General features: G+C 36.1%; 1 protein-coding gene across 2 annotated transcripts; it reads right to left on the bottom strand.

The window, feature by feature from the left end:
* Window positions 1-7,579: 7,579 nt before the first annotated feature.
* LOC149818803 (uncharacterized) lies at window positions 7,580-38,291 on the bottom strand. 2 transcript variants are annotated; one of them, XM_089985491.1, is made up of 2 exons: window positions 37,790-38,291; window positions 7,580-8,296 (listed from the first exon to the last, which is right to left on the bottom strand). In XM_089985491.1, the coding sequence occupies exons 1-2, from the start codon at window positions 38,213-38,215 to the stop codon at window positions 7,769-7,771; spliced, it is 954 nt and encodes a 317-aa protein (XP_089841617.1). In that variant the 5' UTR covers window positions 38,216-38,291; the 3' UTR covers window positions 7,580-7,768. The 2 variants fall into 2 exon arrangements, with proteins under 2 accessions (XP_089841617.1, XP_089841616.1); XM_089985490.1 differs by having other exon boundaries at window positions 7,580-8,302.
* Between the last annotated feature and the right edge of the window lie 33,798 nt (window positions 38,292-72,089).

The following is a 72,089-nucleotide window of genomic DNA, read 5'->3' on the forward strand; positions in this document are numbered from 1 at the left end:
TTTAATTATAATGTTGGTATTAACTCTCTAAACATTATTGGTAATGAAGACAATATTAATAAAACCAATGATATTTGAGAGCTTAAGGTTAATTCTCGACCTAATAATGAGGAACATCCATGTGCACTTGATAAATTCATGCAAAATCAATCCGTAAATGTGACAAATCAATCCATAGATGTAACAGACATTAGGAGATCAGATTGTATGTCTAAGACCCCTTGTAGATTCGTGTCTTATAAGTCTTTTTCTCTTGGATATAAAGCATGTCTATTAGTCGTTTATGTTGTTTTTGAACCATACATAAAAAAACTAAAGATTTCTCTTATCAAGTAAAATCTACAAAGGTTGAGTTAGATGCCATCCATATAACTAAAACTTGAGAAATTGTGAATCTTCTCTTAGGAAAGAAAACCGTAGGCAATAAATAGGTATTCAAAGTTGAAACGAAAATTTATGAAACTTTTAGGTATAAAGCTAGGCTAGTGGTCAAGGGGTATGCTAAAAAATATGAGATTGAACCTTTGCACCTATAGCTAGAATGACTAGTGTTAGGACTCTCAGATTGGTAACCTCAATTAAAAAATGACCAACTTACCAATTAAATGTCAAAAATGCATTTATTAATGAGGATCCTAATGAAGAAGCATACATAGACCATCCAACTGAGTTTGATATTGAAAAGAGTAAAGTTCTTAAACTTAAAAAAGTTCTTTATGGTCTTAAGCATGCCTCTAAGGCTTTGTATGCTCGTAAAGTTATTATTAACAATGATTTTGTTTTATATTATACTGGCATTGTTCTTTTATTAGGAATACAAAGATAAGTATAATTGTTTTATTATTGTATGTTGATGATATGATTATCACTGGAAGTAATAAAATAGTGTTGATGAGTTTAAAAGTGTTCTTAAAAAGAATTTATATGTTTGACCTTTATTTTTTGAGGTATTTTTTAGGTATCGAGGTTGCATACTCCCCCTAGGAAGATATGTACTTTCTCAAATGAAACTGACATCTGACATAATTACTAGGTCATGTCTAACTGATGAATTTTTGATGTGCAAGAAATAAAAAACTTTATAAACAATTGATGTTGAACCACGTGGGCAAATCAGTGCCAGTGATATTGGTCACAGTAATATGGATGACATTCAACCTTTTATGGAAGATGACAAAGCTAGGTACAAGTTGTTCGACTTTATAATCTATTCTTGAGATGTAGGTGTAATGATGGATGCTATACTTTTATGATTAATTTTGAAAGTTGAAAATCTATGAATGTTGCATGTATGAAAGCAAAGAAAGCAAAGAAAGTGATGGATATAATAAATTTTGATTTAGTTTGTTCAACAAAACAATCAATTAGTGGTAGCAGCAATATCGTATATAGTGAAGAATCAGATGATATCGATGATAAAACAATAAGAGAGGACCAAGACACTAATGACATTAGACAAATAATGGCGGTTGAAAACGTTGCACAAATGATATTGGGAAGTCAAACCCTTTGTATGATTGTATAATCTATATGAGCATTTGTTGGGCAGTAGAACTGTTTTATGTTTTTATACTAATGAGACGTGATTGAACAAGTTCTCGTTCAATGGATTCTTATACAATAAAGAGCAATTGAAAAATATTGAAGCGAAGACATCTTAGTTGTATGGCAAATTACATAACCAAAGACTTGATGATTGTGAACATTTCTAGTGGTTAACAACTAGATCAAACGATCAAAGAATTGCTTAATTTCAGCAAAAGATTTAATGATTATCAATATTGTCATGAGTTTTTGAAGGATCATGTGATTATGAAGAACTTTAAAGCAAAATTCATAAAGAGTTGCAATAACAAAATCATTGTCGAGTGCACAAGAAAGAACCCACAAGCTATGGTTAATTGCTTTTGAAAGATTCATTGCACAAAGGTGTGCAGAGCAATGTTTTTTCAAGTGAAAAAATATGAAAGCGAGCATACATGTGGTGGATCATTGGATAACCTTATAGTGGAAAAAGTATTTTCCAAGTAAATTTTAGGTGTTATTCACAAATGCATACACGACAACCTAAAGATGACTCCAAGAAAAATCATGAATGACATCAGTTATAAGAAAAGTGTGGAAATTACTTGCAAACAAGCATAACATGGATGCAAATGAATAAGGGAGACACTACATGGTTCAAAAAAATATTTAGGATGCTTCATGTCTATTTGGATAATTTTATAAAAACTAACCAAGGATCATTAGGGTATATTCAGATCGATCGAAAAGATTAATTTAAGTACCTATTCTTGCATTTTTTGTCCATGCATCGATAAATTTTTGAAAGGATGTCCTTCAGTTCTTATAGTAGATGTCACATTTCTAAAAAGAAGATATATGAGTATAGTATTGTTGACCCATAGTATTGATTCTTGTGATAATATATTTCTGATAACATTTGCAGTTGTGGATAAAGAGTCGAAGGGTCCATGGGTGTAGGTTTTGGACCATGTGAAAGAAGAGTTCGTTGTCTTTGACGATTATAAAGAGAGATTACAGTTTTCAGTTATCTCAAATAGGCATGAATGTCTAAAGTATATTTTCCCCTACACATGAATTATATGTTATGTTAGATATTGCATAAAGCACTTAACAAAGAACTTTTCCAAGAAATTTGGTTCACCACTAAATGCATTTTGGTAGAGCGTAGCTCAAGCAGCCACAAGAAGACAATGTAATTATTTTCTTTAAAAAGTTCAGGAGCAAGATAAAGTCGTATATCATTATATTGCTCTTGATGTAGATCCAAAACATTTGGGCTAAAGTCACTTTTTAGTAAGAAGATATGGGTACTTAATGTTTAATATAGCATAGAGCTTCAATGTGTAGATTCTCACCATGCATGACATACTCCTAATTTCTTTTATTAAGAAATTTCATCTCATGATGATGAAACTTTTCAAGAAAAGAAATAAAGTTGAGAAAAAAATGATAAGGGTTATGGTGCCTAAGGTAAAAGAAAAGATAGAGGAATTGAAGATAAAGGCACAAGTACGTATGCAAGTAGTACATTGCCACCAATGTCGGTATGAAGCCCACGACCAATCTCAAGGTTACAATATTGATCTTGACAAGCAAAAATACTCTTGTAAAGAGTGCTAGGTTAGCGGGATACCATGTGAACATATGATCACATGCAGTTTGTATGAGGGAAAGAAACAAGAGGATTACTGTGACAAGTTCTTTACAATTGAATCGTATCGAAATGCATATTATACATTTTCATTCCTTTTAATGGAAGATAATGTCCTATATATCACTTCATTGACTCTAATTCATGTCTATCCACCAAAAGTGGTTCGTAAAGTAAGACTATTTAAGGTAAAGAAACAGTGAACATAACACAAAGATGTTGTGTCATACAAGTGTAGTGTATGTGTTGAGGTTGGCTACAACAAATGAAAGTATAAATAAAAGTATGTTTATTTATCTATGATTTGAAAAATGTGTATTTATTAAGAGTTGTTTAATGAATTGCTTGTTGGTATTTATCTATTTTTTAATGAACTGCTTCAATGTCTTATGTAACATATTTGCTAAGAGTTTAAAGAATTATTTCTTTGTATTTAACTATTTTTTAATGAACTACTCCAATATCTTATTTGTTGAATGGTTCATTTTTTTTAGAGAGTGGTTTGGCTTTGACTGTTACACCAATTGGAGGTCCTACAGTACATAGAATTGAACTTCACAATATCATAAAATATTGGATGTAAATTTGAGCGAATTGTCAAACATTATATGTAAACCCTACTTAAATTATTCTATAAATGTACTTTAAATATTTATTTTAATTTTAATATTTTATATATTTAATTTCATACCGCGAAAGATATGCAAACCATCATTTTAATGCTAGTATAGACATTCACAAAAAAATGTCATGCTCATACATTGCATCCATTCATTAAAAAATAAACATGCTCATTTTAATCATTTATTCATTCAAAACTGAATATGCTCGTCTATTGTATTCACTTCATTCATTCAAAAATGAATATGCTCATACAATCATTCATTCATTAAAAAATGAATCTGCTCATACATTTCATTCATTAAAAAATAGACATGCTCATACAATCATTCATTTATTCAAAATTGAACATGCCCATATATTGCATTCATTCTATTTATTTAAAAATGAATATGCTCATACGATCATTTATTCATTAAAAAATGAAATTGCTTATACATAACATTCATTCAATTTATTTAAAAATGAACTTGTTCATCCAATCATTCATTCATTTAAAACTAAACTTACTGATACATTGCATCCATTCCATTGATTCAAATAATAAACATACTCATATATTGCATTCATTCAATTGATTGAAACAATGAACCTACTCATACATTGCATTCATCTCATTCATTAAAAAATAAACATGCTCATACAATTATTCATTCATTCAAAATTGAACATGCTCATATAATGCATTCATTTCACTTATTCAAAATTCAACGTGTTCAAACATTGCAATCATTTCATTAAAAAAAAAATGAACCACGCATACAATCATTCATTCATTCAAAACTGAACTTGCTCATATATTGCATTCAGTGTATTTATTCGAACAATGAACGTACGCATACATTGCATTCATTTTATTTATTAAAAAATGAATATGCTCATACAATCATCCATTCATTCTGATACATTCATTCATTCATTCAAAACTAAACATGCTCATACATTGCATTCATTTCATTGATTCAAAACAGAATCCTCTCATATATTGCATTCATTCCATTCATTAAAAAATAAACTTTCTCATACAATCATTCATTAATTCAAAACTAAATATGCTCATACATTGTATTCATTTCATTTCATTTCATTTATTCAAAATTGAACTTGCTCATACAGTGCATTTATTTCATTTATTAAAAAATGAACATGCTCATACATTGCGTTCATTTTATTCATTCAAAATTGAACTTGCTCACACATTGTATTTATTTTATTCATTAAAAAATGAACTTGCTCATACATTGTATTTGTTTCATTCATTAAAAAATAAACTTATTCATACAATCATTCATTCATTCAAAATTGAACATGCTCATACATTGCATTCATTTCATTGATTTAAAACTGAATCCACTCATATATTGTATTTATTCTGTTCATTAAAAAATGAACTTTCTCATGTAATCATTCATTAATTCAAAACTGAACATGCTCATACATTGCATTCATTTTATTCATCCAAAATTGAACTTGCTTATACATTGCATTCATTTTATTTATTAAAAAAAGAACATGATCATACATTGCGTTTATTTTATTCATTCAAAATTGAACTTGCTCACACATTGTATTCATTTCATTTATTCAAAAATGAATTTGCTCATACATTGTATTTATTTCATTCATTAAAAAATAAACTTATTCATACAATCATTCATTCATTCAAAACTGAACATGATCATACATTGCATTCATTCAAAACTGAACTTGCGCATACATTTCATTCATTATATTCATTAAAAAATAAACATTCTCACATAATCATTCATTCAAAACTGAATTTACTCATACATTGCATTCATTTCATTCATTCAAAATTGAACTTGCACATACATTGTATTCATTTCATTCATTTAAAACAGAATTTGCTCATATATTACATTCATTTCATTTATTCAAAAATAAATTTGCTTATGCAATAATTGCATTAATTCAAAACTGAACTTGCTCATACGTCACATTCATTAAAAAAATGAGCCTGCACATACAATTGCAATTGTTAACCGTCTATTGCTTTTCTATCACACCTATACCATATGATTGAACTCTGGTTTTCCAAACTTGCGTGAATCAATAGACCGAGATCCACATCACTGACATTACTTTCGAGCATAATGACACTATAAAAAAAATCATTAAGAAAACAACCAAATGATTTAATCAAAGGAAAAAATGGAATAGGCTATTGAATATGCAAAGATAACTCAAAATCCATGCAATTCTTTTACAAAATAATTAACTCTTTAAAAAAACAATTGATTTAAGCCATTATTTCAAAAAGATAATAAGTTCAGTCGTTAAAGATGTGTTTACCAAAAAAACTCGCCATCGATAATTTTTTGCCGATAAATCGTTGCCTATGATTCACCAAAAATAGTCATCAGAAATTATTGTGGTATGAACAAGTTATTTTTTTGCGAATCTCGCAAGTTTTGAGAGGTTTCAAATACACAAAGTTCGCAGGTTTGGTTGTGTGAACTTCACACTATGTATAAAAAGTTAATTTGTGAAGTTTCAACCACGATGAAAATCACACATATGGTTATGCGAACTTCAAATTATATATATGAATTTAATGAAATATTTGTGAAGTTTCTTCAGGTTTTAGTTACTGAAAGTTTGCATATATATATATGGTTATGCGAATCTTATACTATGTATGCGAATTTCGTGCTATATTTGTGAAGTTTTGATAGGTTTGAGTTACAGGATATTCACAAATTTGGTTATGCGAACTTTGTGAGGTATACAAAAAAATCATGCAAATCTACCTTTAAGTGAGGGTGTGATACCCAGGGAGCGTACTGATATATCATGCGAACCTCGGGAGGTCTGCTATGTGAAAGTTAAAATGATCCTTTTAAAGCCAAACATTCATGATTTTGCACATCAGGCATATTTTAAAAAATTATAAGGTTTTTCGAGAAATGTGTAATTTTTGTCATACAGTACAATCATTTTCTGCAAACAAAACATATATAAATAAATTATTACTATGTTCGGGAGGAGTTTCTCTGAAGCACTATTGAACTCCCTTATGTTACATCCGAATATCAAATTATGGACTTCTTCGTCAAGCTTGTCTCCACCTCATTTTTCGTTCTTCCTTGACAAACATCCTGTTAGTTTGAAAGAGGGTGTTATATATAATATATATTATATATACGTGTGTGCGTGTGTTTATTCTATTGTAATAAGTTATGTCAGAGGCAGTTTTGTAATTCTTTTTTTTGTTCTTATTTTCTATTTTTTATATTTTGTCCCATTTCCAGCTGTTGGGACTAGCCCAACTAGCCGTTAGACTAGCCTAACGGCTAGTTGGTCTAGCCCATGCTTATTTAAGTGGGATCTCTCCCACCATTATTGTGATTAATAAAATTATATTTTTTATATTTAGTGGCTTGTGTGTGCTCTTGAGTACTTGTTCTAGCCCTTAGTGGTTTATGTGAATTTTACCATAGTAGATTTGTGCATGTGCACCTCTTTTCCAAGTTTCATTACAATGGAATGGGGCATGGTGGAGTTTGGTCCCATCCAACCTACAAGCAAAAATAATACTGAGAAACATATCTCCATTCATCAAAATCAGAGGCATTAAATTCCAGTTTATATTACCAATGAACCACAGGAACCTGTATGACTACCAAAACGAAACAAACATCAAAAGGAAAGGGAGGGGGTGGGGGGGAATGGAATTTCTTCACAACATAACTGGGAGATCCATGCACTTTTCATTATGTGCTTGGTGGGTGGTGGCTGAGAGAGAGAGAGAGAGATTCCTGAAACATAATTTAACATTTGTATTGCACTAGTCCCCAACTACAAACATAGGATCCATGTATAGTTAAACATGAATTACAAGAATCCACATGCTAACGAAAAGAAGGGAAAAAAGAGGGAATAGAAAATGCTACATGGGAACTTCAAGTGAATCTGCAACCCCCAAAAAGCATTACACTCCTGCAAATTTTAAGCAACACCAGAAACAGCATGTGCTTCCGCCATCTTTTTCAACTGGGCAGCATGTTTTTTCCCAGCAACATGGAAGTCGTAAACAGTCTTACTGTTGCAAACAGTGTCACACAATGTGCACACCCGCATTTCTGCAGCTGCCGCACCACCCTCCAAGACCTTCCGACGCTTTGTCTCCAAATCCTCCTTTGGAGCTGCCCTAGCATTTGGTTTCTCAATTGTGGCTGTCACAGTTTTCTTGGTATTCGCAGCAGTACTCTGTGCCAGCTCTTTCCTAGAGTTCTTTGCCACTTCTTCAAGCTTCTTGATGTTCTTCAAGTGCTTCTTGCCAGCCTTGTGCTTGTTGAGTACATCTTTGCTGTTGCAATCAATTTTGCAGATGGCACAATATGCAGACTGAACAACCTTATTCTTCTTCTTTATCAGTTTCTTTGGCAGGCCACTGCTAAAAGCAGCATATGTCTGGTTCCAAGCTGCTGTTGCTGCAGCAGCATTGGCAGCAGTAGGGTCAACAACACTTTGAGACTGTACCTGTGAACAAAATCATGAGTGTCCAATTGTAAAATAGCAAGAATGGACGGGGAAAAATGTAAATCTACATAACATGAAGATGCAAAAGCAGCCCAATAATACAAAAATCATCAATTAGATAAGAATTACAGATTTCAACTTCAAAGAAAAGAAGGTTTTCATTGCATGATGCACATAATATATTAAGTACGTAAATGAAATACAGTTCACATGGTTTGAGATGTAATGAAACAAGAGTGCACAAATACAATGCCAACAAAAGGCTACACAAGTGCACAAATATAATATGGTCTCTAATGGACCCATAACAATCTCATAAAAGAGATACAAAAATATGAAACCTACATGATCACAAAAGCATAAAGCTCAAAAGAGCATAACAAAAAAAGATTTTGTATTAATACTCATCAAATGCTTTTGTATAGCATACCCATACAAGGGGAGGTGACGCTCTATTTATAGAGCCTCACATTTCATAAAGGGAGGCAGTCCAACGACTAGTTGGACTGACCTCCCAACAGTCGTATTGACTTTAACAATTAAAAATAACAAAAAAGAAATAAAAGAAAAAGACTTTTCAATCCCTAATGGACTGTACTAAAATACATTATATGAAATGACCAGAATACCCCTGATATATGTATATTTATAAATACACGTATATCAATGAATATGTACACAGTATTTTAACATGAGACACCTATACAAGGTTCGGTGCTTATGAATCCTTTGTTCTTTTAAGATTAACTGTCTTATAATGTGCATGTGGCTGTGTTGTCCTGGGTGCCCTATCCATCGCGTGTCATGGCACTCCCTTAAAAGAATCCTTTTTAGGTTTGTCCCATATAGGGACAACTAGCCTACTGCCTTTGGCGAATAAGAGTCCATCCCTTAGCCACTTCCGGTCTTCCCCTCTTTGGCTAACTGGATAGGGCTGCTGCTTGGAAATCAAGAAGGCAGTTAGCCAGCCATAGGCGAGTGGGAAAGGGCCTCCATATCCCACAGCAACCAATTTTTTTCACTGGGTTGAATATGCGTTGTTAGGTGTTCCATTTTCCCTATTGAGGCTGAACCTAAACATGTGCTCAATAGATAGTTGTCCATACATTGATAAGAAATGTATGGATTCTCGAAAAAAAAGGAGTGGTGGTCGAAGCAAATAGAAGACGCTAGTCAAAAGTACAGGACACAAGAGGATGCGTGAAGGACGAAAGAGGTGTAACAAGGGAAGTGTTGCCAAAAGAGGGTTTCAACCTTTTTAAACTTGTTATCTGAACTCGCTTATTTTTTAGGTGAAAAGGTAAAATGGTAAAAAAATAACAAATTAAAATTTTGTCCATGCAGGAAATAGTTTCGGCACTATGAGGATCTATCCTAATTTCATGACAATTTTTGGAAACGTCTAATATTTCTAGGCCACATTGGTCATTTGCTGCAAAAATTATTCATGAACCTCTACTGGCTCGTACACTGTCCAGGCTCTCCCCTATGCTTCATAGACAAAGGCTTACCACGCTTCATGTCTGCAGCATTTTTGCCAAACTGTCTTTTGCCAATCGCTACTTTCTCCAGACCTCCAGGAAAAGCATGAAAAAAAAGAAATTAATGGTACGATCCCTTTGTCGCCCTTTTCATTCTGCGGTGATCTCATAGTTATTGGTATACGAAGATGTGTAGTTAGGTGCTCCATTTTCCTTATTGAGGCCTAACCTAAACCTAAGGTCGAGATATAGTTCATGCACTGATAAGGAATGTATGGATTCAAGAAAAGAGAGGAGCAGCGATCAAAGGAAATAGAAGACACTAGTCGAAAGTGTAGGACACGAGGATTTGTGAAAGACGAAAGAGGTGTAATAAGGGAAGAGTGTTGTCAAAAGAGGGTTTGAACCATTTTAAATTTGTTATCTAAAATCACTTATTTTTTAGGCAAAAAGGTAAAACGGTAAAAACAAATAACAAATTAATTTTTGGTCTATGCAGGCAATAGTTTTTGCACTATGAGGATCTCGCCAAATTTCATGAATTTTTTTGAAACATCTAATATTTGTAGGCCACATTGGTCATTTTTTGCAAAAATTATTCAAAACCGATTTCTTGGCTAGTGCCTTGGCACTACTAATGCCGCGTTGTGAGTGCTTTAACAGAAGCTAATTCGTGTGTAGGTAGCGCAGGCTATCATACCATTGACTCACACTATTCATTCTCTTTTTCCCAGCAAGCAAAGAATGAATGAGTCATTGAGGACCTTCCATTTCCATCAAATGACCCGGCTTCCCCTGGCTCTTGCATAATCCGAGCTCCCCCCTATGCTTCCTCAATGCAAGTCTACCACGCTTTGTGCCTACAACATTTTTGCCAAATGGCATTTGCCAATAGCTGCTTTCTCCAGACCTCAAGGGAAAGCATGAATTTTTTTTTTTTGAATGGTATGATTCATCTGTCACCCCTTTCATTTTGGGATGATCTAGTAGTCCTTGGTCTGTGAAGATGCATTGTTAGGTAAGCCATTTTCCCTATTAAGGCCGAATACACTAATAAGGAATATATGGATTCTCAAAAAAGAGAGGAAGCATGGTCGAAGGAGATAGAAGACACAAGTCTGTCATTTGCTGTAAACATTATTCATGAATGACTTTCTGGCAAGTGCTTTGGCATTTCTAATGTCAGTTTAAGACTTAAGTGTGCTTTAATGGAAGCTAATTTCCATGTAGGCAGCACTGTCTATTGTACCTTTGACTCGCACTATTCATTGATCTATTGGTTGGATATCTCTTTTTCCAAGCAAGACAAAAATGAATGAGCCACTAAGAGCCTTGCATTTTTGAGTCCTGATTGAAGAAGATAAGAAGACACTAGTCGAAAGTGTACGACACAAGAGGATGTGTGAAAGACAAAAGGGGAGGTGTAAACAAGGGAAATGTGTTGTCAAAAGAGGGTTTTAACCTTTTTAAATTTGTTATGTGAAGTCGCTTATTTTTTAGACAAAAAGCTAAAACAGTAAAAAAATAACAAATTAAAATTTGTCTATTCAGGAAATAGTTTTGGCATTGTGAGGATCTATCCTAATTTCATGACAATTTTTGGAAACGTCTAATATTTCTAGGCCACATCAGTAATTTGTTGTAAAAATTATTCAAGAACGACTTTCTAGTGAGTGCTTTGGCACCCGTAATGCTGCTTTGCGAGTACCTTAATGAAAGCTAATTCGTGTCTAGGCAGTGTTGCCTATTGTAACGTTGACTTACACTATTCATTGATCTATTGACTGGATACCTCTTTCCAAACATGCCAAGAATAAATGAGCTGCTCGGAACCTTCCATTTCCGTCAAATGACCTAGCCTCCCCTAGCTTTTACTCTGTCCGGGCTCCCTCCTACGTTTCCCTGACACAGACTTACCATGTTCCGCGCTTGCAGTGTATTCTCCAAACAGTCAGACAATTTCTACTTACTCCAAAGCTCCAGGAAAAGCATGAACCATCACCCCTTTCATTATGGGGTGATCTCATAGTTCTTGGCCTATGAAGATGCATTGTTAGGTGCTCTATTTTCTCTATTGAGAGAGAGCCTAAACCTATGCTTGAGAGATAATTGTCCATACATTGACAAGGATCAAAAAGAGAGGAGTCATCGTCAAAGGAGATAGAAGACACTAGTCAAAAGTGTAGTACACAAGAGGATGTATGAAAGACAAAAGAAGAGGTGTAACAAGGGATGATCCCTCCATCACACCTTTCATTTTGAGGTGATTCTATTGTTCTTGGTTTGTGAAGATGCGTAGTTAGGTGCTCCATTTTTCCCCATTAAGGCTGAACATAAACTTGTGCTCGAGAGATAATTGTCCATACACTGATAAGTAATGTATGGATTCTCGAAAAGAGAGGAGCCTTGGCGCACCCCCAACCCACCCCATTAGGACCGCCCAAATCCCACAAGTGATCAGAAAGTTGGATCTACATTGGATCACACCTGAATCGCTCTTGAGGAGAAATTTAGTTTCCAACTCCAATTCGAACAGGAGTACGACATGCTAATGTGCCTTCAAAATCAATAAAAGAAAAGGGGGTAGAAAAACTTATTAGATACCATTCATTGACTTCGTACATAATAAATTCTACCTACTATTGGATTTGAACCAATGACTCAACCATCATGTTAGATCATGTAATATCTATCTTGACAATAAATGATCTATATGACAAGATATCTATCACAAGGTCTATAGCTCGATGGAGAACCTCGTTTAAACAGATGAGTGGTATGACCCCAGCTATGTCACAGGGATTCGGCTAGCAGGGTGCCGCACCCGCGTCGACGCGACTCGACGCGGGTGCGGATGCAGGTGCGGCACCGGGTGCAGTCAACCCGGTCCTGGGTGCGTTGACCGCACCCAGGATCATTTAGGTCCATGGGCTGCGAATTTTTTTAAAAAAAAATTTGTGCTGACAGCAGCTGACAGACTCTGTCAGGGCTGAAATGGGCTGCAATTTTTTTTTTTTTAAATTCTGCTGACAGCAGCTGTCTGTCAAGGCTGCGAATTTTTTTTTAAAAAAAAATCTGCTGACAGAGCTGTCTGTCAGCTGCTGACAGCAGTTGTCAGCAGAAAGGGAACCCCCGACCCCCTTTATATATATATATATATATATATATATATATATATATATATATATATATATATATATATATATATATATTTTACATTTTTGCCTCTGCCGCACCCCCGCACCCGGGTTTTTTGGAAGTGCCGAATCCCCGCACCCGCACCCGCGCCCGCACCCATGTGACATAGGACCCCAGTGTTCAACAACATAACCTCTGCTGCTTATGGCTGAATGGTTAAAGCGCTAAACTCTTACGTGCCAGGAACATTTTGGGAATAATAAGCAAACAAATAGAGAGAACATACAAGTACATATGGTTCCTTGTCTGGCAAATAGGATTGATGGTGCAACATGCCCACAATATTCAGTTGCTGCAAATGATACTTGATATCCTCACCTCCAATTATTCTAGGACCCTTCACTTCTATGTATGACAAATAGGACTGAAGGTGCAACATGCCCACACTATTTTGTTTTGGAGAATGATACTTGATACTCTCACCTCCTTATTATACTAGGGCCCTTCATATTTATAATCAACATTCTTAATAGAACATGCTAACTCAATCAAATCATCATAAATAAAGACCAACACACTAGTAAAACACCCACAAATTTTATCCAGTGACATCTCCTAAACTACCATAGCAAATTTGTTAAAACGCTTGGGGATACTTTTAAATGCAAATACTCAAACTAGGTGAAGTCCTTCGATTTAACAACATTGCTAACTTGTAAAGGACACATGTTGAAATTGTAATGAAATAGTAGGCTCCACGAACGCACTTGAATCTACTCAAAAGGAAGTATCTAAAAGATACTTTAGACAAGACCCATAAAAGGGTATAAATGGAAAAGCATAAAAATAAATAACACTTTATTTATGAGAGCAAAATGCTTAAAAAGCATTTAGAGGAATGATTTACACAAGGGGATGCACCCCTATTTATACAAGAGTATTAAGGAGAGCTCATAAGGAGCTCTCCCTTTCTAGCTGTTGGAACTTCCAACAGCTAGAATTCTAGCCGTTGGACTAGTTCCAACAGTTAGAAAGTTGGTCAAGTTCCAACTGGAACTTGACCAAACTAGATGTATCTAGTTGTAATATAACTAGATACCAAAAACAAAAAGAAAAATTAAAAAAAAATTAAAAAGTATAAATACAAAAATATATAATAATAATATTATTATATATGTGTTGTTTACATTTTAACACTCACCCTCAAACTTACGGTACACTGAGCGAAAGTTTGTCTAAGAGGAAGTGAAATATGGGAGCCGCGAGAGGCTTGGTGAAGAAGTCTGCTAATTGGTATTCTGACGTCACATATGGCAGATCAATGGTTCCATGCAATTACTCCTTTCTGATATAATGACAATCCATCTCAATGTGTTTGGTGCGTTCATGGAAAGTCCGGTTGCTTGCGATGTAGATTGCACTCTTGTTGTCACAACACATTCGTGAATCCTGTGTTGCTTCAACTCCCATATCAGCGAGCAGTCGCTTGAGCCAAACAACTTTCATTGTGGTAGTTGTCATGACTCTATATTCAGCTTCAGTGGAGGAAAGAGAAACCTTTTGTTGCTTCTTACACCTCCATGATATTAGAGATTCACCTAAAAATACACAAAAACCAGTGGTTGAGTGCTTATTATTAGGATCACCTCTCTAATCAGTATCAGTATAAGCAATTAAATCTAATGATGACGATGCAGACAAGAAGAGTCCTCGTGAGAGAAAACTCTTTAAATATCTAATAATACGTAAAACTGCTCCCATGTGAAGATAAGTGAGAGCATGTTGAAACTGGCTAGCTGTGTGTACAACATGTGCTATGTCTGGCCGAGTGATGGAGAGATAGGAAAGTGCTCCAACAAGTTGTCTGAACGGAGTGGGAACATCAAGACACTCTCCATCATCAATTTTCATTTTAACATTGACCACTTCTAGAGTGTCCACCTTCTTATCATCTGGAATGTCAAACCTGAAAACAATATCAAAATCAAATTTAGATTGAGATATCAAATACCCACAAGGGGAAAAAGCAACTTCTATTCCTAAAAAGTATCTCAATAATCATAAATCAGACATTTCAAAATGAGTTTTAAGAAGAGTTTTGATATTGGTAACTCCCTGTTTGTCGTCTTCAGTGATGATCATATCATCCACATAAAGAAGAAGGATGGTGATACCTGCATCAGATTGCTTAATAAACAAGGCAGTGTCAGTCAAACAAGAATGAAATCCAATGTCAATCATAACATGACTAAATCTGTCATACCAGGCTTTTGGTGCCTGTTTGAGGCCATAAAGGGCCTTCTCAAGACGAAGTGTTTTACCCTTAGGAATACTAATACCAGGCGAAGCTTCCATGTAGACTTTTTCAACAAGACTCCCATTTAACTAAGCGTTTTTGACATCCATTTGAAATATGCCATTTTTTTATAGAAGCCAAAGCAATTAAAGTTCTAAGAGTGGTCATACAGGCCACAGGGGCAAAGGTTTCTTTGTAGTCAATGTCATACTCTTGAGCATAACCTTTGGCTATGAGTCATGCTTTATATCTTTCTAGAGTCCCATCACTTTTGGTTTTGACTTTATAGACCCATCTTCAGCCTATAGGTTTCTTTCTGAGAGGAAGGTCTTGAATGGACCAAGTGTTGGCCTTCTCTAATGCATCCAATTCTATTTTCATAGCTTCAACCCATTCTTCATGGTTTTTTGGTTCAAAATAGGAGGAAGGTTCAACATAGGATTGGATTAATGCAAGGGCTGCCCTATACGAGGGTGAAAAAGATTCGTAAGAGACATTTTTCGAGAGGTCGAGAAATTCTAGAAGTCCTACGAGGGAGAACTTCAAAAAACCTTTCTAATGCACATGGTGGGTGTTGTTCTCCAACTCTTCGTCTTGAATATTGCAGACCAACATCCCTACTGGTTTGGTCTTCGCTATCATTTTAAAAAATAATAGGACTTTGATCATTGTCAAAGTTATATTCAAAATCCTCTTCATTGAATTTTGAAGTTAAATCGATTAAAAAGAAATATTCAGTAATATCTTTGGATTTTTCACTTTCATAAGAACTTTCTTTTTTTAGAAAAGACACATTTCTTAATACATATAATTTGTTATTTTGAAGATCATAGCACCTGGAGCCTTTTTTATTTTCAGCATATCCTAAAAAGGCACATGGGATTGCACGAGGGGAGAATTTATCATTTTTGTTTGTAAATACAAAACATTTGCAACAAAAAACTCTTAATCTAGAGTAGTCTTGAGCTAAATCATAAAGTTTTTCAATTGAAGATATATTTTTTAATGAAGATGGCATTCTATTGATGAGATAGGTGGCAGTTAGAGCAGCTTCAGCCCAAAAACCTTTTGGAACTTGACTTGCAATTAGTAAAGTCCGAGTGGTTTCTATAATGTGGCGATGCTTGCGTTCCGTAAGACCATTTTGTTGAGGGGTGTGTGGGCATGATCGTTGATGAGTAATGCCATATAGATTAAGATAGTTTTTAAATTCTCCAGACATAAATTCTCCCCCTGAATCGGTGCGAAAAATGGAAATATTACTTTGAAATTTGTTTGTGACTATTTTATGAAATATTTGAAAGTGAGCAAAAACTTCGGATTTATGTTTAAGAAAATAAATCCAAGTGTGTCTAGAAAAGTCATCAACAAAAATGACATAATATACATAACCACCTTTAGAGATAACTGGTGCAGGTCCCCAAACGTCCAAATGTATTAACTCAAGAGGTTTTGTAGAGACAAAGGTTCTACTAGAAAAAGGTAATCTTTTCATTTTACCAAGAATGCAGTCTTTACAAGCAACTTTTTCATATTTACAAAATTTTCCCAAACTTGGGAAGTATTGGATTTTTGACATATGAGGATGGCCAAGTTGTGCCATAATTCTGTTTCTAATTTCTGAACATTTAAACAAAATACATTTTTTGGTAGTTCCAAAAAGTCCATGTAATATAGTCCTCCTTCTCTATGGCCTTCCCCAATCAGCTTCCCTGACTGGCGATCATGTATCCAGCAACCATCAGAAGAGAAAGATATATTACATCCATAATCAGAAATTTGTGAAACAGATAAAAGGTTCAAATTTAATTTTGGGATATATCTAACTTTTGGAATACAAAAAGTTTTGGATTTTTAAAAACTTTCAAACATCCTGTTTCTTTTATTTCAAGAGATGTTCCATCTGCGGTAAAGACTTTTGATATACTTGAGTTATTTTTAAGACATTCGGATAAACATTTAGCATTTGGGGTCATATGAAATGAAGCACCAGAATCTAAGAGCCAAGGGAAGTTACCTGGACCGGATATAGATGCAACTGCCACTCCAGTTGAGGCTTCAGTCGAAGAGGATACTCCTTTGAGAAGAGGTTGAAGAATCTCCATCAGTTGAAACATGGAAACAGGTGCATCTTGATCTTTTGACTCGGTTTCAATAGATGCTACCCTCTTTTCGTCTCTCCTTTTAAGCTTCGGACATTGAGGCCTATAGTGCCCCGGTTCATGACAGTGGTAACAAATAACTTTTCTTTTGTCAAACTCACCACTGTCTCCCAAAATGAGGTAGTCTATAAGTGCGAGTATGATTCTCTGGTCTAGACACAACTAGAACTGAATCATCATCAACTTTTGGAGTACTCTTTCTAAGGCGATTTTCCTCCATAGTTAGTTCTTCAATAGTATCCACAATAGTAGGAATTTTACCACGATGAAGTAGAGCCGATTTGGTGGATTCAAATTCTGGCCTTAATCAATTCACAAATTGATAAAAGTGTTCCATATTGAGTTGTTTTTGACGAAGCTCGATATCTTCAGCGCAATGTCATTTTGGCTCTAGAATAGCCAACTCTTCCCAAAGTTCGGACAACTCATTATAATATTCATGAATAGTTTTGTCATTTTGAGTTGATGTCTGAACTTTTTCTTGAAGATTGCACTATTGGGCAATATCTTTAAGGCTATGTCATAGGGATTCGGCTAGCAGGGTGTCGCACCCGCGTCAACGTGACTCGACGCGGAAGCGGGTGCGGCACCGGGTGCAGTCAACTCGATCCTGGGTGCGTTGACCGCACCCCGGATCATTTAGGTCCATTTTTTTTGGATTTTTTTTTAAAAAAAAAAATTGCCCTATGAAATGGGCTGCGGAATTTTTTTTTAAAAAAAATCTGCTGACAGCTACTGACAGTTGTTGCTGCTCCTGCCTTTTCAAAATCCTTCTTTTTAGTAAAGGATTTTCTCTCTCCATAATAAATGATAATGATGGTGGTAGCCTTGCTCTCTCTCCATAATAAATGATAATGATGGTGGTAGCCTTGCTAATCCTTCTTTTTCGTAAAGGATTTTCTCTCTCCATAATAAATGATAATATGATGGTGGTAGCCTTGCTGGCTATTAGCATTCACTGTTCTCCTGACGAACTCTTCTCCTGACAAGATAGAAGCCACAGTAACCAAGATCTGCTCTTAAGCATGAACTTGTTACAGATCGACGTGGCCTATGAAGACTAATAAACTTGTGAAATAAAATCTCACAAACCAGCATCCAATGCTAGGGCTGCAAATGGATTGGATTTGTTTAGATCTCTTATCCAAATCTGACATATTATTCTTAGACATGGATTTCAAATAACATCATATTGGGGTTATACTCGGATCTACATGACCTGGTGCGCTATCGTGCAACTGTATATAAAATGAAATTTGAAAAAACCCGCGTCGGGGGAACCCCCGGACCCCCTTATATATAGATATATATATATATATTTTTTACATTTTTGCCCCTGTCGCACCCCCGCACCCAGGTTTTTTGGAAGTGCCGAATCCCCGCACCCGCACCCATGTGACATAGCTTTAAGGGAATACATATTTTTAAGGTATTCCCATGCCTTATCGGCATGTTCAAATTTAGCAAGGCTAGAACATTTTTTAATGTCTATGCTATTAATAAACCATGACATTATCTTTGTATGCTCCATCCTCCACTCTTTCCATTTCTTTTCATAAGAGGCTAGAGCCTTAGTCTTCTCCTCTTCCGTTAGAGGGACTTCCTTATCCCCCTCTTTTTGGTGAGAGATAGTTTAGGTTCCGAATCGGAACCATCCACTATTCCCCATAAGACTTTTCCCCATATGTGGTGCTTCATAATTGAAGCCCACATCACATAATTAGTATCATTCAACTTCATGGGTTTATCATGGTCATCCATCATTTACAAGGGTGTGAAGAAGATAGAAAGGAGAAGAAGAAAAAAAAAGAAAAATAGAGAAAAATGAAGAAAGGGATACAATACAATGTTGTTGCTCAAGTCCTTTTCTCCAAATGGATCCTCTTGTAGTCGATAGAAGAGTGATAAAACACTCTTTTGGCAAGTGATGAAACACTCTTTTGCAAGTGACGAAACACTTTTTATAAGAACAAGGTAATAACACACCTTTACACAAGAGGCATGGAAATCGAGGTAGAAGTTTTTCAAGATCTAAGAGTTTCGTAGCTTTGATACCATGTAATGAAATGGTAAGCTCCACGAATACACTTGAATCTACTCAAAAGGAAGTATCTAAAAGATACTTTAGACAAGACCCATAAAAGGGTATAAATGGAAAAGCATAAAAATAAATAACACTTTATTTATGAGAGCAAAATGCTTAAAAAGCATTTAGAGGAATGATTTACACAAGGGGATGCACCCCTATTTATACAAGAGTATTAAGGAGAGCTCATAAGGAGCTCTCCCTTTCTAACTGTTGGAACTTCCAACAGATAGAATTCTAGTCGTTGGACTAGTTCGAACATCTAGAAAGTTGGTCAAGTTTCAACTGAAACTTGACCAAACTAGATGTATCTAGTTCTAATAGAACTAGATACCAAAAACAAAAAGAAAAATTACAAAAAAATTGAAAAGTATAAATACAAAAATATATAATAATAATATTATTATAATAATATTATAATAATAATAATATTATTATATATGTGTTGTTTACATTTTAACAAAAACTTCCGTAATAATTACAAACCAACTATGGGATCACTAAAAGGAATCACATTTCTCACGCTCCCCATGAAAACCATCAATAACTCCATGTAGATACTTTTCATATTCCTTGAATTCAACATGACACTTCGAGTATGAAACAAAATGTTAGTCTTGATATGATCTTATTCTTACTGGGGTCTCCATTTCAGTGTCACCAACGTTATTCAAAACAAGCCTCAAGGCGCAAAAGGCACGCCTCGCCCCAAGGCAATGACCCTTGTGCCTTGAGGAGAAATCAAAAGGCATAAAATGCCTGAGGCGTACGCCTCAAGGCGAGGCACGCCCCTTTTTGTTATCGAGTCAAATGAGGGTCAAAGCCCCCATTTGACCCAAATTTGGGGACAAAGAGAGGGAGTCCCGACCCTAATTAGGGTCTCCCCCCTGCCCCACCCTCTTTTTCTCTTTCTGTTTCTCTCGACTCTCCCTCTTCCTACTCTCTCTGTCTCTTCCGTCTCTCGTCTCTTGCTCTCCCACTCCTTGTCTCTCCCCCGTCTCTCCCTCTCTCTCTATCTCTCTTTGTCGGAAGGAAGAAGAAGAAGAAGACTCTCTCGTCTCTCTCTGTCGACAGGTACACTCTCTCGTCTCTCTCTCTTTGTTTGTCTCTCTCTCTCTATGTTCTTTCTTTTTCTCTTTATGATTTAAGAATATTTTTGTAACTTTTGTATTTTTTTTTGTGGTTGAATTGGTGAGTGGTTGTTGTTATGGGGTTGGGGTTTGATGGGGGTTTAACGTGTTTTTTTCCTCGGTTGATTCTCTGGTTGTTGGGTATTAACCATGTTATCTTTTTGCCATCTTTGCATTGCTCGGTTGATTTTATTTTTTGTTTTAGTGGGTTTCAAATGTTGGCTATCTTGCAATAAAAGGTTGAATCTATTATTGTACCCCGGTTTTCCTTGAGATAGCGTGTTCTTTGTGTTTGTATTATTTCTAGTTCAATACATGCTAGGCATAAAGAAATTTGATTGATTTTGTGGTAATCGACTTAAGGGAAGAAGTCCAAAACTAATATCAAGACACTACGTATATATTCCTTTTAATGGCATCTCTAGTCCAATAAAATAACCAACAAGACATGCATGTGTAATATTCCTTTTTGCAGAAAGCTCGTATTTCAAATTCTTGTGCCAGTCAATATACCACCAACCTATTAATATTATGGGCCATATTAATTGGAATGTATGTGTAATATATGTTGATTTTTATTGAGTAAGAATCTGAATTCATTGGATTATATACAGCATTGACTCAAGTTTTTTTTAATTATAGTTTATTTTTTGTTATTTGCCTCGTTATTTGTGTTTTGTAGTTGAACAATGCAAAGAGATGTAAGATAGGAACATAGAACTAAAGTTCTAAATCCCACTAAAGATCCCAGACTCGTAGGACATGTAATTTGCAAATACTATAAAAAAGAGACTGCATGTGGCATTTCAAAGCTAAAACATCACCTAACTGGCACAAAACATTGTGTAAGTTAACGCCAAAGTGCTTTACCTAAAGTGAAAATATTTTTTTAGAATCATCTAAGGGATCAGAAGGAAAAGAAACAAGCGAAGGAACAAAGCAAGTTAGATAGGAGGGGGGACTATTTATTTTGGTTCATCATCAGCGGCAGATAATGTAAATGCCAATGAATTAATTAGTATGGCAAAAGCAAGCACAGCTGGTCCCATGGACCAATTTGTGAACAAAGAAACATGACAAACCACAATTAATAATGCATTCAAAAGGGATGAAAGAAAAAGTGTATGTCATGCCATTAGGAGTTTTTTTATACCAATGCCTTGCCATTTAAACTTTGCAATAGTCCATATTTTGGTCCAATGCTAGAAATTGTGGCAAATTATGGGTGATGGTTAAAACCACCTTCTTACCATGAGATCAAAACGTGGAGTTTGAAAGATGATGTAGACTGTACTCATAAAATTTTAAAGAGTTCAAGAATGAATGGCGCAAAGTTGGTTGCAACATTATTGTGGACAAATGGAAATGAAAGAAATTTAATTAATTTTCTTGTGAACAACTCATTAGGAACAATGTTTTTGAAGTCTATTGGCATCAACAACATTGAAAAAATTGTTGCAAATTTGTGTAACTTGTTTGAAGTTGGTGAAGAGAATATGGTACAATTCATTACAGATAATACATCAAATTATGTGGCAGCTGAGAATATGTTAACAACAGTTAAAATATTTTTTTAGACATCATTTGCAGCACATTGCTTGGTTTTGATGTTAGAAGATATTGGAAAGTTATCATTTTTTAAAAATACAATAGAAAAGGCAAAGAAAATTACAAGATATATCTATAGTCATGCATGAATATTAAATTTGATAAGAAAGTTCACAAAGAAGAGAGAACTTCTACGTCCAGCCATCACTCATTTTGCCACATCATATCTCACGCTTCATAATATTGGATGTTACAAGAAAGAGTTGAAGTCGATGTTCTTGTCTTCAAATTTTAGAATATCTAATTACTATAGAAAATCTGATACTAAGAACATTGCTCATATTGTTCTTAATGATCATAAGTTTTGGGTTGCCTAATCATATGCAATTAAAGCTACGCTGCCTCTCGTGAAAGTTTTGCAATTATTGTATGCGGATGAGCCTGCTATGATATTTTTGTATGAGACAATAGATAGAGCAAAAGAAGAAATTGCTTCGAATTTTGATAATGTTGAAAGAAAATATAAACCTATTTGCATAGTTTTAAAAAGTTGCGCCTAGGCTGGCTAGTGTAATGAAATTGACTAAATCCAAAATACGACGCTTATGGACATGCAAGAACACACTTAAATCAAGTAACACACTTGATTGAATAAACTGCACCACCCTCACAAGGGTCAAAAATATCTTTGTTATTGCATAGAAGAGTGAAGAATACAAGGCCTCGAAGGTCTATTTATAACAAGGTTGCCAAACTAGGAAGCGAATGCGGGAAATGATACGGGAAGCGAAAGCGAGAAGCGGAGCATTTTAAAATTTATAGGAAGCGGGAAGCGAAGTATCAATTTAAAAGAAAAATATTAAAAAAATGAAGCAATATAGTAATTGAATAGGAATCAAACAAGAAACAAATAAAAACTCAAATAAAATTGATTATTCTTATATTTCATGATTTTTCAGTAAAAGAGTTAAATTTTTGTTAAAATCTAACAATGATGGTTACTAATTTAAAAGTACATGAAAAGTGAGTGAAAGTGTGAGAGAAAATACATGAAAAATATGAAAAGAAATATGAGAAAAGCATATAGGAAGCATAGACCATGTGTGTGCAAAGCATAGAAGAAGCGTGGGGGAATCGAGATTCCCATGAAGTTTTGGAAACGAGGAGTAAAGCGAGTTTCCCAGAAGCAAGCTTCCCACCAACCTAAGAAGCTTCTGATAACTTTGATTTATAATACAAGGGGACATAAAGGGGGCAGCTCCAAGTGGTTGTTGGGTCCATCAAATCTGAAAAAGTATAATAAGTACAAAAAATAAAAGAAAATAAAAGGACTAAAATAAAAGGTGGTCAACCCCTAATGGGTTGACGCCTATTACAGTGAAAAGACCGAAATACCCAGGGGTATTTCGGTTTAAATATGTGTGTGTGTGTGTATATATATATATATATTAACACGCCCCCTCAAACTCATGGTGGAACAACCTAGAGTTTGCCAAGTAGGAAGTAAAATCGAGGTGACGGGAGTGCTTTAGTGAAGAAGTCTACTAGTTGATACTCTAATGGAACGTAAGGCAATGTGTTGGTCTTCCTCAAAAATTCTTCAAGAACATATTGGCAATCCATATCAATATGTTTTGTCCTCTCATGGAATGTATGATTGCTTGCAATGTATACAGTGATTTTGTTGTCACAACATAGTCTGGAGGGTTCTGCGATGTGAATTCCCAAATCCTCTAGTAGTTGTCGCAATCATACTAACTCAGATGTAGTCATTGTCATGGCACAATACTCAGCTTCAGTGAGAGATAGAGACACTTTTTGTTGCTTCTTGCATCGCCATGAAATTAGATAATCACCCACAAAAATACATAAACCAGTGGTTGAGCGTCTATCATTCACATCCCCAATCCAGTCAGAATCAGAATATACAATGACTTCTAACGAGGAAGAGGATAATAAAAACAGTCCATGATTAATGAAATTCTTAATATATCTAATAATTTTCATTACAACACTCATATGTACTATAGTGAGAGCATACTGAAATTGACTAACAGAGTGAATAACATGAGAAATATCAAGACAAATAATAGAAAAATAAGACTATGCTCCAATCATTTGTCTGTATGGAGTTGGATCTTGCAGAGGTTCTCCATCATCTTTCTTCATTTTGTATTTATGACTTTTGAAGTATCAATTCGTTTTTCATCTGAGAGTCCTGATCATTCAATGATCTTTACTGCATACTTAGTCTGTGACAAAAAATAACCACGAGGTTAGTAAGCCACTTCTATTCCAAGAAAATATCGTAAAAAAACAAGATCTGTCATGTCAAAGTTGTCTTTAAGCACATCTTTTATATGATTAACTCTCTGTTTGTCATCTATATAAAGTAGTAATATTACCATTCCTGCATTAGAAGACTTAACAAATAATGCAGTGTCAGTAAAACAAGATTTAAAATGAAGTTGTGCTATCACACTACTGAACCTATTATACCAACCTTTGAGAGCTTGTTTTACGCCATACAAGGCCTTTCGTAATCGAAGGGTTTTCTCATGTGTTAAATTCAAACCTGGTGGAGGATCCATATAAACCTCCTCATCCAAATTACTATTCAAAAAAACATTTTTTACATCCATTTAAAAGATAGCCTATTTTTTTATTGATGCTATAGAAATAAAAGTTCTAACAGTGGTCATTCGAGCGACTGGAGCAAACATCACGTCGTAGTCTATTCCATATTCTTGATTGTATCCCTTGGCTACTAGCCTAGCATTGTATCTTTCCAATGTCTCATCCCATTTAGTTTTTATCTTGTAGACCCATCTACATCTTATAGTTTTCCTTCCTTTGGGTAATGTTTGGATTTCCCAAGTTGTTGCCTTTTCCAAAGCTTCTAATTCATCATTCATCACCTTAATCTATTCTTGATGATTTTTAGCCTCATGGTAAGATGTATGAGTGTACGACCATTAGGCATGATCTATACCTTAGTTCAAAAGAATCATATGATACAAATCTAATAAGAGCTTTTGAAATTCTTACGAATTTTCTAATACTAGAAGAATCTATATCTTGATTTTGGGAATATCTTTCTAAAGCACATGGTGGATGGTCTTCGGTACGTTGAGTATAGGTTTGTATGTTACTATGAGATAGGTCTATATTATTAAGACCCTCATTTACATTCCCATTTGCATCATGAGTGTCTTCATTTTCACTCTCATGAATGTTTTCACACCTTTCATGTTCATTGACAAGGTAAAAAAGAAAAGAATAATCACAACTTTCTTAGATTTTTTCTTTGCTAAAGCCAATTTCATTTTCAAGAAAAGTAACATTTCATGAAACATATAATGTGTTTATTTCAATGTCATAACAACTATATCCCTTTTGATTTTCGGCATAGCCTAAAAAAACACAAGGAATTGTTTTTGAAGAAAGTTTGTCATTCTTATTAGTAAGGACAAAATACTTACATCCAAAGACTCTTAATCTTTTATAATCGAGAGATGATTTAAATAATTTTTTAATAGAAGAGATATTTTCAATATTTTTTGAAGGCATTTTATTTATTAAATAGACTGCCGTAAGGGCGGCTTCGACCCAAAAACCTTTTGGAATATTTTTGGACACAAGAAGTATTCTAGTGGTCTCAATAATATGTCTATGCTTCTTTTTGGCTAGTTCATTCTGTTAAGGAGTGTATGGACCATGGTTGCCAGTTGCGGAAGCGGGAGCGGGAAGCGATACGGGAAGCGGGAGAGGGAAGCGAGGCACTTTCAAAATTTTAGGAAGCGGGGAAGCGTGGGACCACTTAGGACCGATTCGGGAAGTGTCTCGGAAGCGACCTAGGAAGCGTCTCGGAAGTGACCTAGGAAGCGTCTCGGAAGCGAGGGGGAAGCGAAAAAAATAAAAATAAAAAATACAAAAAAGTGAAAAAAAAACAGGGGAAGCGAGGGGGAAGCGTGATGGGAAGTGCGCTTCCCATTAAAGGGAAGTGTGTCCCCCATTAAAGGGAAACGCGTCCCCCATTAAAGGGAAGCGCGCTTCCCAAAAAAGTGGGACGCTTCCCCCCACGCTTCGGAAGCGCGACCGAAGCGTGCTTCGGGGAAGCGCGCTTCCCCTTTTAGCTAGGCGCTTCCGGTAACCCTGGTATGGACAAGATTTTTTATGAATAATCTTATGTAGACCAAGGTAATTTTTGAACTCTTTTGACACAAATTCAACCCCGAAATTTGTTCTAAAAATTTGAATATTGCTTTTAAATTGAGTCTTTATATAGCAATGAAATTTTTTAAAACAATCAAATACTTCTGGTTTTTGTTTAAGAAAAAATATCCAAGAGTGTCTAGTATAGTCATCCACAAATACAACATAATAAGATACACCTCCTTTGGATACAACTGGAGTCGGTCATCATACATCCGAATGCACTAACCAAGACATTTTAGATATAAAATGTCTTGGCCCAAAGGGTAAAGACTTCATTTTACCAAGAATGCAATCTTCACAAACAAAATCTCCTTCTTTATAACTTGTAAGAAATGGAAACAAGTATAATTTGGACACACTAAGATGTCCTAGTTTTTTGTGTGAATTTTCTATATCTTTCTTTTCTACAAAATTATAAAAAATATGTTTTGATAACTCAAGATTGTCCATTACATAGAGATCTCCTCTTCTATGGCCTCACCCAATCGGCTTCTTGGACTGAAGATCCTGTATTAAACAATCATTAGATGAAAACAGTACTTTGCATCCATGATCCGTAATTTGAAAAACAGATAAGAGATTTAAATTTAATTTTGGTATTATAATATTTGGTATGTGAAAGATTGATTGTTTTTTAAAAACCCCAAAACTTTTGATTTTTAAAGATGTTTTGTCGGCAGTTGAAACATAAGAATTATTTGGGTTAGTATGACATTTGAATAATATGAACTCATTTGGAGTCATATGAAAAGATGCACCGGAATCAAGAATCCAAGAAGTCTTCCTGAGGTCACCACTTGTAGATACGGACGCTCCCGAGAAGGAAGAAGCTTGAGTTTTGAACATCGGTTGTAGTGTCTCCATTAGTTGAGTCAAAGATAGCGAGCCGATACATTTGGAGTCGTCTACATCATTCCTTTCAACCGAAGCAACTCTTTTATCATCTCTACGATCTTCTTTCTTTCTTTTAGGACAGAAAGGCTTGATGTGTCCTAGTTAATAACAATGATAGCATATGATTTTGCCATATTTTTTGTATTCATGATCACTTCTTTTGTCTATTCTTTCATAGTTATCTTTCACAAAATGAGGAAGTTTATAACTCTTAGTATGATTACCGGACTTTGACATAGCAAGCACGGATTCTTCATCTTTTGAGGCGGATGGTTTCTTCAATCTATTTTCTTTCATAGTTAACTTCTCAAGAGTTTTGACTATGGTTGGTACACATCATCTACGAAGGAGAGCCAACTTGATTCCTTCAAATTCGGTTTCTAAGCCCATTAATAAATTGGTAGAAATGCTTTGTTTTAATTTGGTTTTCACATAGTTCTATATCTTGGGGGCAATGCCACATTGATGAGCCATCCAATTATCTTGGAACGTCCCATCCTCCATACTTTCCATTTCTTTTCATAATCGAAAACGACTTTAGACATTTCTTCTCCTTGAAGAACAACTTCCTTACCATTCTCAATTTTGGTAAGAATGAGTTTAGGCGCTTTTTCGATACCATCAACTAAACCCCATAGACCCTTTTTCCATATTTTGTACTTCACTATGGATGTCCACATCACATAGTTTGTGTCATTGAGTCGTACGGGAATGGAGACGATTACTTCTCTTTCATTCTCCATTTCTTTACAATAAGGACAAAAGACAGAGAGAGAGAGAGAGAGAAATGAAAAGCAATACAAGATTTAAGAGATGGTGTGTTTCCCGATACAACGATCCACAATTCGTTGTTTCACCAAGCTCACGATCCGCTTCTTGATGCTATCACGATCCTTCTCTTGATACTATTGGAATAATACTTCAAGAGCACCAAAGCTTTGATACCATGTAATGAAATGGACTAAATCCAAAATACGTTGCTTATGAACATGCAAGAACACACTTGACTGAATAAACTCCACCACCCTCAGGGTCAAAAATATCTTTGTTATTGCATAGAAGAGCTCTTAGAAGAGTAAAGAATACAAGGCCTTAAAGGCCTATTTATAATACAAGGGGACACAAAGGGGGAAGCTCCATAGCTAGTTGGAGTTGTCCCATCAAATTTGAAAAAGTATAATAAGTACAAAAAATAAAAGAAAATAAAAGGTGGTCAGCCCCTAATGGGCTGACGCCTATTACAGTGAAAAGACCGAAATACTCACGATGGGTATTTCGGTTTATATATATATATATATATATATATATATATATATATATATATATATATATATATATATATATATATATATATCTTAACAGCTAGGTGTAGGGCCACCGCCTAGGGTTATGGGTCTAGGCGGTAGGGCCCTATTTTTTTAACTAGTCTGCCTAGGTTGTTCATGCCTAAGCTGTAGGGACATTGTTGTTATGTTTTTTAAAAAAATAATCTCTTTTCATTTTTTTTTCTTTTTATTCTTCCTCCCGCCCCAAAAGCTTCTTTTTTTATTCTTTCATTTTCTTTTCTTTTTTTTGTTTTTCTTTTTTACCTTTTTTTTCCTTCCTCCGCTTTCACCCCTCCGCTTAGTTGTTAAAGGTGGAGCCTAAGCGCCGCTTAGGCAGCCTAAAAGAGGTAGTCTCTTGGTTTGATGCTCAGTTGCACACACATGTATGTTTTCTGTGTAATTGTATATAATTACATATATTAACATATCATAAACATATATTATAAATTTACAATATTATGTGTTTATATTATATATATACATATCTTAGTACTTAATTCATATATAATCTATAAGCGTATGAGTTATCCATTTGATTGCTTTTATGTAATATAATTGATTTACAGTGTTCGACAACATGTTATTATTTGTCTATTGCTTATTGTTGATTGATTTTATGTTGTATACATGTTTGTTATTAATTTTAGTAGTTTGTTTACATATTTTGTATGCTTTTTAAATTTTTTTTATTTGGGGTACCGCCTAGGCCTCACCTAATCCTTTTATTCGGAACGAGGAGATACGTAAGAAGGTAGGCGTTGCACCCATTGAAAATAAGATGAGAGAGAATCGTTTACGGTGGTTTGGACATATTCGACGAAGGCCTAATGATGCTCCAGTTAGAAGGACGGAGAAATGGGAAAATATATTAGTTAAAAGAGGTCGGGGTAGGCCTAGGAAGACATGGATGGAGGTGATAGGAAAGGATATGAATGCTTTGAACCTCACCGAGGAGATAGCATTAGATAGAAATGAATGGAGGAGAAGGATTCATGTGGAAGACCCAGAATGATTTTCTTTGTTGGTTCATATCGCTGACCCCAATTGTTTTGGGATGAAGGCGTAGTTGTTGTTGTTGTTGTTGGGATACCGCCTAGGCCTCACCTAATCCTTTTAGGGGCTCACCGCCTATGCTCCGCCTGGGCTCCTCCTATCGCCTTTAACAACTAAGCCTATTTGGGACATCATTGACAAACAATGAGACTTGGAACTCCATAAGCCTTTGCATGCAGCTGCCCATTATTACAACTTCAACCCAAATGGAGAAGTTAAGAGTGGTTTTTATGATTATGTTGAAAAATTAGTTTCTGATGCAAATGTTTGGTTGAAAATTACAACACAAATCGATGCATTTAAAAAGGCAAAGGAGTTATTTAGTAGAGAGGTAACCGTTACAATAAAGAAACTAAAAAGTCTTGGTAAGTTTGCAATTATATTATTATTTGTTAATATTTTTTTATTAATTGTGACATTCTTAATGTTTTTATCATTTTTTTATTGTTTTATTTGAATGCAGCTGATTGGTGGAGTTCATTTAGGCATGAAAATCTTGAATTGATACATTTTGCTATTCGAGTTCTAAGTTTGACGTGTAATGCATAATGCATAGGGTTGTGAGAGAAATTAGAGTATTTTCTTATTAGTATGTGACTTTGTATTTTGTTTTAAACTCTCTTTTCTATAAGTTTAATTATTTTATAATTGATTATCAATTATTTGGAATGATACGTGCATACAAATTGGAGGAATAGACTTAAACAAGAGAAAGATGAATGCATACAATATAAAATTAAAGGATAGAAATATAAGGAGGGCTACTAAAGAACCTAGGTCTAGATTATGTAGACCCAAATGATGAGTGGATTGTGGAGAGGGAAATTGACTCACAAGTGGGAGGGTTATGCTACTAAGTGCTCTCCCTTGGATGCTTCATTTATAGGAGTTTATCGACGTCAAGGAGATCAAGATTTATTAGTTTTCTTGGATCCATGTTCTGATTGCATCAATGTGCTAGAAGCTTTGACATATCAATTTGCAGTAGTAAGAAGCATGTGATGCATTTAGGCTCCGATTGGAAATTGCCCTCTTGGGAGTGAAAAATGGACTCCATAATGGTCATGGATTTAGCAAATCCTCAGTTTTACCCTCAAAAATGAACTGAGGTCACTAGGCCATTGGTGTGACCAACGGAAATGTCATAGGTGTAGCACTTGGCATTTACCACCTCACCCTGGTGGTGGGACTGGCAAAGTTTATGCAGCTTCCTACTTTTCCCCTTTTTCCTGGCTTCCAAACAGAGCCTTGAGGGTGAAAAAGTGGACTCCATAGTGGTCATGGATTTAGCAAATCCTTGGGGTTGTTTGGGAGCACTCTTTAGTATCCATTAGGGATTCCTCACTTCCACAGTCATGTTGTTTGGGATGCAGTTTTACCCTAAAAAATGAGCTGAGAATGTTACTAGAAGGTAACCGGTGTGACCATCAGAAATGTCACTGGCGTAGCATTTGGCAATTACCACCTCACCCTGGTGGTAGCAGAAATGAGGAATTGGGACTGGCAAAGGTTGTACCGTTTCCTACTTTTCTCCTTTTGGAATTGGGGATTCCACACTTACCACTCCAGTGACCTCTGAAGGTCTCCTTCCAAATAGAGCCTTAGTTTTTTTCATTCAAAGAACATATTTTTGAAATATCTAGTTTGGGTTAGATATCATTGAATGTACACATATTTTTTGAAAATACTATCAAGAAGTCTTATGGGTGGTTAAAGACAATGATTATATTTTACATGTGCCAAAGGTAGTCTTTTTCTTCCTTCAAATGAAAAAAAAGAATTTATTTGCACCAAGTGTGAAAGGAGGCTAGACATTTGGCAAGTTCTCCTCTGACCAGAATGAAGATCCCATTGAAGTGGCTAATCCCATGCACATCGTATGTACCTCTGGTGGAACAATTTGTGTAGCATATGTGTTACATAGACACTTCTACGTGCCCAAGCTGTCGGTGTTGGACACGGCAGGACACTTCATGGACACAAGGTTTCTTGAGGTGCAAGTGTTCAGAAAAAGTGGATACGCATGTTTCATGTCGAACATGGGGACACAAAGTGTCTAGTTTATCACATGCGGCATCCAACATTAGGACAAGAAATGTCTGATTCATGACCCGTGGTGTTTGGCTCTTGGATACGAAGTGTCCAATTTATGACATGTGATGTTTGATTGTGTCTAAGTTTCAACACTACTTCGGGCCTTGAATTGGACACATTGTATCTAAGTTTCTACGACAGCAGCGGCGTTCTCCTCCTCCTACGGCAGCGGTGGCGTTCTCCTCCTCTTCCGACAGTAGCGACACCAGTAAACCTCTCTTCTTCTTCTTCCTCCTCCCTTCTTCTTCCTTCTCTTCCTCCCTCCACCCCCTCCCCTCTCTCTCTCTCTTCTTCTTCCTTCTCCTCCCCTCATTGCGGCAACAGCTGAACCCAAGGATGGATTCGGTTCTTGCGTTCAGCAGAACCTAAACCCAAACCTGGGTTCAGTAGAACCTGAACCCAACGTGGGTTCAACAGAACCAAATCCAAGTTTGGGTTAGGTCCTATAATTCTATTCTAAATTTAACTAGCTATTTTTATGAATTTTATTTTAATAAAATATTATTTTTTGGTTTTAAGGACGAAAATGACATAAAAAAACACTCATGAAAAAGGGGAAAGGAATTGTGTCATCTTCATTGTACGTGCAAGTTCAGCTGCTAGTGCTAGTGTTACTGATAGTGGTAGTGTTGGTTCTCGTAATTCGGTTGTATCATGTGATGGTGGGTCACTATGGGCACATGTGGAAAGGCTTGGAAAAGCTGGAGGAGATGGTGAAAATGTGAGATTTCAGTGCAATCTTTGTAAAGTAAGTTTTGTTGGGTCTTACACAAGATTTAAGGCTCATTTGTTGAAGATATTAGGATATGAAATTTTTGGATGTAAAAGAGTTGATGAGGCAATGCGGAGACAATACAAAAAAATACAAGATGAATATAAGAAGAAGAAGAACATGACTAAATATTGTGCAATCAATGTACCCCTTTCAAGCCATCAAGAAGATGCTAAAAAAAATGGATGTAAGAGGTAGAGGAACAATACAAGCATCATTCAATACACATAGAAGGGAAGAGATGGATAAAAAAATAGCAAGGTATTTTTTTTCTAGTTCACTTCCCTTTAATATAGCTAGAAATCCTTATTTGAAGGATTTGATTACTTCTCTAGCAAATTGTAACTTGAATGGCTATGTACTTCCAAATTCATAAAAACTATGAACAACAATTCTTCTAGAAGAGAGTGCAAATGTTGAGAGGTTGCTAGAGATTAAGAAATTTTCATGGGAACAAAATGGAGTTTCTACTATTTCTGATGAGTGGACGGATATTCAAAGGTGTCTGATTAATTTTAATGCTTCTTCGCTTTGTGAGTCAGTATCCTTGAAAGCAGTTGATGCATCTAAACAATATAAAAATGTTGAGTATTTGAAGGAGTTGTTTATAGAAGTAACAAAAGAAATGTGTGATAAGAAAGCAGTGCAGATCATTACAGACAATGCTCCAGTCTGTAGAAATGCTGCATTAAGTTTTTGAGAGTGAGTATCTTTATGTTTTTTTGACTTCCTGTGTAGAACATAGCTTGAATATGGCCCTCAAGAGCATCTGCAACCCAAAAGAAGAAGAAGATTTGCCTGGATATACTCGTGTCGATGATGTTGCCAAGGACCAAGAAATTAAGAAATGCATTATTGATGATGAATTTTGGGATAGAGTCATGTATTTTCTTGAGTTTACACAACCCATTTAGAAAATACTAAGAGAAGTTGACAAGAATGAGTAAATGCTTCACAAAGTTTATGAAATGTGAAATAATATGATGGAAAAAATTCAAGTTGCAGTTTTCAAGCATGAGAGAAAAGATCCTGCACTAGATGGTTTAGAATTTTTTAATTATATACATTCAATTTTAGTTAAAAGATGGGATAAGAGTAACACTCTTTTGCATTGCATGACACATTCACTCAATCCCAAATATTATGCAAAGAAGTGGCAGAAAGGTGGTCTTGTTCGTGTCCCTCCAAATTTAGACTCAAAGCTATCAAAGCATAGAAATATGTGAATGGCAAGACTTTATAGAAAACCACATATTATAAAGCAAGTCACACAAGAGTTTGAAATTGTTTTCCCTAGGAGGTTATATACACAAGCATTACTAGCAAGAGAGGATAAGGATATAGATTCTATCACATGATGGTCAACATATGGATAAAAAACACCTCTTCTCCAACGTCTTGTATTGAGATTGTTATTTCAGTCTGTTACATTATTATGTTATGAAAGAAATTTGAGCACATATGCCCAAATCCACAACATCAAGAGAAACAAACTCACCAACAAACGTGCAGAGAATTTAGTCTTTGTTCATTCAAATCTTCGATTACTTTTACGAACCAATGAGGAATACAAATACTATTTTTTATTTTTCTCTTAGTTATTTGACTACTCTGTAGTTCCTTCATTTAAATATGCATGTATTAAACATTTTTAAATTTTAATCGTAATGCAGACAAGGATCATCCAAATTTTGGGATGTAAATCTAGAGGAGTGTGACATGAAAATGATTTTAACACAGCAAACATGGACTTAACTGAGACTACTCTTCGTTCTTATGATGAAAATGAAGAAAATTATTAGGATCATTACATCATCATCATATACATTGTGTATGATATACTTTTAGTATGCAATTATGCATTGTTTGTTTCTTTTGTTAGCATAATTTGCTTCGTTTTTGCTTAACTTATTTGGTTATTTTCTGCTTAACTTGTTTGATTGGTATGCAATCTGCTTGACTTGACTTGTACTTCACAGTTAATTTGATTTATTGCATGAATTTATGCATGATGAATTGATGATATGATAATTATTTTTATTTCATTAGTAATGTTAACTTAAAACTGTTAAAGTTTATATATACCCTCCCCGCACCCCCGCACCCAAGTTTTTTAAAGAATTCCACTGAAAATTGTCAAACAAGTTGGCCTACCAAAAATCCAACTAATTATGCTAGCAATTCTTCAAAAGAGTATGTTCGTTGGCATTCTCCCAGTTGACAGCCAAATCAAAGCATCACAACTTATGAAGAATTTCATATTTTATGTCGTGATGAAATTGCATAATCAAACCACTTGCTATGCACATGAATATTAAACTTTTGTTGAGATGAACCTTAGCTAGATGGTGTCACTGAGATGAACCTTAGACAACCCAATGACAAGGGGCCTTCTCAAATCTTCAACTCAAAACTCAATAGCAAGCCTTCAAAGCTAAAGAGCAACCATTGAATTGGTCCTTGCCCATCCACTGCACACTTTTCCATCAAGACTATCATATGATCTAAACCAGTGTTATTAAAAATGTGCCTCAAGGCGCAAAAAGCATGCCTCGCCTCAAGGCAAGGGGCTTTATGCCTTGAGGCGCATGTACAAAGCGCAACAGCCCTGAGGCATGCGCCTCATACGCCTTGAGGTGCACGCCTCAAACTGAGGCGTACACGCCTTGAATTTTTTAGTCAAATGAGAGGGTCAAAGCCCTCATTTGACAAAAGAATAGGGTTTTTTTATGCAGTTTTAACTAAGCTGCTAGTAAAAAGGGCATTTACTACCTTGTTCAAGCTCGTTGACCGTAAGTACGTCCGGCAAAGCCAACAAGGCCAGGTCTATGATCCTAGGGGTGGTTTCTATGTGTAAATATAAAAAAAAGGCATGATAAATGCACAGGCAGTGCTAGGTAGGGGTGTCAATGGGTTGGTGTTACGAAAACCGCAAGCAAGAAACAACCGAAAGAAACAAAACACAACAAGAACACACAGATTTACGTGAAAAAACCTCCCTTCAAATCCGAGAGAGAGTAAAAAACCACGGCCGCCCAGAGGAAAAACTTTATTGCTCTTTCTCGACATATACAAGAGAGAAAGAAAAGAAAGAATTTATACAAGACAAAGGCGACAACCCTAAACCTAAACAAATCGGGTTTGATCCATAAGACACTGGGTCTCAAACATAAGCCCAAGAAAAAAAATATTCCTGGGGACCCGCGCCAGGAGGAGCCCCCGAACCCCCCTTACTGCAAGGGCAAAAACTCTGAATCAGGCTCCACAACTCATCAGTTGGACCTATGTTAAAATGAGTGGGTCCAAACCTGAATCCGACTAAGTAATGTAGGTATCAGATCAAGATTCAGGTTTAACTGGATTTTTATAAGAAAAACTATACCCAGATCCGATAAAAATTACATAAACTAGACCCAGTGCATACCTGGCAAAATAATATTTTTAATTATTTTACATTGAAAATTTGAGAATCTTAACTGAAACTCCTGTCAAACCTGGCTTGGCATAAAATTTTATAAACCATACCCAACCCATATAATAATCGGACCTCATGGGTCCAATCTGAATAATTAATCAGAATCCCTTCTTTGCAACCAAACCCTGGCCCTATAAGATCCAATATGTGTCAGGATCGGGTCATACCCAATCCATTGACACCCTTAGTAGCAGGTTCACTAATTTGCAGTCTAATAGACACTCAAAGCAACCACGTTAATAAAGTCATTGAGATTAGTTGCTTCGTTTCATAGAAAATTAATATCACCGTGTCAACTTGTTCATTGTATTCAATTTCGTAGGAGCAATAATCTCTTCTAGAATGTGACGTTAAACCTTTTTAGTGGCAAAATCAAGTCATGCAATTACATGCAGTCATAACCCTATATATATATATATATATATATATATATATATATATATGAAAACATGCATTTTCTAATTATGACATGATATTGTTAATGCTAATATGTATTTCGTTGTTAATGTTAATTTTTTATTTAATGAATGCTCAAGTTTTATTTCTTAGATACTTACATAGATCAAGTTATTGCATTAATGTTATTTTTATATGTTAATCTCATTTTTTTCAGTATTTATTTGAGATTTTTTATTTCTTGTTGGTTGTTGCTTCATCAATACAACAACAACAACAACTACGCCTTCATCCCAAAACAATTGGGGTCGGCCATATGAACCAAAAAAGAAAATCATTCTGGATCTTCCACATGAATCCTCCTCCTCCAATCATTTCTATCCAATGTCATGTCCTCAGTGAGGTTCAAAGCATTCATATCATTTCCTATCATCTTCATCCATGTCTTCCTAGGCCTACCCCGACCTCTTTTAACTAATATATTTTCCCATTTCTCCATCCTTCTAACTGGAGCATCATTAGGCCTTCGCCGAATATGTCCAAACTACCGTAAACGATTCTCTCTCATCTTATTTTCAATGGGTGCAACGCCTACCTTCTTACGTATCTCCTCGTTCTGAATCTTATCTTTTATTGTATTTCCACACATCCATCTAAGCATACGCATCTTTGTTGCTTCATCAATAAAGAATTTTTTATTTATTTATAATTTTAGATATTTTTTATAGTTTTTTTAAGTTTAAAAAAAAAAGCTTTGAGGTTTAAAACCCCCTAGCAACCTTTAAAGCTAACCTAGGTCACATAGGCATGGATGGTGCCGCTGCTATGAAATGATTGTTTCGCAAAAGAAGGGAAGAAGGGTGTGAGGGTGAATTTGGGTTGTCTATATTGCACATATACAACATTACATACATAGTATAACTATTGAAAAGTAAGAGCTCCACTAAAACATAAAGCAGAAGGTATAAAATATTTATAGAAACAAACAATTTTTCTTATATTTTGACTACTAGATTGGGCATTTTGAGGCACCCATGCATAGCTAAAGAGTAGCCCCTTGAAATGGTCCTCTCCCACCGAGCCCTTATTATCTGATCCAAACTATTAAATGTCCTAAACCAATAACACTTCAGGCTGGTACTACAACTCTCCAATCCACCAAGATAGAAGAAACTAAAAGAGGCATATTACAGAACAACATAAACCTAAAACAACTAGAACAAAACAGAAACTACAAACCAGAAAAACAGCATCCAACAAGAAACCAAAGTAAACGATGAACAACCAACCTCAAGAAGAAACAAAGGAAACCAAAAATGACCCGATTCAATGCTTTACAGAATACATGAAATCAAGCTCAAGAATCAAACCGAACACTACGAAACTCAAGAGACCAAGAAAGGGAAGAAAGAGGCTTACATTTCCATAGGCCAGGGGATCCACCCCGTACTGCCGAATCGATTCCTTGGCCAACAAAGCATGTTGTTTATGTGGGTCTTGCTGGTAAGTGTAGACGAACTGGTAAGGCACCTCGGCCCCAATTGGTGTGGCATAGGAAGGGTTCCCAACGGCAGCAGTGGGTGACCCATACTCTATACCAGGAGGCCTCAGCGCAGGATCAGGATGAGCCAGGTACTCATAAGCGTGGCTTGTGGGTTGGGGCACCAGAAGACCGTAGTCTTGGTGGTAGAGGGCGTGCTTGGTTGCTGGTTCCTTTGATGGGGGAGGAGGGGCAGGAGGGCAGAAGTAGGAAGATGAAGGGTCGGGATGGGGAGGGTAATGGTGGGAGTATGGAGCATTGGGAGGAGGAGGAATTGATTCAGGAGGCCATCTGCCCACATCCATCGTTGGAACTTGGAGAAGCGAGCGAGCGAGAGAGAGAGAGAGAGAGAAGCGAAGGAGGGGTTTATTTCCTTTTCATTTCTTTTTCTATTGTTTGTTTTCCATATCATTTACTTTTTCGAGTTGATCCCCTTTTCTAGCCATTCGCAGACTCTTCCAAACATAGAGTAAGGTTGGAAAAAAGTAAGAGGGACACTCGAAAGGGTGACTCAACGCCATGAATCGCCTGGCAGAGCTTTAGGCTGACAATTTTGGAGGTTGGCTTAAACCAAACCAAGCCTAGGCCTTGCCCCAGTTTTGTTAAGTGGAACAATCGGACGCAAAGGACCCAATATAGTGGTGGTAGCTGCCTACTACTTTTTTAGCTTATGATAAGTTTACAGGCTTTTGAAGGGTTTTTTCTGTTGTTTTTTTTAATTTAACCATCTTGATTTATTGAAATCGACTCTTGGATAATATGCAGGTAGGTTTTTATAAGATTTTAAAATCGATGTTTATAATTTTATAAATATTCAATGCTTAAAATATCATGTTTTTAATCAAAAAACATTATCCAAGTATCATTTTCTAGCAAATCAACCATGTCAAATACATCTGCAGGATTAGGTTTACTCCAAACAATTCAGAATAAACATATTCACTGGTGATAGGCTGACACTAGCCTAAAACCATGGTAGGCAGCTAGTCGGCAGCCTACAGCGAGTGAAGGAGAGTTTCTAAGTTTTTTTCCCAAATCTGATCACACAGATGCATTCAACATAATCGATTTGTTAGTAAACAACACTTGGATCTTATTTTTTTTATTACAAAAACATGAGTTTTTAAGCCTTAAATATTTATGATATTTATAAAAACTTTACAATGTCTAGTTGCAAACCTTATAAAAACATACCTGTGCATCGGAATCAAATGATTCAAGAGTTCATTCCTACAAAAATCAAATAGAACACATTTGTATGGTCAGATTCGAAAAAAGCATGAAAAAGAATCCTTCAAAAGCCTCGTAGACTGTGGTAGGCATGAATCGATGTAAGCAGCTACTCTCTTTCTATATATATTGAGAGAGAGAGACTAGAAAATGGCCATGAATAGTCCTTTTTGTCAAAAAATGCACACAAAGAAATGGTGACTAAAGAAAAGTCATTGATGACCTTATTCTGGGCAAGATAGACAAAAATAACAAGGAGGGTAGTCAGAATAGGGATATCATTTGGTACCCTCGTGGTAAGGAACCCCTAGTCCTAATTCATAGGAGGAGGTTGTTTAAAGGGCATGCCAAGATATGTGATCAGGAGTGAAACCGGGGCACCATTCACTCCACCTTTAAATCTGACTCACACAGTTGTGGGACAAATTGAAAGTCACAAAGACAGTTTTAGTCTTGCATTCTGGAATCCATTTACTGCTCTAAGTTACAAATTGATTGGTCTTTATCCCTTTTTTAAAAGGAAAAGGCCACCAGTGGCTATATACTGAGCGGGTAATGTTTGCTGCTCTCGTGGGTAAAGAGTCCATAGTGAGAAAAATGTAATATTTTTACTTGTTTTTCAAATTTTTTTGCACATCTAATAACCCTTGAGACGTGATCTACATATTAAGTTTAGTAGAAACTCACCTTTAGATCATGCTTTCTGACATGTATGTTACATTTTATGAGGGTTGAAAATTCAACGACCTATAATGTACCAATTTTACAAACCTCAAAACAATACATTTTTAAGTGAAAAAACTATGATTCAAAGGTCAATTTCTACATTTTTAACCATGTTGAATACATCCAAGAGATCAGTGTAGGGGGAGATTACGAAAATATATATGTAGGGCGTGGGGGCTGGGTTGACAGAGAAGTTGAGAAGAAAGTGGAGCACTTGGAATGTGCATCTAATCTCAGTGGCAGGAAGGATTACACTAATTGGGAGTGTTTAATCAACATTCCCATCATGTTGGTTGCTAAGTTTATATCTCCCAAGCATGTTAGAGATGGGTTGTTGGGGAGCGGCCTTGCACAAAACCAATTTTGCAGCAAGATGAAGGCTTCATAGTTAGGCTCGAAATCACCTGGGAGTCTGAACTCTGAACTCATACACAAACCAAAATGCTTTCTCACTGAACCGTGAATGCTTGTATGATTTCTTGTATGTCATTCATATGTTGTTAATTATATCCTTTCGTTGTATTTTATACTTAGTGAAGAGTTTTAGTTTTAAGATATAACCCCTCTGAGAAATCCCTTCATTGAATTTAAATATTGTGACGGTTGGAAAGCCTCCAAGAGTCACTTTATGGCCACACGACCTTACATGGGTAACATAGGTGAGATAAGAGATTAAATTATTCATCAAGGACAACCTCCTGGTCATTAGCAATTGCATCAGCCCCAGGTGCATTCAAGAGGCCATCATTCTTGGGCTGAGATAGTGGGGGTTGGCCTTTCTATCCAGAATCGGAGGCTTCAACCACTGCAGTCTATTAAAATTGGTGATACCAGAATGTTATACATCCCTGACAGCCGTTATCAAGAAATGCTTCACCCTTTTTTAGCATATTTGACACTCAGGAAAATCCGCAACTGCCCAGCATTCATGGATTTTCTCAACGACTTTTCCTTTTTGTTGATTGTGTGTACATTTGGCATCTTATGTGTACATTTGGTATCTTTTTCATTCTTATCCTTTGCTATACTGAAGAAGACAATAATGTTGTTTTCTCTATTTAATGTGTAATCAATCTATGATAAGATACGCAAATACATAGAGGAATTTTCCATCGTCTCTTGTTTTTATTCCACCATTATTATTTTCACATGGTATCAGAGCGGACCATATTTGCTCGCTCGATTTGATTTTTTAAGCACTCTGTTCACTGGACAACAACCCTATCGACTTTTTCAACCTTCTTTGTCCACCCAGCTCTTCTCTTCTCTGCTGCTCAAACGACGTTTGGACTTGTTTACTGCAGCATTGTGCATCTCCGCTCGCCAGAAATCACAGTTGGTTAATGTCATTGATCTATTGCAACCCATCAACTTGCAGATCTACGTTTCCTGCATATCAGTGTCCCTGCAGAACTGTGTCTCTATAGAACTTTTTGACGGCTCAATCATCTGTCGAAATCTCAATACTGAATCATCACTAGCTACATATTGTAAAACACATTTGTGTTTACTGTTTATCGTTGCATCCTCGCATCTCTGCAGATCGTATTCATGACCATATCTCAATCAAGCCTTGATTCTCAGACTTCACAACCTATCGAATTTTCATAGGAAGAATTGAATCCATACTACATCCATCATTCAGATAATCTATGGATGTCCTTAGTATCACAGCTTCTCACTGGTGACAATTTCACCATATGGGAAAAAGCTATGTGCATGGCGCTGAGCACAAAGAACAAGATGGCCTTTTTTGATGGGTCTCTACCCAAACCAAATGCCCTAACTCATATTGTTGTTGCATGGACTCGATGCAACGACATGGTCTTATCCAGGATCCTAAGCTCTCTTCACAAAGATCTTGCGTTCATGATCATCTACTCTAAACGTGCAGCTGAGGTATGGAAGGAACTTCGAGAAAGATTTTCCTAATCCAATGAACCTCAAATATACCAAATCCAATATGACATTATAAATTTGAAACAAAATCATAGCTCTATTGCTAACTATTTTACTAAATTGAAAGGAATGTGGGATGAACTCGATCTCTATGTTAATTTATCGATGTGTTCATGTGGGGCCTTGAAAGCCATCCAAGATATGCGAGATCGTGAACACCTTATCCAACTTCTAATAGGCTTTAATGAGAGCTATAACTCCATTTGAAGCTAAATGTTACTAATGGACCAGCTACCAAGCATTACTCGAGCATATGCATTACTCATCCAAGAAGAAAGGCAACGAGATCTAAGAACAACTCAACCATCATAACCCATTGTTGCAGTCATTGCTCATAGTCATTTTAGAGATAACGTCAAGATGCAAAATGGGCAACCACATCCCAAGTGTGAGCATTGAGGAAAAATGGGACACACAAAAACGCGATGCTTTCACCTTCATGGGTTCCCACCTCGGCAAAGTGGAGTCTCTTCGAATGTCAAGAATAATGCCCGAACTCATGCCAATGCAACAATTTATTCTAAACAAAATACCAACCAAGTTGTCCCTTAATTCACACAAGAACAATATTGTAAGTTACTTGTTGTTATACAACAAGAAAATAAGACACCACAAGTTAATCTTGTAGGTAATCCTCTTGTTGCGTCTACTTGTCCTTCTTTCAAAAATATTTGGATCCTGGATACATGAGCTACTGAACACATCACTTGTTCTTTGTCATTTTTGTCCCTTTCGAAACCAATATCGAATAGTCCTCCCATCAACCTTCCCAATGGATCTTGAGCATGTGTTACCCACATTAGAGATGTGTGTCTTACCCCCAATGTCATGCTCAAGAATGTTCTTTGTGTCCCTTCTTTTTATTTCAATCTTATTTCAGTTCATAAGTTACTTCAAGATATGAAATGTCAAGTCTCATTTAAGTATGACTCTTGTGTTATACAAGTCCCTCACTCGATGCGGACGATTGGAGTGGGTAAGCTGCATAACGAACTTTACATCCTTGACATTAATGGCAAGTTTGACAAGTTGGCTTTAACCACCAATTTACCTTCTCATTTATGGCATCATCGCCTTGGTCATATATCCAATTCAAGACTTTATATTCTAATAAAATCTTTCATAATCCATGCTTCCCTTATCAATGAAAATTGTGACATTTGTCATATTTCTAAACAGACATGTTTGCCGTTTCCAAGTAGTGTTATCTCTACTTCGGCTCATTTTCAACTCATTCATTGTGACATATGGGGAGGTTATCAAACTCCCTCATTATCAAACTCATTCATTGTGACTTATACTTGGGTTTTTCTCATGCGCCATAAATCTGAGACTTGTGGCTTACTTAAGAACTTTATGAACATGGTTTATAATCAATTTGATGCCAAGATTTTCAAATTACGGTCAGACAATGGCGTAGAATTTTTCTCTAAGGAAGTCACAAGTTACTTGGATGAAAAGGGCATTACGCGATAACATAGTTGTGTGGCTACTCCCCATCAAAATGAGGTAATGGAAAGCAAACATCATGATCTATTAAATGTTGTTTGTGCCCTTAGATTTCAAGGAAACTTGCCTCCAAAATTTTGGGGGGAATGTGTTTTAACCGCTGCCTATTTAATAAATGGACTACTTTCTAAGCCTTTGTCGGAAAAAAATCCATATGAAGTTTTGCACGGTAAGCCGCCCAATTATGCACATTTGAGAGTTTTTGATTGCCTATGTTATGTCCATAATATCAGATATTAGCATAAATTTGACAAAAGAGCTAGAAAATGTGTTTTTATTGGTTACACATATGAATAAACTGGGTATAAAGTTTATGATTTAGAAACTTATGAAATTTTCACAAGTCGTGATGCTCAGTTTTATGAGAATGAATTATCCTTCACAAATAAAACTCCCAACAATGAGTCGGAGTTGGTACTTCTCCTACCAATTCAAGATAATTATGACAATTCATTACCCTCAATTGAGCCAATCCAAGATACACCCGACACTCAATCGTCCTTGTCCAATACCTAGGAGATATCCATTCACAACTCTCATGAGATTGGTCTTCGAAGATCTGCCAGGACCCGATCCCAGTCACCTCATCTTAAGGAGTATTTATTTTATGTCGTGAGTCCCATCCTCCAATCCAATGCACATGAGGTAAGCCTTAAAACACTCCATCTCCTTTCAACCTTCCTTTGTTATGAGTCATTTTCTATCCCATATCTTATTTTTCTTGCAGCCATTACCCATAATCTAGAACCTAAAACATATGCTCAAGCTGTAAAACAAGCTCATTGGCAAGATGCTATGTGGGCTGAGATCAAGGCATTAGAAGCTAACAACACTTGGTCACTAGTACCACTCTCAGAAGGAAAACAACCCATTGGTTGCAAATGGGTATACAAGGTTAAGCATAAATTTGATGACAACATTGAACGGTACATGGTTTGTCTTGTGGCAAAGGGGTACACCCAAATCAAAGGCCTTGATTATAATAAAGCATTCGCTCCTGTCATTAAAGTGGTCACAATTTAGTGTTTACTTGCCCTTGCCACCATCAAGAATTGGCACGTATACCAAGTTGACATCAACAACGCCTTCCTACATGGTGACTTAAATGAGGATGTTTATATGGATTTGCCACCAGGTTTTTCTCGACAGGGGAAGAACTTAGTATGTCATCTTAACAAGTCTATATATAGGCTGAAGCAATCCTCCAGAAATTGGTTTTCAAAATTAACCTTTTATTTGATGGGAGAAGGATTTCACCATCAAAGGCCGATTATTCTCTTTTCTCCAAAATTGATGTGAATGGGTTCCTTTTTATCCTCGTATATGTGGACGATATTATTATTGTTGAGAATCATCTTGACCACATAAACAAACTGAAGGATAATCTCAATACAGCTTTTTGCCACACAGATCTAGGACCCATCCGCTACTTTCTAGGAGTCGAAGTTGCTAGATCCAAACAAGGGTTTTTTTCTCTCATAACGCAAATATGCATTGGACATTTTGAATGATACTGGTAACCTTTGATCAAAACTCGCCAATCTACCTATGGATCAGTGTCTTAAGTTAATAAACAATCACGGTGATCCACTCCATGATCTATCCATATAGCGTCGCCTTGTCGGCCGCCTCATTTATTTAACAATTACAAGGCCTGATATCACTTACTCTGCGCACGTTCTCAGCCAATTTATGCATGATCCACAGTTACCACACCTTCAGGTTGCACATAAACTGCTTTGCTATATCAAAGAGACACCTGGACAAGGCATTTTGTTATCTTCTCAAAGTCTGATTCAACTATTTGGATATTGTGATGTAGACTGGGCCGCATGTCCTATGACTCACAAATCAATTTCAGGCTATTGTATATTCCTTGAGAGCAGCCCCATCTCATGGAAGACTAAAAAGCAACCTACAGTGTCTTATTCATCCGCAAAAGCTGAATATCAATCCATGGATCATGCCATATGCGAGTTAACTTGGATCAAATACTTATTACATGATTTTGGGATCCAACATTCTCAGCCTATGATGCTCTTTTATGACAATCAAGCAGCTCTGCACATTGCCGCCAACCTAGTCTTCCATGAGCGTACTAAGCCCATTTAACTTGATTGCCTCTGATGGGACCTTAGTTTTAGGATCCATTTTATGAAGGCAAGGACCTTTGTCATGGTCTCTCAAATTCTCAAGCGCAGAAGTTTGATGTTGTAGAGCAATATTTCTATGCTCTTCCTTCTTGCAGGATCTCATTTGTGGTGCCACTTGTGAGTGTGTGCTAGTTTTTTGAGTATCCACTAAATTGCTACACTATTACACCCCTTATAGGGGTTTCGTCTAGCTCAAGGCTAGGATACAAGGTTAGAAAAAGAATTACATGAGCTCCTTTGAATTCAGGTCTTAAAATAGGCCACAGGCAGCCTTGGCTACAATCAACCAAACTCAATCACTGTTGTGTCACACGACAACTTACAAGTGACTGCAGGTCAAGAGAGATTCTCAGTCTCCTTAGATTGCACAATTTGCAAATGTGGTGCACTGGCTCTGCAGGTTGCTGTGAGGAAGCGAGTTATAGGAAACAACACAGCGAGGTGTGGTGATAGAGCACATAGCATGAAGTTGCGCATCGTAGTCGTGCACTGCAGGAGACAGTGCACCAGAGTAAGCAAGCACTATAGGGGCGATGCATGCTGGATATACTTGCACGACAGAGGTGATGCACGCATGGGAGAGGAGGTTGCATGTGCTATGGTAGGTGGTTGCTACGGCACGTGTGATGAGCAAATGTTGCAGTGCGCAGATGTTGCGCACGTGCAGTGCATGAATGTTGTAGTAGAATGCATCGCTCTATCGTTGTGCATACAGTGTAGCACAAGAGAATGCGACGGTGGGTCGTAACTCAGCAAGGGGCGACAGGTGAGGTTGTGTGAGCAAGACGGAGGTGCAGTGCTACGGCTAGGCAACTCAGCAAGGATTGCAGTTGTTGTCGCGACACTAATGCCTTGACGCTCAGGTAGATTGCGTCAAAGGCTAAGGATCATCATGATCCTGGGCCTATCGAAACCTCCATTGTTGTGGTATTGATTCAAAGGCAATCAGTCTTCTCTGCTTCTGGTAGTAGGCGTTCACTGACCAGAAAGACTCCCTACACCTAAAGTGATTATGAAAGGCCTCCTGTTGCGCCAGAAGTACTCCTTATGTGCGATAGTTGAAGTCGTTTGATCTGATAGATGTGGCACAAGAAAATGAACAAGTAGTGAACACTCGTGCGGAATCAAACTGGAAATTAATGGAAGAAAGTCAAGCACCCATCGATTGTTCAAAGTGAGAACTGTGCTCTTGACATCTTCGCTGCAACATAATGCTCTAAAAGAATCCGCAATATTGTCGGACGTGCGATGGATCCGATCTAGGCTCGAAGCGTTGAATCAAGATCAATTCCAACTCCACTAGCTTAAAACCAGCGAGAATTGGCCCAAGGAAGAACACAGAGCATCATTCTTGAATTTCGTTAAGTGTGAGAACTGAATGCACAAGGCGCCAAAGAGAATTCTCTTCCAAAGACCGAAGTCCAAATTTCATTCAAATGTTCAAAAGATATAATATGCTGAACAAGAGCCTTATTTATAGGCTGAGCAAAACCAGACTACCCAAGTGGTTCCAACTAGCTCAAAGGCGCACATACATTGAACCCGCTCTGCTGAAGTGGTGCCCAAAGGTGCACATACACTTAATCCAAACATGCTGATGCGACACGCTCCCAACCGCACACTGCCGGCTGAAAGACCTGTTGGATACTAAGCTGAAGTGGCAAGCTTGTTGGCATTATTCTGTACAAGCATTAACATCCCACGCTGGCGAGTGCAGCCTTTTGCCATGGCTGCACTGACCGATACAGCCGGTTGCCTCATGCGTACATGCATTCACTGTGGGTCGCATCAGTCCACCATGCTCCGCCTATCCTTTGTCCTCAAAGCCATATTTGTCTTCACTATGATTGTCTTCTCCCATGCGCGATAGTGCATCTGCTACCTTGTTGCATGATCCCTTTTTATATTCAACCTCAAAATCATAGCTTTGTAATTTTACAATCCATGTTTGTTGGCTGACTATAGTTATTTGTTGTTCTATAAGGTATTTGAGGTTGTGGTGATCAGTCCACACTTTGAATCTTCTTCCAAGAATGTATGGTCTCCATTTCTCAATCACCAATACGATAGCAAGCATTTTTATGTCATAGGCACTCATGGTGTTCACTTTCTTTGGTATGACTTTACTCATAAATGCTATAGGATGTTCATTTTGTATAAGAACTTCCCCAACTCCTTAGTCACTTGCATCAGTTTCAATTATAAACTCATTTGAGAAATCAGGTAATGACAAAACTGGAGCATTGACCATGGCTTCTTTAAGTAGTATAAATGCTTTGATACCACTTGATGAGACCTTAGTTTTATGATCCATTTTGTGAAGGCAAGGACCTTTGTCATGGTCTCTCAAATTCTTAAGCGCGGAAGTTTGATGTTGTAGAGCAATATTTCTATGCTCTTCCTTCTTACGAGATCTCATTTGTGGTGTCACTTGTGAGTGTGTGCATATTTTTTTAGTATACACTGAATTGCTATACTATTACACGCCTTGTAGGGGTTTTGTCTAGCTCAAGGCTAGGATACAAGGTTAGAAAAAGAATTACAAGAGCTCCTTTGAATTCAGCTCTCAAAATAGGCCATAGGCGACCTTGGTTGCAATCAGCCAAACTCAGTCACTGTTGTCACACACAACAACTTACAAGTGACTGCAGGTCAAGAGAGGTTCTCAACCTCCTTAGATTGCACAATCTGCAAATGTGATGCCTCGGCTCTACAGGTTGTTGTGAGGAAGTGAGTTGCAGGAAACAGCACCGTGAGGTGCGGTGATAGAGCATGTAGCAGGAAGTTGCACGTCATAGTCACACGTTGTAGGAGGCAGGGTGCCAGAGTAAGCAAGCACTGCAGGAGCGGTGCACGCAAAATATACTTGCACGGTAGAGGTGATGCACGCGCCAGAGAGGAGGTTGTGTGTGTTGTGGTAGGCGGTTGTTGTGGTGCGTGCGATGAGCAAATGTTGCGGCACGTGTGGTGTGCAGATGTTGCACGCATAAAGTGCGCAAATGTTGTAGCAGAATGTGTTGCTTTGTCATTGTGCAGACAATGTAGTGCAAGAGCGTGCAACAATGGATTGTTGCTCAGCAATAGATGGCATGTGAGGTTGCATGAGCAAGACGAAGGTGCAGTGATGTGGCTAGGCAACTCAGTAGGGATTGCAGCTGTTATCACAACACTAATGCCTTGACACTCTGACAGATTACGTCAAAGGCTAAAGATCATCATGATCATGGGCCTGTGGAAACCTCCACTGTTGCGGTATCGATTCAAAGGTGATCAGCCTTCTCTGCTCTTGGCAGTAGAAGTATTATCATTGCAAAATTTTACTTTTGCAAGTCAAACTGACCTTTGAAAAAGTTTTTGAAGATAACTCGCCTCCGTTTTAAAATGCAGGATAATTTCGAAAAATGGGACTCGTCTGACGGTACGAGGTTCAACCGTTCCTTGCATCATAACCAGGGGTAATCGAACCAAGGATCAACCATGTGCTTTGCTTTGCTCAATTTGTCTAAACTGATGTTCTATTTCCTAAATGCACAAAGAATCAGACATGTGCTATGAATTTCAGAAAATGCAGTTTTGAAAACATGATGTTTGCTTGGAATAATTGGAAATATTTGGAAAAGGATACTTTGAAAATCATGAACCATGTTGAGAGAACATTTCTGAAGAAAAGAAAATCGATTTCTGAAGAAATCTTGATGTGTTGTGAAAATCGATTTCTGAGAAAATTCAAATAACTTTGAGAAAATTGATTTTTCTGAGTTGAATTTGGAAAATACATCAAAAGGGATGGGCGTGTGGCCCTATGAAAATCCTTTCATGATGCAATCTATCTTAGATGAATGAATGTAATTTTGAAGAAAATGTTTTTTTAAGAACTTTTGAGAAAATTGTTTGAAAAAGGAAGTTTATGTGCCTTATAGAATTTCAATAAAATAGATTTTCCTCATATCTTTGACTATGACCACAGATATGGATTGAATATAATCCATTTAATTCTAAAAGGAGAAAGTATTTAGAAAACTTTGAAAATATATAATGGTTTTTTAAAATGCCTAAGAGTGTAGGCTATTTATGACTTAGAAAAAGATGATAAATCTGGATTTTGTTCGTATTCTGACTATGGCCATAAATACAAACTCAATCAAGTTTATCAACTCCCTAAAAGCTAGTGCACGTGTCATTCGTGTAGACCATGGTGGAATTTAAATATGCATAAATCATCATCCATCACACAATTAACATTAAAAAATTAAACTATATGCACATGCAAACCCTAATCTAAGCAGGAATTTAAACACTTATTCTAATGTTTACAATTATAATTTACAAAAAAAGGTAAAAGAAAATACACTCTTGAATGTCCCTGCAAAACTAAAAAACTTGTTAGTGAAAATATGTCAGCTTTTCTGGATTTATCCAATAATATCTAGAAATTACTAGATTTATACGAATATAAGCCTTTTTTCATGTTTTCCTGAGATAAACATAATAAAACAAGATGTAAAACTGAAGAAATAATAAAAATAAATACTTTGAAATTTGGATTTTAGAGAAAATAACAAAAATAGCTCTAAAAACAAGACTATTGCCTTGAAATCAGGGTTTTTAGAAAATATTTTGGTAAAATTTTAGATTTAGGGCTCAAATGGATTTAAATCAAAACCAAATCGGAGATGAAGTACCCTAACATGATTATAAACATGATCAAACCCTAAAAATATAAAAAACATGCATAAAAATTTGAAATATCACAAAAAGAGCAATTTTTAACTGTGTTTTACTCAAATCGGGATTCCACGGGCACCCTGTTTTCATGATTTAATCAAATAACATATCAAATGAACTCAAAAATAAACAAAAATCAACATGAATAGTTCTGATAACCCTAAAATTAAATTGCATTCGAAAAAAATATATTTTTGACATTATTTTATTATAAAAATTGAATAAAACCCCAAAATATATAATTTTTGCCTGCGGGCACATACCTGTCATAGTGTCAGGCCTAAATCAGGTATCAAATCACCATAGAAATTAAAAAAAAAAATTACAGAGAGATACTAGACAGAAAAATAAAGATTTTCCTTTTTACAGATGAGAAAAATCATCTCCGATTAGGGAGATATTATTTCGAAAATATACAATCAATTATAACAAATATATAACAAGTTAAAATGCATGCATCCGTTTTCGGGTACAGGGAAATATAGCAAACTATATTCAAAAAATATAAAATTTTAGCAATGAACAACAGACACATAGAGGAATATTTTGTTTTTTATAGATCATCGATCAGATCTTACTCTAAGATTTTTTGTCTTTTTGAAAGTCAGATAAAAAGGTTTTCGAAAACAAGTGAAAACATGAGTAAAGGATGAAATCAAAATAGAGTCCTAATTCGACTGAAACTCTGGGATAGAGTCCTAGTTTGACTGGGACTCTGTGATTTTGGCCAAAAATGGAGGAAATGGACAAGGGATAGGACTACCTCTGATTTAAAATCAAAATAAAATTTTAAAAAGGTTCAAAAAGATGAAAAAACAGAGTCCTGATTTGACTAGGACTCTGAAATTTTGAGAATTTCGATAAATGAAGAAATCCAGAAGCAATACCACCTAGATGGGTCTCATCTGAGATTTGAAATCAGTTAAAAATTGAGTATGAAATAAATCTAGATTATTTTTTAAGAAAAATATTTTGAAATATAAGATCCTGGGGCTTGACAAATGGTAAATATTGATCTAAAACCCAAGTTTTTGAAATTGATTTCGAAAGAAAAGTTTTAAAATCGAATATGGATTTGAAGATTTTGAAAAACCAGAGTGCTAGATCTCGAGAATGGTATGCAATGCCATGTAATGCGATGAAATGATATAAAATGAAATGAAATGAAGAGAAATGATAATAAATGATGATATATGACATGAAATGTCATGTGAAATGCAAACCCTGGATAAAAGATTTCAGGTATTGGACTCCGATCGACAATTGTATCAATTAAAAAGTGATAAAATTGATAAAAAAAAGAACAAAATGATTCAAGAAATGGTTTTTGTCCCTGCAGAGCCAAGAGTGACACTGAAAATTGGGGTTTTAATTGGTTTGAACTGGAATGAACTGAGTTCTAGGGTTTCAGAACTCAAATGAACTGACAAGACATTGGCTCAACTAAACTCCTAGACTGAACGATCGAGAAATGATATCATTTTCTTAGAGAAATGGTGAGAAATGATCACTGAAGTGAAGTGAGTTATGAACAAGAACTGAGTTTGAGCTGGAACAAAGATTAGTAATACTGAGATAAACTAAAACTGAAGCTCAAACAATGGCTCAACTAACTGAACTTAGCTTAATTTTAGCTGAAATGGGCTAAAATGGATTCCTAGATTGTGAAAAATGGATTTGAACTGAAACCATGCTACTTGAACTTCTTGTGAGCTTTGGTTAGACTCAAGGGAATAGGGTCGACTGGATTTGACTGACTCGAGAATAATTGACTGGAATTCAGGTTAAAAATGAGCTCATTTCTCAGGAAATGAACCTGTTTTGGCAGGAATGGTCAGAAATGAACATGATCTGCTCATCGTGAGCTCAGGTGAGCTAGAAATGACTGACATTCTAACTGTTTTGAGCTTAAAAATGAGCGTGACTGACTCTGATTGACAAGGATCTAAGGTAACCTAGGGGCAAAATAGAAATTTTACTGACAGAATGGGGGTAAAATGATACCTAAAAGGGGACAGACCTAGGGTAAGACTCCTACACTAACCTACAGGTTTGGCATCTATGGCAGGGGGTGTCTGGAAATGAACGAGGAAAATTTGGAGTGTTTACAATGTTCACGGGTCAGAAAGCCTCCCTACGTCTGAAGTGATTATAAAAGGCCTCCTGTTGCGACAGAAGTACTCCTGGTGTGCGACAGTTGAAGTCGTTCAATCTGATAGACGCGGCACAAGAAAATGAACAAGTAGTGAATGCTTGTGTCAAATCAAACTAGAAATTAATGGAAGAAAGTCAAGCACTCACTGATTGTTCAAAGTGAGAGCTGCGCTCTTGACATCTTCGCTACAACATAATGCTCCAAAGGAATCTGCAATATCGTTGAACGTGTGATGGATCCGATCTAGGCTCGAAGCGTTGGATCAAGATCAATTCCAGCTCCACTAGTGTTATGCCCTGACTAGAAACGATCACCACCCTGAACACTCTAATCAGTGTGCACAGGCACTTAGACAAACGATCTAGCTTGGCGCTCATAGGCACAACTCCGACTGGCGCACACAGGCGCAGATAAGAATGCACTCGCAGGTGCGAACTTAAGGACCATACATAGGCACAGTAGTAAGTAATGCCACAAGGTATAGAAGTTCTCAGGTACAGTCGCGCAGGCTGTAGGCATCCATTTCAGAATTTTTGGATTTGGCATACGGTTGATCCGATCAGGCTCTCTCACCAGTTGACAGTGAAATGCCTGAATTTAGCCTGTAAATAGAAGTAGACTGTAGATCTAGAAAAGGAGATCAATTATGTAAATCTGATTATGCACTTAGCTAATCTTGAATGAATGATGATCTAAGCTAGATGCTTAAGTCACCGAAAGCTTTGAATAATTCTGAAACTCAGATCGCTGTCAAATTCTTCAGTCACGGCTATTAGCAATCTGTCTTTTGCAGTCAAGTGACATACATTCAATAGTAATTATTCAAAGACGTTAATTCATTTCTGTAAATGACTCATCTGCAGATTAGAATTAGGCGTTAATGAGCAGGAAGCTCATTGGATCGCCTGTGGCTTGGCTCTATGTGAGCTAGGTGATGAAACCGTTGACTGAGCTATTTAATTGTTGGATCGCTATCCCTTGAACAGTTTAACAGATCACAAAGTCTGGATGAAGATGAAAGGAAGTGAAGATGATCCTCAGCTAGTCTATGTCTGGACTAGAAAGGCCGCTATCCTCATGAAGAGGTCATCTCCAATTTGGAGCCAAAAAGCATTAATCTTTATTGATAGAATCTCTTCTTACAGTCACTTGAATTTCAAATTACAGAATGGATACAAAAAACAACCTTAATCTTTATTTAAGCTGCTCACTTAATGGCACCAAATCCAGTTTGGGCGGTCCATGCTTCAAATCCCACTGATGACGAAACCATTAAAGCCTAATTTAGACACATGCTGAAACTCTCTACTTCACACCCAGCTGATCTGAACTACTTTGAGCTAACCGGTTACTCTTCTCTTGTCGCACTTGCCCCCTTGAGCTGGATTCAGCATGTTCTTCATCGGCATTTCTAGTGAGCCCCGTATCACTGGCTTAAAACCAGCGAGAATTGGCCCAAGGAAGAATACAGAGCGTCATTCCCGAATTTCCCTAAGTGAGGGAACCTAATGCATAAGGCACCAAAGAGAATTCTCTCTTTCCAAAGACCAAAGTCCAAATTTCATTCAAATGTTCAAAATATACAATATGCTGAACAAGAGCCTTATTTATAGGCTGAGCAAAACCAGAAAACGGGCAAGAAAAACTACATCAGTATTCCAACTGTCCAAGTGGTCCCAACCAGCTCAAAGGCGCACATACATTGAACCCGCTGTGCTGAAGTGGCGCCCAAAGGCGCACATACACTGAATCCAGACATGTTGATATGGCGCGCTCCCAAACGCACAATGACCGACTGAAAGACCTGCTGGCTACTAAGTTGAAGTGGCAAGCTTGCTAGCATTATTCTGTACAAGCATTAACATCTCATGCTGGCGAGTGCGACCTTTCGCCGTGGCTGCGCTAGCGTGGCAGCACTGACCACAACCGGCTGCCTCATGCTTACATGCATTCAATGCGGGTCGCATCACCTCCTTGTTCATGATAAGATCCAAAGTAGCATTGTTCGAACCAAGTATCTCCATACCAGCCTCCAATGTGCTGACCTTTTCACCAGAGCCATTGCCAAGGATGTTTTGAACGACTAAAAGGTAAGTTAGGCCTTCTCAATCCTCACGCTCCAACTTGAGGGGGAATCTTAGCATATTTGACACTCAGAAAAATCGACAACTGCCCAACATTCACGGATCTTCTCAACAACTTTTCCTTTTTGTTGATTGTGTGTACATTTGGCATCTTATGTGTACATTTGGTATCTTTTTTATTCTTATCCTTTGCTATACTGAAGGAGACGATAATGTTGTTTTCTCTATTTAATGTGTAATCAATTTATGATGTAAGATACACAAATTCAAAGAGGAATTTTCCATCGTCTCTTGTTTTTATTCCTCCATTATTATTTTCACACCCTCTGTCATTCACGATGTTGGCTGGAAATTTTTGGCATGGACAGGTATCGAAGGATGGAGTTCAACGTCATTTATGATAACTTGAGGAGCCTATGGCCGTATCCCAACCACTGATTTTCATTTGGTCGTGCGGGGCAATTTTTAATTAGATTGGATCGTCAAGAAGATACGAAGAAAATTATGCATGGAGGTCCATGGAGAGTGGCAAGATACACGTTGGTAGAAAACCAATGCCATTCAGGTCAGGAATGGAAGCTTCAGATTCCACAGAAAGTTCGTATGTGTATCAGGTTGCTGAACTTGTCTGCAGAGTTGTGGACACTAGATTTTTTTCCAAGGAGTTGCAAACTTTCTTGGTGTAGACCTTGTTGGCATCGATCAAGCAACATCCATACTAGAACTTGTGCAGTTTGCAACGATAAGTGTGCAAGTTCTTCTATTTGATGTTTTTATAAAGCATGGACGTACGCTTAGCCAACTTATCAGTTATGAGGCTCTATTTACAATCTCTATGCTTTGTGGCATTACGTACCATAGGCATGCATGGTATGTGCCAACATATAGCTTATGCTCCTATAGTTCTAATAGTGGCTCTACCACCAATGGCCAATGGCAAAGACCCAAGGGAGGGTGGTGTGTGTTCTCCCCCAAAGACGGTCGTTAGCCACAATGCATGTTCGGGGGTCCCAATGAGCACCACGTATATAAGCACATGGGGCTCGTATTCTCGTGTGTGCCGGCATCACTTAGCATCGAAGTCTGATGCGGTTGCAAAGACTTAAGTACCCTTTCCTGCTTTTCTCGCCATGAAACAACGATTCAAGAAAATGACAAAAATGTCCTTTATTAAAAAAAAGAAAATGATGGTTCGAGAAAAGGACAAAAATGTCCTCCATCCAGAAAGTCGATGATGATGGTAACTCTTCAAAGTCCAAACATTTCATTTTTGCCCTAAGCAGTAAACTTTTGCACCATCTGTTGTAACAGGAGCTCCATTTGATGACGCAAACTTTGTCACCGGAGTAGCAGCCTTTGTCAGCGTCTCGAGTCGAAGTGCCCGCCTTAGTTTTTAGCTTGTATTATAACACATTGTCGCCTTCTTGTTCCTGCCTTGTGTTACAAAACATTCCCGGGTTTGCGATCAACTGGTTCGATCATTGGTGGGCATTTGTTGGCCATCTCTTTTTACAGTCTTCTCTTCTTTTTTGTTGTCGTTAGGCATTATGGAAGAAAGCAATGACATACAAACATTCCAACAAGTGTCATTAAGGCGTCGTGAGTACCTTTTCATGTCATCATGCTATCGTTAAAGAACGTATGTCATCGTGAGTGCCATTAAAGCATTGTTTTGTTATTACAGGTGGATCTTGTCCTTTCAATGGTTGGAAAACTTAACGATATTTGTAAGACGCTGAGACCTATTGACAAGAATGCTTGTTTACAGATGCGAGGAAGGGCCTCTACCCCATCCGGTATCCTCCATTTACTCAGTATATGCAATGTATCGCAAATCTCAGTTGTAGTAACATACTACCGATTTGTGAGATATTATTTTGTTTGTTAATATCGATTTGTAAGCTATTATGCTGAATTTTTGTATCAATTTGTAATATATTTTACGATATGTATATCGATTTGTAAGATATTATGTGTTTTGTAGTGTTGATTTGTAAGCTATTATGCTGAATTGTCGTATGGATTTATAATATATTATGTGATATATATATATATATATATATATATATATATCAATTTGTAAGATATTATGTATTTTCTAGTATTGATTTGCAAGATATTTGTAGAAAGACTTTTAAAACGTGTGCGTGCAAAAATACATTGTTACGCGCTTGCGGTGGCAATTTTCGTATTCAAATCGCAGCTCATTTAGCGATTTCTATTGAAATCACTTCACAGCATCGTAGATATAATTAAATCGCTATTGTCAACACACATATACGACAAATTGTTTCTTTTATTGGCATGGTAAGTAACAGCTCGATGCATAGTATAAGCAAATAACAAATCGTCATTGCTTTTATATTGTGATTCATTCAATCATTTCTTTGACTTGCTTAACCTTATCGGTATCAGTTGTTATATGCATCTTGAATAAATCGTAGTAAACGTATGCGCTTGCTAACGCAAATTGATATCTTGCTTATAATAGTGGTGAACTTATCATCTGGTTGTAATGAAGATGATCTATTTCAATCATTTGAAAGATATGGAGAAGTGAACGTATGTACTAATGACGCACCTCAAGAAGTGAACATGTGCACTAATGATGCACATAATAACAAGGGTGCAGGCATTGGATTCACTCTTGACTTGAATGTTCTAGCAGAAGAAATATAATTTGATAATGAGGTAGACGATCGTGACAGTACACTTGATAAAGGTGCAGGCACTGAGAATGTAAATGATAGTACACCTGACTCTGTTTCCATAGAAGGAATGCAATTTAATAATGAGGATGTTGCATATAAATTTTATAATGATTATGCCTTAAAATTTGGCTTCAGTGTTAGAAGTTATTCTTGGTCAAAAAATGCACAGGGTTCATGGTGAGAAAGACATATGTTTGTTCTAAGGAAGGTTGAAAGAAGTCAAGTGAAAATCCAACAAGGAGCATGCCAGAATCAAGATATGGATGTCTAACGAGAATGGTGTTAAGAAGACTTCTGAATGGAAAATATATAGCTCACACTTTAATCAGTGATCATAACCATGATTTATCTGCTTCATTTATGACTCCTATGTTAAGGTCACATCGTAAAGTAACTGAAGCGCATGTTGCAATTGCTGAAATAGCTGATAGCATTGACATTGCACCAAGGAAGACATATAATTTGTTTGCGCACATATATGGTGGTCGTGAGAATGTGTCATTCACACCTATGGATCTAAGAAACCACTTAAGAAGGAAGATGACAGATAACATGAAAAACGAAGAAATATGTTCTTTGGTTGATTACTTATATAAGAAATCAAGTATTGACCCTGGTTTCTTTAGTGCAATGCAACTGGATGAAGATGGATATGCTGTGAATATATGTTGGGCAGATTCAAAGTCAAGAGTAGATTATGAATGCTTCAATGATGTGCTTGTTTTTTTATGACAATGAAGATTAATACTGAACAATGGTCATTTGCGCAGTTTGTGGGAGTGAACCATCACTCACAGAGTTGTATATTAGGCGACGCTTTTTTATACGACCAGACCAAGAAAAGCTTTGAGTGGTTGTTCAGAGTATTTACACAGGCAATGAATAAGAAGCAACCTAAAGTTGTACTTACAGATGATGATCACGCAATTACAGCTGCAGTGTCTCATGTGTGGTCAAATACACATCATCGCTTATGTTTGTAGCATATCTTTCAAAATGCAGCAAAGAACATAGGACACATATTTAATTAGAAGACAGGGTTTGACAAAAAGTTTACTAGGTGTGTACTTGAGAGCATAGACGAGATCACCTTTATGTCTGATTGGGAGGAAATGATTCAGATATGCGACCTTGAAGATTGTTTGTAGTTACATAATTTATATGTAGAAAAGAGAAGTGGGCATTGGCATATGGAAGACAATACTCTTGTGCAGGTATGATAAGCATACAAAGAGCAAAATCTATGCATGCTACACTGAAGAAAACTCTGTATTCATGTTTAACAATGTTTCGCTTCATAGAACAATATGAATTATTTATAGACGGTCTTAGACAGAATGAGCTTGAACAAGATGTGAAATGCTTCAATACACGTCCTGTAACTTTGGGCATGAAAATATTGATGTGACCTGCAGATCTGTATACACTAACTGTATTTGAATGGATTAAGAAGGAGGTTATATAGGTCATGAATTGCAACATAGAAGGATGCGTGCAAACCGAGAATATGCATAAATACCATATTGTATGGGAGGGCAAAAAGCATCAGAAAAGACAAGAAGCACATGTCACGTACAATATTGACAATGAAACAATTGAATGTACGTGCAAAAAGTATGAATTCAAAGGTATTTTATGTCATCATGCATTAAAAGCACTTAATGAAAAGAAGATATGAGAAATACCTGAGTCATATTTAATGCGAAGATGGAGGAGACAAGCAAAAATTGAACTGCTAGATACAGATAATGTCAGTCAATTTGGTGTTGATGAGAAGTGTCACACATCCTCCCATTACCAACAACTGTGTAGGTCATTTATGCATGTTGCAAATTTGGCATCGAAAAGTGAAGAAGCTTATGTATGCATGAGAAAAGCGTCAAGGGAGTTACTTAAAAAAGTGCAGTTAATTCACCATCAGTCCGTTGCAACTCATGAAGACCAGTCGAAGAAAATGACAACGAATGACAGAGGTGAAAATCATGTTTCCCTTGACACTCCTGAGAAGATGCACCGAAGCGTAAACATCATCTTCAACAAGTCAGGAGTGAACGTTATAGATTATGATGGAAAAATTCACCTAACAAAGGGTATCAAAAGAAAACTTACCTCTAATCGCAGTCGTCGGAGGACAAAGGGTGGACTAGAATTGGTTCGCAAGAAAAGGTTTAAGAAACAACCAACCTCTAAGCAAAAGCAACCAAGTCCTTCACATGAACAGGTATGTAAGACATTATATTGCTTTTCATGTAAATTGCATTACGTGAAGCAATATCTAACTTGTGTAATTTCCAACATACAGCAATACCCTACGAACGTAATTTTCAACATACAACAATACCCTACGGATATAATTTCCAACATTGTAACCTTCAATCCTCCCAACCAGTTTTTTTAGAATGATAGCTTCAGTTTTACAAGTCTTTTGGTATGTAATCAATGTTGGGAGGATGTTTGCATTTCTTGTGAAACTTAATGTAGTGTCTTATATTGTTCTATTGATATATACTTCATGACAAATATGATAGTCGTGTGGGCTGCATCTTCTTTGTCTGTTAGGATCCATAACTTTATCTGCTGCCAATATACATCGTGACAAAAAACTTGCAAACAAATAAGGACCTCCATTGGTAGATAGATTTGCCTTCAATCATTTTCAGTGACTAGCGAAGGCCACTGAGTAAACTTAAAGTGTTGATGCTGATGATGATGTTGATGATGTCTATTTTGAAGCACATCACTATTTGGACGTAGGTTAATGTTGCTGATGATGTATGCTTTCGTTGATGTTGATGATGGTCATGTATTGTATTTAAGCCAAACCATTGGTCATGATGTATTATAACTAAATACTCATGTAAATAAATGTGGTTGTAATGTATCCTTAAAATTATTTATAATAACGAGTGCTAAATATCTTACAACTGTTACTAAGAATGCTAACGATTATAATGACGTACACTAATAAAAGTTAAATGCTAAAACGATAACGATTTGTACTAAGAAATACAAATTCTTGCAACGATCATTACTTATAAATGCAAACGATTACAACGATTTACAATACTGAAAGTTGAATGCTAAAGCCATAACGATATGTACTAAGGAATACAAAATCCTGCAAAGATCATTACTTAAGAAAGCAAACAATTACTACGATTTACAGTACTGAAAGTTAAATGCGTAAGCGATAGTGATTTGTACTAAATAATACAAAATCCTGCAATGATCATTACTTAAGATAGAAAATGATTACAATAATTTACAATACTGAAAGATAAATGCTAAAGAGATAACGATTTGTACTAACGAAGACAAAATCTTACAGCGATGATTACTTAAGAATGCTAAACATTTCAATGATTTATACTACTAAATGATAAATGTTGAAACAATTTTAAACCATTTACCTCATTTAATTGTAGACCATCTAAAATGAACTTAGCATTATCTTGCTTTACATTAACTCTAGACCATCAGTCGAACTTTTGGAAAACCACAAATCGCAGGGCAACACTAAGGCCGCAACGCCATAATATGCTCCCACGCCCAGGTCTACAACATAAATATATTAGTAAGACTATAACCTTCAACAATTTTTTTTTTCTACTTTCCGATTTTTATCAGTCAATGTGTAATTCGCGATAAGACAAATCGTTGTACATGTATTGTATCTGAATCATTATACCAGATATTGTCTCAGAGCGATATACACAATGACGTCTGTATCGGTCAAGTTAACTTGATTTGTTCTTTACTAAATCTAAACATCGTGTTGATTTGTTTATTATTTTTTGTCTGCCATTTTCGAATATCATTGTATAAATCACGATGAAACGTATTGTTCCCTAAGACAAAACTCATAAAGGAAAATTGTAATAGGATATTCAAACAGATTTGGCTCAATTATTTAATGTGTTTAGGTGGGATGGCTTTACAGATCGTGATAGAACACCTTCTATAAAAAACAAATCGTGATCTCTTATATATAATTGATTGCAAGTCAATTGTGATCTCTTATAAAAAACAAATGCGATCACTTTTATTTATGAAGGTCGAACATTACAATGATTTGTTCAGTGGCACTTGTGTGTTATAATTATTAATTAAAAAAAAATTTAAACAATTAAAGAATGTCACATTATAAAAAATAATTATAGAATTACAACAAAGAATTATAGAATTACAATAAATAATTATCGGGATAAAAAGAATCACTATTGTTTATTCAGTGACACTTGACAACTCATATGGACTATGACATACAAATCGTCTCTTTCTTTTTCTTGGTGGACTCTCTATCCTCGGTGGCCTCTTGGTTCCTTCGATCTTATTATAAACACGGGTCATCATCTCTACTAGTGACCGTATTTGTCTCCCCAAATTACTCACCTCCTTCCATAAGTCCTTATTCTCCCTCTCTAACATCTCAAACCCTGTGTCGGAGACTACGTTCTCTTTTGTGAGTTGTATCTGCTCCTCATCGTGTACTATTACTCAAGTAATCATTGTTGTAGCCGGAGGGAGACGATGGACGTATTTTCTATATTGGGATGCGACATGATGGGGGACAAGAGGGAGGCATGGGTTTTCAATATTCTAAATCTCCAGATTTCGATGCATGGGTTCCTAATATTTTTAGAAACAGTTGGAATCATACTGTCGTTTTTTATAATCATACGCTATGGCACAAACACCTTTTTTGTTCCAGCTATCCAATTGTTTTCTATAGCGTTCGTGCCAATTCACGTTCCTAGCCCCACCACTATTCATCTTCCTTCTAACTTCCACAGGCTTCTTTGAGATAGACTGTCCCAAGCCAGATTGTAGGAGAACTCGACTACCATGTTGTAACTCGGCTTTATAATTGCTAAACAGTCAAATATCGCGGTCAGACGATCTCACACCCTCAGCAACAAGCTCTTGGTCCTCGTCTTCTCTATCTCCATACAGTCTCCACACAACCTATACATTGGAAATTATGGTTTAGGTATAGACGATTATTCATGCTAATGAATGCTAAATATTAAAATTATTTATAATAATGAGTGCTAAATATATTACAACGACTATTACTAAGAATGCAAACGATTACTATGATTTACAATACTAAAAGATAAATGCTAAAGCGATAACGATTTATACTAACGAAGACAAATTCCTGCAGTGATGATTACTTAAGAATGTTAAATATTTCAACGATTTATACTACTGAATGATAAATGATGAATCGATTGTAAACGATTTTAAACCATTTACCTCATTTAGTTGCAGACCATCTAAAATGAACTTAGCATTATCCTCCTTGACATTTATACTAGCCCACCGACCGATCTTTGGAAAACCATAAATCACAGGGCAACACTGAGGATGCAACACGACAATATGCTCTCATGCCCAGACCTACAAAAATAATATATTAATAAGACTACAACCTTCAACGAGCTTAGTCTATAAGTACTAAATATGTAATAAACAAATACCTGAACAAATGGCCAAAACCCTATGACAGTTTTCGTACCCTTACTCGCACGGTAAAGTTGACTATACAAGTGTGCGAGCATAGCAGCACCCCATGCATAGTTGTCAACTTCATCTAAGTCTTCTAGGAACTGCAGCCACAAGTAACTTATTCTCAAACCAGAACAATTGAAAAATAAAGTAAGACTAAAAAAATAAAGGAAGTCGCGTAACTCTTGGTCAGCACTTTCAGATACACATGTAGCAAACCAACCTTCCCATTTATTACGAAAAGAAAAAACTTTCATCGATGTGGAATTGCTTCCACCAGAAATACATTGACTCGAGTCGTCCATCGACATTCCTAGAAGGGTCATGTACTTTTTTATTGTGTTATAGTTTGAATCCCGTAATAGGACAGCATTGTCATAGCACTTAAGACCAGTAATCTGTGTCACATCTTCTAGGGTCATGGTGATCTCAAAAGAATCAAACTGGAATATATTCGTCTGATGATTCCACTTATTTACCAAATGGGTCATGGTGTTCCAACACGTTTCAAAATAATGCTGGTTCAAAAGGCCATTGAAGTGCATATTTCGTAATCGATCATTTTGATATTCACTCAGTTATTCATACCACAACAGAACTACAGGCCACTGACACCGCCCTCTGAGCTTTTCAACTGGTGCTCTACTTCTCTTCTGACCTCCCTGTAATACAAAATAGCATATTATTTGTATCAATTATAAATTAGTCTCATTTATACTTCTACACCTCGTTGTAGACAGTAATCGCTATAAATAATAATCGTTGCATACATACTATCACAGTAATCGCTAACACAATAATCGCTATACATAGAAATTGCTATACATAATAATCAATATCACAGTAATTGCTATACATAGTAATACCTATCACAGTAAATCGTTCACAGTAATCACCATAGATTAATCGTTATACATAGTAATCGCTATCACAGTAAATTATGACAGACATGATCGATTTATGTACCTTGGTCATAATTTTCTCTTCTTCATCCACTCCCTCCTTCTTCTGCTTTTCTTGTTGCTCTGCCACCTCCCACTGCTTTTCTACTTCTTTTGTCCTTCGCTTTATCGCCTCCCTCCTCTGCTTTTCAATTTCTTCCTTCCTTTCCCTTTCCTTCTCTTACTCCTTTTGCTTTTTCCTTTCCCTTTCCTTCTCTTTCTCCTCCTGCTTCTTCCTTTCTCTTTCCTTATCTTCCTCGTCCTCTTTCTCCTTCCTTTGCCTTTCATTCTCTTCCTCATCACCTTTCTCCTTCCTTTGCCTTTCCTTCTCTTCCTCGTCCTTATCCTTCCTTTGTCTTTCATTCTCTTCCTCATCCTAATGCTTCTTTCTTTGCCTTTCCTCTTCCATTTTTATCATTTGTCTTTTCTTCTTCTCCTCCTCCTCCTTCTTCAATTGTCTTTTTCTCTCCTCCTCCTCCTCCTTATTCTTTTTTTGCCTTTCCCTCTCCTCCTCCTCCGCCTCCTTCTTCATTTGCCTTATCCACCTTTGCTTTACAAAATATTTCTGCTTCATCAGTTGACTTTCCTTCTCTTCCTCATCCTTCTTCATCTTCAATTGTCTTTCCCTCTCCTCCTCCTCCTCCTTATTCTTTTTTTGCCTTTCCCTCTCCTCCTCCTCCTTATTCTTTTTTTGCCTTTCCCTCTCCTCCTCCTCCTCATTTTTTTTTGCCTTTTATTCTCCTCCTCCTTCTTCCTTTCCCTTTCCCTCTCCTCTGACTTCTTTCTTTGCCTTTGCTTTTCGTTCTCCTCCTCCTTATTCCTTTGCTTTTCCTTCTCTTTGTCATCCTTCTTCTTCTTCTTCTTTATCTTCAGTTCTTCCTCATTATTCCTATGGTCTTCAGCCTCAATATCTGATGGATAATTCTTCGTATAATACAATTCCAACTCTTTGTCTCTGTCTTTATCATTCTCAATCTTTATTATATTTTGGTATCTTTCATAATGCTCATATAGATAGGACTGACTAATAACTTCTCTAATATTCACCCCATAGAACACCGAGGGATTTCCTGTCTGATGAGCTTTAAACATTGCTAACCTGCACAATACATAAATTTAACTGCATCATTATATGTTACAACTGCCTCCCCAAGTATATAATAATACAAATTATCCCATTCGTTACACAATCACCAACATTACAAATCGTCACAATATTTGGCTTCATAAGTAAACATCGTTGTAAGATTTAGCAAACTTAAGTACAAATCGAGTTAACTTCATAAATACATATCTTTAGTGCTTTAAATGTATAAATTGTTGTTGCTTCAAACTTACAAATCGTTGTATAAATCGAAACCTTCATAAGTACATATTGTTGTAATGTTTGGCTTCATACGTATACATTGTTGTATGATTTATCAAACTTAAGTACAAATTGTGGTAGTTTCATTAAATCGTTAATGTTCCAAACATATAAATTGTTCCTGCATTGAACGTACAAATCATTGAAATGTTTCACCTTCATAAGAACAAATTGTGCTAACTAACTATTTTTCGATGCTCAAAAGGTGGATAGGTACAAATCAATTTATTTCAGTATGAAAATAGGTGTTGTTTAGCATGAATAGTAAAACCAGTTGTAAGATTTAGCATTCATATTTACAAATCGATTTGTTTGGATAACGAAACCTTGGTAATCCAATAGTGGAGGAGAAACACCCAGAAGGTAGACGTAGCCGATGGTGGCAACGATGCTGCCACTGCGCAAATGACTGCAAAGGATGCTTCGGCGGCAACAGACAACCAAAAAGGGAGCTCCGGTGGTAGCAGACGATGGAAAAGGGTGCTCTGGCGGCAGCAGACGATGGTACAACTGCTACTCCGGTGGCAGGAGACGACGACAAAGTTTGTGTCATCAAATGGAGCTCCTGTTACAGCAGATGGTGCAAAAGTTTACTGCTTAGGGCAAAAATGGAACATTTGGACTATAAAGAGTTAACATCATTCTCGAACCGGCGTTTCACTTTTCTAGATGGAAGATCTCGAATTGTTGTTTCCCTTTTTTTGAATGGAGGACATTTTTGTCATCTTCCAGAACTAGCGTTTCTAGCCAAAATGTAACATATAGTTATCGTGTAATCTTCTTAATAAATATTTACTCACATCTCACACATAACGTGTGAGTGTGCAATTTCTAAAATCCTATCATCCATCTTTCAAGAACATCCATCAAATCTTGCGGCGTCAATCATGGAACATTGCCTTGCAAGATTGACTTGTTTGGACTAAAGCTAGATCTTTCTCTATCTCATCCGCTTGGCAATTGGATAGCGTACCAAGTCATCCCCTTGCTTATGCAAAGTTTATCTAGTGTACAAACTTCTTGCCAAGAGCTACAATTACATTACATTTAGCAGAAGATTGATCCATCTTGGTATCAAGTGTGTTCTTTGTCATAAGGCCATTGAAACAACATCTCACTTATTTTTTACTTGGCCTATTAGTGCTCAAATATGGAAAAAGGTGACCTTTCTTTTTTGACATTGGAGAGTACCTTAATTGCAAACTATGTAACACAGACTCTTCTAACAGGGCATCGCACCTGCGTCGCACCTGCACCTGCACCCACACCCATGCAGGTGCGACACTTGGATACGGCTTCCTTTGTGTTAGATGAAGTCAACCACACTGAGGTTCATTTCTATCCAAAAGTAGATTCAGTTAACCCTAACGAATTTCAGTTTTATTTATATATAATATAAATACATAAATGTACACACATACACATATACGCACATCTATATATATATGCACCTCCGCACCAGTGTGATGCTATTTTTTATTGATAAGGAATATCAATTGTAGATTATTAATTTGATTTATTGCATGAATTGATTATATCATAAATTTTTTTATTTCATTAGTGTTAACTTAAAACTGTTACTATATATATACACTCCCCGCACCCAAATTTTTTTAAAGAGCCGCATCGCCGTATCCACACCCGCACCCGCACCTATGTGACATAGATTGCAAATGAACGATGAGCTCATATGTTGGGGGGAAAGAATAGGTTTCAACAAAAGATCATCTATCAATGCTGGTTAGTAGCCTTCCAAATATGGCAAACCCATAACCAACTAATATTTGATGCTTCCAGTAAATCCAGATATTAAATTTCTATCACTGTCTTAATTCAATCAGGGACTGTATTCTGCAAACTAGTCATAGTTGTAGCCATCTTATTATTAATAAGTGGAGGAATGCAGAGAGATGGAATCACCCTCCTTCATTATGGCTTAAATTGAACACTTATAGCATTTATGACCTACTTTCTAATCGGTGGAAATTCAGTTTTACAATAAGAGACTCTTTAGAAGCTTACTTGGTAGTTGGCTAGTATTGTGAGTGGCATCATGTTTCCTATCAAGAATGAAATTGTTGGATCAGAATTTTGCAGTATGTTGATAGAACTAGTAGAGTGGTTATTGAATCCTCAAGAAGAGACACAATGTCCATCCTAAACAGTCAACTTAAGAGACGTGGACATCAAAATTTGATTCAGAAAGGGCTTCTTTATACTCTCTTCCGGTTTCAAAGGATTCAAATTGTCAGAGCCCCAAAGTTTTGCAATTGGGTGGCCAGAAACTTAGCTAGATTAGCAGTTTAAAGGCCCTTACAGATTTGAAAAGATAAACTCTCAGACCAGTATCCCAATGGTTTGGAATTGCGATCTATTATACATTTTATTTTGTTTAATGACTAGTAGGTGTACGCCTAACCCCAATTTGCCTATAAAAAAGGCTTAGTAGACTAATTGGTTCAAATGGCAATTTACAATTCATAGACTTTGCAAGGTCATGCAAAACACTTCTTTATATAATTATAAAGATAACATGAAGATGACCATGTCTTTTCTAATTATGTAAATAAAAGATAAATATGTCATATAAATTAACAAATTTCATTCATAAAATTTAAAACATATTCTATGGCATCTAGCTTTTTTTTTTTTTTTGCTATGAATCATATGAAATGTGCGATCCATATATCCTTATTTGGTAAAAGATAATTTTTTTAGCCTTTGTTTACCACTAAAAAGGCCAGGGAGATTAATTTAAAGAACATTCTATAGTTCATTCTAATGCCTAGCATTTTTTGATATTTTAGAATTTAATTAATGACAATTCTAAAGTTAATTTTTTTAATAATTAATAAATTAATAGTGTTTAATTAATTAAATAGAGTAGGGTATCGTGAGTGGATTAGGGAGCCCAATTAGAAAACCAAGGTGGGGTTCCTCGAATAGCATCATTATTGTTTCAGCAAAAATTCTAGCCGATCCATGGCTCATCGATTAAATTAGAGTTGGCCTTGATGTTCCTTATCTCGAGGGCCTCAAGATTGACTATCTATAGTCCCGAATTAGTGGTGATTTGAGTAGTCTATCGTTTGTCGAAGTTCATGCCTAATTACAGGCCATAAATCAGCACTTTTCAGCATTGAATATTTTTTTCAGTTGATCCGAGCATATACAATTAAATTGAAGACCATAACAATGATTTACGTTTCAAAGGATATCGAATCAACTATTTAAATGTCGAATTTGGTTGAGTCTTCATATTCGTAGGCCTTTCGAAAGGTCACCCTATCACCTAGAGGAATCTCTATAAACACCTCAAATTTTTACTCTTATCCAGTGCTTACATTTCATGTGTCATTGCATATCATTGCATGCATTCAACATGTCATTTCATTGCATAGCATTGCTTGTCATTGCATCTCATCATCGAGATCCAGCACTCCTGCTTTCAAAATATTTAATCCAGATTTGAGTTTTAAAGCTTTTCTTTCAAAATCAATTTTAAAACCTGGGTTTTTAATCAACATTCTGTCATTTGTCAACCCCCAGGACCTTATATTTTGAAATGTTTTTCTCAGAAAACAATCTGGATTCGTTTCAAATCCAATTTTCAACTGATTTCAATTCTCAGATGAGACCCGATTAGGTGGTGTCGCTTCTGGATTCTTTCATTTATCAAAAATCTCAAAAATTTTAAAGTCCTAGTTGGATCAGGACTCTGTATTTTCATCAGTTTGAATCTTTTTGAATTTTTTTAAAACATTATTTTGATTTTAAACCAGTTATGGTCCTACCCTTCTCCATTTCCTCCATTTTGGCCAAAATCTTAGAGTCCTAGTTGGATCAGGACTCTTCTTCAAGAGTTCAGTCGGATCAGGACTCTTCTTCAGAGTTTTAATCGGATTAGAACTCTAATCTTTTACAGCTATTTTATCCATTTTCAATCAAATCTTTCAAAATGAGTCAGAAACTCAGAGTTTTAGTCAAAACAGGACTCTGTTCAGAGAGTCCTAGTTGGATCAGGACTTTGATCCTGATTTCAATTTTGAGAGAATCTTTCAAAATTCTTTTCATCTATCAAAATTGTTACACTTTTATCAAAAAATTTCAAAATTCTGAGGTTTTATCCCAGAGTCCTGATCAAATTAGGACTCTACCACAGAGTCCTGATCGAATCAGGACTCTATCCAAAATTGGTTTCCAGACCTCATTTTCACTGGTTTTCAAAAGCTTTGCCCAAATTTCATCATTTGCTTATCAGAAAACCAAAATTGAGTGTAGGATCTAATATAAGGTCTGTATCTTGACCTTGTACATCATTCACTTGAGTTGAGAGAGAGATCTATGGTCTTTTTTCAGGTTTTTATGGTATTTTGAGTGTTTTTCATTATGGTTAGATACCCATTCAAGTGTTCGTTGCATTATTCATTCATTTATGCATAAAAAAGTATGATGTTTCTCATTAATCAACATGTTAAAGGTTTAATATAGGTTGATCAAGTATAGAACTGTGTTCCTACAGTTTGATTTAAGTTATATTGATTTTTAAAACCCTACTTTGGATTCTATATATTTGTTTTTAATCATAGGCTTGATTCAATCCATTATCTGATGCAAGAATGATGATGATTAATGTTTAAGTTCATGTTTCATGTTAGTTTTGATGTTTACAACATGTTAGGTATGTCTATGCCAAGATTTAATGTGGTTTTGATGCATTACAAATTTATTTGAAGGTTTTATAAAGAAAATATCTTTTTCAGAAATCAGATTTTGAAAAACATGGATTATCTTATGTAAACATGTTAAATATTATGTTTGATTAATGTTATGAATTAGATCTTTGTATTTTCACCATGTTTGGATGTGTATATGCATGTGTATGATGTGGTTATATCAAATTAAAATTATGAGATGCTTGTTTTTTTATGTTTTTTTTATGAAAAACATGAAATTAATCATGGGCTTCTTAAAAATATATGTTGTCCTGTTATTTTTATTTCGACCAGTCTCAAAGAAATTTATCATTTTCTAAAAATGGTGAAACCAAAAAAATTTAAATTTAGAGGGATATTCCAGACATGTAGAAGTAGTCCAAAAAAATTGGGTTCATTTGAAGGTCGGATTGGGAGATACGACATCGGCAAGTCAGCACAAAACTTATGTCCTGACAGAAATCCTATGAAGGCTGCACATTTTTAATGATTTTATTTTTCATGTTCTGTCTGATGTTTATGGCCAAGATTTTTATGTGTTAATTTATATATTTAAGAACACATGATCAAAATCTTGTGTACTGATTTATTACGGTGGGAACTTAAAATTATGAAAATTTATTCCAAAACATAAAATTTCTAGAACATAGTTTGTCTAAAAACAAAAACAAGTTGTAGTGTGTGAATTTTAATTCTCTGGTAGAATAAAATTTAGACCTAATTTCTTTTGAATCTTTTGTCAGACATATCCAGTTAACTACAGTAAAAATTATAAAATTTATTTCATTCTATAAATTATTTGGTTGATATTTCTTCGATGAGGTTGAACTGGTCAGGTCTGTTATATGAATAAAAAATAAGTTTCAATAAAAGATTTATTATTTCTAGATGCAGAATGAGTTTCAACCTAGGTTTTCATCTATAGACAACCAACACATATTTGCATGTATAATAAAAATCTAAAAAATTATTTCTAGCGGTGTAAGGTATGATGGAATTTACATTGAAAGACAAAATTTCTATTTTTATAGTTTTGCATGTAAACTGTTTTGGCCTAATTGCATATGATGTATTGAATTGCATGCATGTAAGCATTTTAAGTGTGGATCAGATCTTGTTTATGCAACATGATGGTAATATATAGCATGATGTAATGTTATATAAGTGTTTATGATGATCATGTGTCGCATGTAGTTATGATACGTGATTTGTGAATGTCGCATGATGTGAAATACTTGCTTATGTGCATGAAATGGTTCAAGTGAGGAATCCAATTTTTATTATAGCTTATGGTTGAGCTACATGTGAGCCTAAGTGAGGCTATGTGCTAGTGCAATTATTCTATAATAATCATGCAGTTGCATTATTTATGTTGTGTTATGATGCATATGTTAACTACACTTGTTAGCATACGATGTTAACTGGTGTGATCAAGCGGAGGTTGCTCGATGCATGATGATGTGCATGTTTGAGCTTATATGAAGCTTATACAACATGGTGTTGTGCTAAGAATATTGTGGATCCAAATGTATTCTGGGTGATGAGAATAGTAATTATTTAAAGAGTTAAAAGATACATAAATAGTGTACTTAATTTTTCATTGGTTGCCCTACATATGTCGTGGGATCCTTGAAAGGGTGTTGTCATGGAGGATAGCGTGGTACTAAACTGCATGGTATTATTTTTTTCAAGAACCTGATATTGAGGTTCGTGTTCCTAACCACGGTAGTAGAGGACGTTTTCACCATTTTGGATCAGGAACGGTGATGGTTGGCTCAACTGTAGCATATTGGTATACCAGATAAAATGGTGTTAGAGGATGTACAGGATTATTGTCCCGACATTGAGTAAAACTATCCAATGTTTCAATGGAGGGTTTTGATGCTCAAAATCGATCAAGGTACATGTGTGGCACCCAGTCAATAAAATATAATTATGTGTGGTTAAGATACCCTAAAAACTACCTTGGACTTTAGTTTTTTGCCGGTGATAGTACGCACCGAAGGGTTAAGAGGAAACTTAAATTAATTACAAGTAAGATGTGCATGCATTCAAAAGCAAGTGTCAATAATGAGATAAAGGTTATTCATGCAGTTTGCATTGGTTCATGCATTGATACATGTATTATATACACATTGATTCATGTATTATGTGATACTGCAACAATGTTTAAATTGAGTTATGTTGCAAGCGTATCTGAATTATTATGTATATATGCATCAATGTTTTCTAAACTTGATGTTTGGTTGACTTATGTTTTATTTTTTACTATTGGAAAATGTGAGATTTTGTACGAAAACCGAGTTCTCACATATTAATTTAACATTTTTTGGATGGTGAGGCTTAAACTTAACTAAGCACCGTGATGGCAAAATTAGCTTGCTGGGAGTGGCT

This window comes from Nuphar pumila, chromosome 13 (genome assembly GCF_984573655.1).
Source record: "Nuphar pumila chromosome 13, dmNupPumi1.hap1.1, whole genome shotgun sequence".
Lineage (NCBI taxonomy): Eukaryota > Viridiplantae > Streptophyta > Magnoliopsida > Nymphaeales > Nymphaeaceae > Nuphar > Nuphar pumila.

Excerpts from the sequence above, each read along its gene's own strand:
- LOC149818803 (XM_089985490.1), bottom strand. The coding sequence starts at position 38,215 with ATGGATGTGGGCAGATGGCCTCCTGAATCAATTCCTCCTCCTCCCAAT. Across the intron at positions 8,303-37,789 it reads ATCCCCTGGCCTATGGAAAT|GTACAGTCTCAAAGTGTTGT; the intron begins GTAAGCCTCTTT and ends TTTTGTTCACAG.